This window comes from Marmota marmota, unplaced genomic scaffold (genome assembly GCF_001458135.2).
Source record: "Marmota marmota marmota unplaced genomic scaffold, marMar, whole genome shotgun sequence".
Classification (NCBI taxonomy): Eukaryota; Metazoa; Chordata; class Mammalia; order Rodentia; family Sciuridae; genus Marmota; species Marmota marmota.
The window spans coordinates 13,787,769-13,859,857 of record NW_025999961.1 but is presented as its reverse complement, the minus strand read 5'-3'; positions in this window follow the sequence as shown (position 1 = coordinate 13,859,857).

Here is a 72,089-nt window from a genome sequence, read left to right as displayed (position 1 = left end):
AGACCTAACTTCAAGAATTGGCATATATAAATCCATATTAAACAGATAAGTCAATGAAACTGAATAGACAACACAGAAATAAAGTCACGTAGATATGGTCAACTGTGATCTTCTTAGAAAGGAGCAAAGATAATAAAATGAAAGGCAGTCTTTTCAAAAAATGGAGTTGAAGAATTGGACATCCTTTTTTGAAGAAATGAATTTACACAGAGACCTTACACAAAAATTTATTAAAATTGGATCACAGATCTAAATGGAAAATGAAAAAGTATAGAACTCATAGACTTTAATATGGCATTATATGGATGACATTAATAGGAAGAAAATAAACAACTGCATTAAAAAATGATTCACTCTCTTACATTTTCTCATTGATTGAAATTTATACCAGATATTGTTTGATTTATATTTCAACCAAAAGAGTGTTTATGTGTGTATGTATATGTGTGTGTGTGTGTGTGTGTGTGTGTGTGTTTGTACTCATATTCTGTTTCTGGACTTGCCTCTTTTATTTCATTTTTCTTGCTAGTGTTAAAGAGCGTGTTTATTTATACCTATCGTCTTCTGCATACCTTTATATCAAGTTTACTGTTGCTAATCTTTCTACTATAAGTAAGTACTACCAGGAAATTGTCTTTATTTATGTGTTGCAACATTAATGATGTGTAGCAAAGTTCAAGATTTCAGTGGTGTTCAACATGGGCAATTATTTCTCGGGAACATAGCATGTCCTACTGAGATCACTTATCCAATAGGTTGGACAGTTATCTGAAGGGTTGACTGTGATGATTGGTTTCTCTGACACTTCTTTCTCATCATCCAGAACCCATTCAAGTTTCATGGTGGAAACGCATAAAAAGGATAGAGCAAGCCCCATTGTACACATTTTTTCAAGCCTTTGCTTTTGTCATCTCTCTATATATCTGACTTACATGATGGGCCAGTCTCAGTATTTTCTATATTGTACTTCTTTATCTCTAAGGTTTTTTTTCTGTTGTTCTCTACATTAAAAAAAGAAGAGTCTTTAAAAATAAGAACATATCTTCATTTTATTTTTTTTACATTTTAATTGATAATTTGGGCTCATGCTTGATTGTACTTTGAAAATAATTCTCCTTTGAAAGGAAAAGTAATCTCTACATCTTCCTACAATTTCCAAGTTCTTGATGACAGTCTAATTCTATTATTTTTCCTGTGTAGAATAAAAAAGATTTTTTTCTCTTTAACTCTTCATGTGATTTTCTTAAACTTGGAGTTTTGCATTAAATCTATTTTCTTGGTATTTTTAAAAGAATCTGTTCATATATTTAAGTACTAAACACTATATTTCTCTTTTTAGAAGCCATTATATCATTTGTATTGAGTCCTTCATTCAATAATGTATTTCTTCACATACAACTTCTATGTCAGCCATTTACAAATATTTGTATTGATTTGAATTTTCCTTATGTTTACAGAGAAATATCATTGATTTTTTTCTTTCAAGTGCAATATATTTTAAATTAAGTGTTCTTCCTTTTCTTCAATTTTTCTAATTGTTCATTATCCACAAAATATATTCCACTTTGTAGGTAAAATTATTGAATTTGAGAACAATCCCATGCTTTTAAAGAAATATATATTTTACTCTATATTTTATCTACTTTAAGTGTTTCTATAAATATATGCTGTTTTTTAACACTAAATTGTTTTAATTTCCCAAAGTACTGTGATCTTTGATTGGTCACTTGTATTCAAAATGAAAGATTTGCTGTAAAATTTCCTAAGTGGCTTACTGAATTTTCTTGAATAAAAACAGGGATAAATGTATACACATTTTGTGGTGTGAACTGATCAACATAATCTATAACCTATAGAGATAGGTTATTGATTATAGGAATAAGGTAAGATAACATAGATAAGCAACAATAAGACATAAGTTCATAATAAGTTCATCAGAAGTAAGCCAAAGTAATAGTAAAAAAATCGTGTAACTGTAAGACATATATGATTTAAGCCACAGGGGGTGGGGGTGGTGGTGGGTGAGAATGGAACAGTGAAAGGTGACTATTCCACTATAGTTATAGGTAAATATAGGCTCTTAGGTTAATATAGATATAGACAAGGTTAAATCAATATAGTTGTGAACAATTGTATTAGCTTGATTATGTAGACATAAGGCTTATAGACATCAGTAGTAAAATGATGAATAAATGAGATAATTGCAAACATCAGATAACTTACTAGTACCCAGAGAGTGGGAATGGAGTCACTGTGGCTATATGAACAAAAAGTGTGGCTGTAGGAACTGTATTTTAGCTGTTCTAGACTCCATCTTAGTTTTTTTGTTACTGCTCCTGTGAAGACGGAACTGCATGACCCAGTTCTGAGAAACAGAAATGAAAGCTGTCTTCTTTTAAAAAAATGTTTTTCTGTATTTTGTACCCCACAGAGTGTACCCAACTCAGGAAATGGTAGTGGTCGTGTTGACCTACATCCTGGATTTGAATACATGTCTATGGGTCTACATGACTTTAAAATTGTGGTATAAAGGTGTATTAAGAATTGTAATGCAAATAATAATAATAATAATAATAATAATAGAGCTCATGTATAATGGCATAATTTGGTATGAACATACTTTATATACAGAGTTATGAAAAATTGTGCTATGAATGGATAATTATGATGGTAATGCATTCCACTATTATCATGTATATAAGAAATAAAAAAAATAGACTATTGCCCCTGCTCAGCTGAAACTCAGGACATGGTTATCTAATACTTGTTCGGATCCGACATGCAGTTAAGGTAACTGCTTTTTTAGCTCCTATAACTTGCTTTCTTGCATGATGCTGAGAAAATCCCCTGAGTTGTGGTTTTCATCTTTAAATTCCCAACACACAGGCCAGGAAATTGCTGGTTCTCCCACAAAGCATCAGTCTCTAAGAGTGGGTGAGAGTCCCTTGCCAGGTAAACAAAGCTCTCTTTGATTTGAATTCATTCTTAGAGTGTTTCTGAAGTGGCTCCTCATAACACACACACACACACACACACACACACACACCCCACATGTTTTTCAACAAGTTGTTACTGTGCAACAGGAAAAAAAATGGAAATTCTGCATTTTTTGCAGATATTGATGCTGTAAATTAGCATGTAACAGTATAGGATTGGTAAATAAGAGAGAATGGGGAAGAAAAAGGTATGGGTATATCAAGAGCATCCATAATCCATGTCTCCTCTGGGTGAAAACAAAGCTCCATTATTTTATTCTGTGATAAGAACAAGCCATACGTAAGTATCTGGGGGTAGAGTTGACACATAGTGTTCCTAGATAGACAACTGCAATAGCCCTCTTAATAACCTCCTTTTAACTTTACCTCACTACTCACTCACATGCTCAAAATATTTCCATTTGGCAAAACAGAATCTTCATTTTATTTCATTTATTCTGAGCTCTGAATCCATTAATTCTTCTTGAGTGGTCAGCAGCTTTCAACCCTCAGCTTCCAAGAATTTGTTATCTTTTGGATAATCATTTTATTCTTATGATATTAATTATTTTAGTTTTCTTTAATTTAAAACATTGTGAATGTTTGTCATATAGAGAGAAGTCAATGTGATCACTCAGTTTCCAATGAATCATGTATCCTGTGATTGCTAAAGAGTTTGTTTAATACAACTGCCATATTGGCATTGCCATCAGTTTAACATGACATTACATTTCTTTCTTCATCCACGGATGATTTTGAGCTTTGCCTAGTTAGATACAAAGAACATAACAGATGATGTTGTTTTCTTTTCAATAAGTATTTATGAAATAACTATTTGTTTTTATGCTCTTTTATTGCTGAGTAATATTCCATTGTGTATATATGCCAATTTTTTTTTTATCCATTCATCTATTTAAGGGCATCTAGATTGGTTCCACAGTTTAACTATTGTGAATCATGCTACTATAAACATTGATGAGGCTGTGTCCCTGTTGTATGCTGTTTAAGTCCTTTGGGTATAGACGGAGGAGAGGGATATCTTGGTCAAATGGTGGTTCCATTCCCAATTTTCCAAGAAGTCTTCATACTGCTTTCCATATTGGCTACACCATTTGCAATTCCATCAGCAATGTATGAGTGTGTCTTTCCCTCCATATCCTCCACCAACATTTATTGTTGTTTATCTTCATAATAGCTGCCATTCTGACTGGAGTGAGATGAAATCTTAGAGTGATTTTGATTTGTATTTCTCTAATTGCTAGCAAAGATGAACATTTTTTCATATATTTGTTGATTGATTGTATATAATCTTCTGAGAAGTGTCATTTCAGGTCCTTGGCCCATTTATTGATTGGGTTATTTGGTTGTTTTTTTTTGGGGGGGGGGCTTATTTGGTATATTTAACTTTTTGAGTTCTTTATGTATCCTAGAGATTACTGCTCTATCTGATGTATGAGGGATAAAAATTTGCTCCCAAGATGTAGGCTCTCTACATCTAGATTGGTTCCACCTCACAGATTGTTTCTTTTTCTGAAAAGAAACTTTTTAGCTTGAGTCCATCCCATTTATTATTCTTGATTTTAATTCTTGTGCCAAAGGAGTCAAATCATGGCATTTTCAGGTAAATGGATGGAGTTAGAGAAGATAGTGCTAAGTTAGCCAATTGCAAAAATACAAATGCCGAATGTTTTCTTTGCTATAAGGAAGATGATTCATAGTGGTATAGGGAGAGGGAGCAAGGGAGGAATAGAGGAACCCTAGATAGGTCAGAGGGTTTGGAGGGGAAGGGAGGGGCATGGAGTTATTAATGATGGTGAAATGTGATGATCATTATTATCCAAAGTACTGGTATGAAGACAGGAATTGGTGTGAATATATTTTGTAAACAACCAGAGGTATAAAAAAATTGTGTCTATAGGTATAATAAGAATTGTAATGCATCCTGCTGTCATATATAAATTTAAAAAAAGAAAAAAAGACTTATAATGAATTCCACTGTCATATATTCAAAAAAGCAAAAAAAAAAAGTTAATTAATAAACAGCATCGTAAAATAGTATAGTTAAATAGTGATGGAAATATTAATACCTTGTGATTTATTTATTTTTTATATTAACAAATATTTTCAAAAATGATAATAACTTGTTTGACATTTAAAGACGGAATTTGAAGCTTGTGCAGTCCTTTTGGATAATTTAGAAATGTGTATTAAAATCTTCAATTGTAGGGCTGAGGTTGTGGCTCAGTGGTAGAGCGCTCACCTAGCACATGTGAGGCCCTAGGTTTGATCATCAGCACCACATAAAAATAAATAAATAAGATAAAGGTATTTTATCCAACTACAACTAAAAAATAAATATTTGTTAAAAAGAAATAACTATTTGTTTTCTAGCATAGTATTAGATCTAATAACATGTAAAAAATAGAAACAATATATTCATCATTTATATATCCTGGGTTCTTTGCACAACACTTTATACTCAGCACTTTATTTAGTTCTTACATCATCTTTTGAAATAGATAATATTATTATTTTACTTTTTCATGACTTCAGATTATTCCAAGGGACTAAGCCAAATACTAAGGTCTCTAATATTTCTTTTTTTTCTTTTTGGTAACAGGGATTGAGCCCAGGAGAGTTTAACCACTGAGCCACATTCCCTGTCATTTTATATTTTTATTTTGAAACAAGGTCTCCCTAAGTTTCTTAGGACCTAACTAAATTGCTGAAGCTCACTTTGAACTTACTATCCTCCTGCCTCAGAGTCCTAATCCACTGGAATTACAAGCAAATGCTAGAGCACATGGCCCTAATATTTCTTTTATTCAAAATTGTGCTATTTGTCAACCTTAAAATGTCTAGAAATTGATCTCAAATTTATTTAAGCTAGTGAAAACATGAGGAAGGTGAACAGTCATTGAACATAAATGATACTTATTTTTCTGGCTTCTCCAAATTCCTCCCTTTTACCTTGACTTCCTTTGGGTCCAGAGAAAAGCCTTTGAGCTCCCAAAAGATAAGACCTCCCATGGTTCTGACTTCATTCAAGTTGCTGTTTTAGAAAAGAGTCAAGGAGAAAGTGGTCATATATCATTTTATTGAAGATAGGTTTCTACAATTATTCCACCCTCAGTAATAAACAAAAGAGAAAATAATTTGTTAATATAAATTAGACTTCATAAAGATAAGTTACAAACCGAAAAAGAAAAAAAAAATAGAAAAATAGAACAGCGTTGAACAGTTTGGGCAAAGACCAACTCATTCAGATTTGATAAATATGCTTCTCTGTAATCATCACCAGACCAGATATTTGGATGCATTTGGGGAATTTGAAGAAGCAATTGAGTAGCGTTAAAAAAAAAGAGCCAGTGAAAACAGCACCACCTTAGAACATTCATGAGTGAAACTTGAATAATGTAGAGGGGGATGGGAAGAAAATATTTCAGGTGAATTGGTTAGCCTCTTTGCTCTGTTTCTATGTCATAATGATATTTACTTAACCCTATACCATACTTGCAAACACAGAAAAATTCTCCAGAACTCTCAGGCTGGTCAAAGACCTGCTGCATAAATACATCAGCCCAACTACTGAGGAATTCCACAAGATTCCCATGTTATCTGTTTTAAGTTTTCACTCATAAATATTAATGCACAAGCAAAAACATATATGCAAAATAGGAGTACAGATTTTAGAACAAATCAATCTAAGTGAAACATTTAGCATGACTTTTCTGGAAGGAGGGGACTGAGGATTGAACACAGGGGTGCCCTACACTGGCCCGTATAAAACTTATTTTTGAAACAGGGATATACCATGTTGCCCATGCTGGCCCGGAACCTGTAATTCTTCTTCCTCAGCCTCCATAATAGCTGGGATTACAGATATGCTCAGCCTCAGACACTGTGCCAGTTTTCAGGATGTCTTTCATGATGAAGAACCAAATTAAGAAATAGAAAAAGAATTAAAAGGAATTCTGATTAGCAATTTCAGAGAAATTCAAGAAGATATTGGATACATAAAAATGGAATAAGATGTTATAAAAAGGAGAAATGGGAGAGTATGAAAGAGATCATAGATATGTAAAATATGCATGCCTAAATAAAATATTTAACAGAACAGATAGAAGAGAAAAAAAATCAAGAAAATCTCCCATAGAGTATTCGAGATGAGTAACACGAAGGAAACATGGAGAGACATGAATCAGTTCATGAGGTTTAAAATTCATCTAAAAAAAAAAGTTTCAGAAAAGAAGCACAGAGGAAATGGAAAGGAAAAATTTAATAGCAAAATGATAAAGGCATATTTCCCAGAGGTGGGACATAGCCTTGAAATCACAAGTGCTCATGTAGTAGTGCCTAGATAGATTAGAAAAAGATCCACACAGGAAAACGAAATACTGCACTTTGAAAAAGACAGGTAATTTCTAGAATTATAGGAAATGTTCTAAATTGTTATTTATTTCATTCACTTGTTCATCTATCATTAATGAGTAGATTTATGTACCTGTAAAATGGTAAATGAAATTTCAACTGCATTTATTGAAGTCATAGTCTTATATTAATAACACTAAATTGCATGCAAAGATCTGATAATCATATGAGCCTTCTTAGCTTGCCATGGCATTTCATCTTTACCTTCAGAGTCCAGATTTATCTTCTATTGTCTTTGGACACCAGTTCTATGGTATTAGGGCTTCATCTTTATTGCCTCATTTGATATTAATTGCTTTCTTAAAGCTCCTATATCCAAATACACTCACATTGAGATTTAGAATTCAAACCATGAATTTTGGGGGAGACAATTTAGCCCAGAACAATAACATTAATTAAAACAAAGTAAAGATTAGGCTGGAGTGGGATAAGTGTGGTTGCAGGCATTTCATGAAGGTCACAAATGCAGCCTCTGAGATGATTAATTTTAGACATCAATTTATTTGGGCTACAAGGTGCCCAGATATTTGGTTCAGCATTATCCTGGTTACTTCATTGAATGTGGTTTTTGTTGAGTTTAGTATTTAAATTCATTATCTAAGTAAAGCAGTTTGCTCTCCCCAAAGCAAGAGGGCCTTCCAATCATTTGGTGTTCAGAAAATAATAAAAAAGCCGAGAAGGGAGTTCCTGAATAAGAGAATTTTTCTTGCCTCAATTCCATCACAATGAAGCATTGTTTTTTGTCTGCCATTGAACTCAAACTAAAACATAAACTCAACCTTATTTTCAAGTCTGCTAGCCTTCAGAGAGTTACCCTTCCATCTCCTGAGTCTTCAGCTTACCAACAAATCTTGAAGATCTTAAACTTTCCAGCCTGTAGGGTCACATAATCCATTTTTTTTAAACAATCAGTGTGTATGTATGACTCTCTTTCTTTCCTATGTTCATGTTTCTGCTGTAAGTTCTAACTATGGAATGCCATATGAGGAAGGGATATTTGAGTGGAAATTTGAATGAGATATGATAAGTGGAGGTATAAGCTAAAGAGTAAGCCACTCAGAAGAAGCTGTTAGTGAAAAGGTCTACTCTATGTTTGTATAAAAATGTCAAAATCAATTCTAATGTCATGTATAACTAAAAAGAACAAATAAAAAAATTAGGGGGCTGGGGCTCTAGCTAACTGGCAAAGCACTTGCCTCAAAAGTGTGAGGCACTGGGTTCAATCCTCAGCACCACATAAAAATAAACAAATAAAATAAATGAATGCTGTCTGTCTACAACTACAAAAAAGTATAAATAATTAAATAATTAAGGAAAATATGAGCTTAGTTGATGGAAGAAAAGTACTAGAGTCAGAGAGTTTTAGACAGAAAGTGGTAATTATGGTAGTTATTATTACCAAAGAGAGTGGTAATGATGCTGTTGAAGAAGTAGTCAGGCATATCATAAAGAGGTTTGTAGGATAAGATCAATGATCTTAAATTTACTTGAAGTGTAATGTAAGTAATTATAGGGCTTGGTCTTGAAAGTGTCATCATCTGTATTGGATTCTTATGTTATGGTTTCATTTTTAAAGATCCCCCAAAAGCTCATGCATTGAAGGGTTGGTACCCAATGGAGAAGCATTCCAGAGGTGGGATTTTCAGGAGGTACTTAGATTGTGAGGTCTCTGACATTATAAATGGATACATCTATGTGCAGATTCATCACTTAATAGGTTTGGGAGGAGAAGAAGGAATTTGATAGAAAAGTTAGCTCTTTCCCATTCCAGATACCATGAGCTAAGCCAGTTTGTTCAACAAACTGCTCCTTGTCATGAAGATTTATACTGTTGTTACCCAAAGTGATGGGGACATTGAAAACCATGGGGTGATGTGTGTTAAAAATCAGGAACCAAAATATATATTTCCTCCTTTTAAGGTGTATTTCTCAGGTAATTTGTCAAAACAGTGTACAGGTGATTAAAATATCTTCAAATCCACTGTAGTTGCTTTATGAAAAGTGAAATTTGAGGATGGAAGTGAAAATAAATGAAGTTGTTCAGAAAATTCATTCTAGTATTTAGTATAAAAAAAGTTGTAGGAGGCAAAGATAATTCAAGTTATAGAAGAGAAATTTAAAGTGATCCAATTCTAATGCAGAGTGATTCAAGACAATATTGCACCTATAAGAACATGAAAATAAAAACAGCTATAAAAAAGAACAATGTAAGACTAAAAGAGAATTCTTGGAAGTAAAATATCTAGTATTACTAATAAAAGGGAAGACTGACTAGAAAAGTGTATTGAACATAATCATGACACAAAAATGAAAATCATTAGCTGGGAATGTAGCACACTGGTAAAGATAATTACATTGTGAAATTGTAAAAGAGGAAGTGGAAACACCATAGAAGAGTACCCTGTTCAAGAATCTGTTTAGAGACAGAAGACTGTATTACATGACAAAGGAAGTGCATTTACCTCTGTTTATTCATCTAATTGCATTGTAGACAAATCATTTTTCTTGTTTTGTTTATTTACTGTAGTTGTACATAAACAACTTGGGCTACAGGGTGCCCAGATATTTGGTTCAGCATTATCCTGGTTACTTCATTGAATGTGGTTTTTGATGAGTTTGGTATTTAAATTAATTATCTAAGTAATTAATTTAACATTATTATTAATTTTGGGGGGATGGGTATTAGCTTGAGCAAACACAGACTCTTATTCACCTTAATCTATTACTTTTAATTTTTTTGTGATTTTTATTGTTAATAGCAATTCATGCCCTTGACAATCTGAGTTTGGTACCTGTCTATTTTACTTTTGAAATTCCACTTGTTATTCAAGTGCAGAAACATCTTTAAGTCATTATGGTCAAATACATAGATATTCTTAAGGACACTCTAAGGAATAGATTATTCTTTCATTCCATGTTTCTTAAATATATTTCAATGTTCTTTCCATCCCTGTTCATTTAAGTAGTTTTCAGATTACTCCCAAATATTAAGTAGCATTTTGGGAATACTTTCATTTTACAAAAGGGGATTTCATATCTGCAGAGATTAGTTTTAATTGTAAATAGATTATTTTTATGTAAATTGTTTTCTTTTATATATTATAGAAGAATGCATTACAATTCTTATTACACAGAGCATGATTTTTCATATCTCTGGTTGTATATTAAACATAGATTCTTGTACCTATATAAGGACCCAAAAGTACAGCAGATTGTTTTAAAACATTAGTTTCCAGGCTGGAGTTGTAGCTCAGTGGTAGAGCACTTGCCTAGCATATATCAGGCAATGGTTTGGATCCTCAGCTCCACATAAAAATAAATAAATAAAATAAATGGTTTGTGTCCATCTACAACTAAAAAATAAAAAATAGAAAGAAAAAACCACATTATTTTCCATAGCATTTTTTGGTTCAATTTTAAGATTAAGGTAGTAAATGATTCTAAAGACTGGTGATCTGTGTACTGAGATTAGAAGATGATTAATAAGATGAAGCAAGGCATCATGATAAGTTTTGTGATTTATTCCCATGAACCTGCCTAAACTGTACATTGTTAATACATGGAATTTGAATCCTTTTGATAAAATCTCTCCATTTTCTACCATAGCACAATGGCTTCTTTCATGCTTGCTCTCTCTGCTTTTCTGTTCTTCTCCCTCATGATCTTTCTTCATCTCTCCTTCTTAAATAGAAACAGTGATTCTTACAGGTACATAAGCAATTCTTTTCATAATATTGATACTGAAACAATCTGCTTTTTACAAGCATACTCAGGACATGGAAAACAATTAAGCTATTTTCCCTTTAAATATTTTTCTACTTGAATAAAAAGTAGATTGAACTGGTAGGCTGTGAATTTATAAGTGTTATACACACTTGTCAGCCTATCAATCACCGCTGTCATTATTGACATTATTATTAGTAATAAGGCTATTTGATGTTAATGACTGCTAATACTAATTAATGTCTTAATTTTTCATTGTAGTCAGCCTCTTTTATATTAAGTAAGATTTCATAAAATTTCCCAGAGATGTTTGAATTAAAACATTATAGTTAATTTACAAACACAAAATACTTTTACTGGACTATGTTAATTTGAACGATTTCATTTGGTATTGGGAAGGGTATTGTAGTGTCAGTATTGATAGATATGTATACTTCTGCATTCCTGTTTGTTGAAGTTTCTTCTATATGCTTTGTAGCCATTTGGGGAAGTTCAAATGGAAGACCCCAGGTAAAAAGAGATAATATTGTCCTTGATCATCTAAAGTTGGTTTGGATATAGAAAGTGTTTGTAGATGAGTATAGAGCCTACTAGAGTTGGGACATAATGTAAAATAATAAGATTGGATTCAAAGATCAAGAATGTAAAGAAGCAGCAGAATACAACAGACACTAGTATGGCAATATGTAAATCAATGGATGTNGATTTACAAATTGCCATCCTATTGTCTGTTGTGCTCCGCTGCCGAATCAAAGTGTCAAATATGATATGCCAAGAAATTTGTAACGTTTTGAACAACCCACAATAAAAAATTAAAAAAAAAAAAAAGAAAGTTGTAAACACAGAAAAAAAAAATTTTGAATTGTATCACTCAATTGCTTTAAAAGTTTGTAAGATCTGATCTTATTTTTCCCATAGCAGTTTTTATCCAAAATCAAGCTTAAATGAAGAAGTATGCAAAGTATTGTCAATACATTCTTTAAAAATTATCATAGGAATGGGTACCTCCATTTGGATTACTTGAGTAGCCAGATTGCTGTTTACTTTGATAATACATCTCAATGTCTGCCTTTTAAGTGGTTGCACAGTGGTTTTTCACTGAGTGTTAATTTGTATGTGTTTGATGTCTAATAATTGAGAATCCTTCATATTTTCTTTGGCCATTTGGGTGTCTTTTTAGGTGAAGGATGTGTTCAGTTCCTTGTTTTCTTTCTAATATGTCATTATTGTGTTTACAGATGTATAAAAGGCCTTTGTACATCCTGGATATAAGTTTGATATTACAAATCACAAATCTTTTCTTACACGCTCTGATTTGCCTTTTCACTGTTAACTTTATCATCTCATGAATATATGATCTTAATTTTAGTTAGATATAAATTGCCAATCATTTAATTTCTGCCTATTTAACTGACCCCCCCAACCATTACCTTTTTCTTTTTCAGTACTAGAGATTGACCCCTTGTTGTTGTTTTACTCTTGGACTATATCTACAGCCCTTTATTATTATTATTATTATTATTATTATTATTATTTATTCTGAGATAGGGTCTGTCTAAATTGCTGAAACTTTCAAGCCTCCTGGGTCAGCCTCCTGAGTCACTGGGATTACAGTCATGCACCAGCAGCCAGTTTACTACCCCTTTTAAAATAAACATTTGCCTGCCTTCCTGACAAATTTATAAAAAATAGTATTATACTCTAGGAGTTTGAAGATTTTGAGGATGATGTTTTTGCTTGTATTATTGATTGTATTAAGTAAAGATCAGCTGTAGACATAAAAGATTCATATATTTTCACTTTTATCTTGAGATCCATTCTCTAAACTATATCTGTCATCTGTGTCCCAGAGACATCTTTATGTAAATCATCTGGTGAGTCTTGCTCTGCTGCTTTTCTTGAGCTCAGCTAACAGGATAGGGGTGAAGGAAGTGTGTGTGTGTGTGTGTGTGTGTGTGTGTGTGATGTGTGTGGTGTAGTCTCATGTCTTCCTGTAGGGCTGTGTGTTGAAAGTAGCTATGTTCATTCATCTAAGGTCTTGGCTTCTGTCAGTAGTCTTCTTTCAGATGCCTTCTCCCAAGGCTTCAGATCTTACTAGTTTCAGTAACTATTCCCTCCCCTTGTGCTTTTCAGCCTACTTGAGTGTTTCCTTTTTTGCAAGCCCCAGGTGGTCTTTGTTGCAAGTGCATGAATGTTAGTTCTCTTTTCTTTGATGCTCTTACTTTACAAATATTTCTTCATAGATTTTATTGAGTGGACCTTCTGTTTTCTTTGGGGACTTTGATAAATATCTTTAATAAAATGAGTTTTCCAATTTTAACTTTCCAAAAGTTAAAATTTTGGAATTTTAACTTTGAAGTGAAGTATTGCTACTTAAGTTTTGTTATAAATAAGGGGGGAAAGGCCACAGTGATTGAAAGAATACATTTTAAATTAATTATATTATGCATTAATTTATAAAGCTGACTCATCTTGATTTCTATACTTCTAGTATTTTTTGTCAATATAGTCCAAATAGTAATTTCAGTCTTGGTTTTGACAGATCTCGCTTCAATCAGAACTGAATGAATGTTATAATCCCTTAGACTTCTGGAAGAGTTCAAAAACTCTTAATGCAATAGAGAGTAGGAGTTAAGTGAAAACTTTTTTTTTAATTAGAGAAAAAGCATGCAAATATTGTCTGTTAATATGTTTATATAATTATATTTTCAATGTACATTATTTAAAATTGTTAAATATATTTATGCATCATGAAACAACTTAAGTTTATTTTTAACTAATGTTCAGGTAAAGGTGATATAATGGGGTTATAAAAATTTGATCACAGATCAGTTTGTTCACAATTCATTCCCTTCAAGGGAAAATCATGTGGAGAATGATGTTCCCTCTCAGTTGTATAAAGAAGGCCTGCAAGTTTTACTAAAATGAAATCTCCTTTGTCTTAATCAATTTCAACTACATAGAAGAGATAGATGTTTCTTTTTTTCAGGGAAGGTGCCTATCTGTATGCAACTGTATGTCAGCTTCATGGGAAGGTCAGGGAATCCTTCCTGAGTTTATAACCTGGTTCAGGAGAAGGTGGCAAGTGAGGGATAGGTGAGCATGACCACCTTTTTTGCTGTTTTCTTAAATGCCTAGTTGCTATATTTGGGGGTAGTCCTTCCAGACCCCTGTCATTGGTATTCAAGAAAGTCAATTTGATTTGGGGATGGAATAATGTAATGTGAAATCAAGTGAGAAAAAATAGTATTAAGTCAGTAAATCTGAAGGCCATTTCTAGGAAGTTAAATCAATATGGTTATATGTAAATTTCAAGAATTTTTCTAGTGACACACTATAGATGTTAGAAAGCATATCATTATTCAAAAAATTCACAAATACTTAACATAATCATATATTTATAAAAATTTAAATATCAGATTTCCTTTCTCATGACCTTATATAGACGAAATACCTAGAAAAAATAAGTAAATAAACTAACATGTAGATCTATATCTGTTAAAATATATTTTCTTTTAAAATTTAATGAAGAAACAAATTGCAAAGAACTATATTGTGTAGGCTGTGATGCATTTGAAAATGCTACTTCCTTTGCATAAAAAATAAATTTATTTTAGACTTTTATATGACTGGTTATAAGTTGCAGATGATTAAGAGCTCTACATTAAACAATTTTATGTTGTCATCCTATTAGAATAATCACACACTATATTATTTTTTAAATATTCAGATTCCCACAATATTTTGTAAAATCCCTGATACTGGGAACTTTTAGATTTACATTTACGTCTATTGCATTATCTTTAATAAAATGTACATTGAAAAAGTAATATGATAAGTACTATATCTACATATTTATTTTTCCAAAACTACATCATTGATATTTGAAAAAAATATGATTAAAATTTTATCTATTTTTAAATTTTTATAGTGCTGGGGATTAATCCTAAAGCCTCACATATACTAGAACTTTTCTACCACTATGCCACATCTTCAGACCCTGATTAAAAGTTTAGTGCAAGGATTTTCTTTGACCTTAGTAAATGAAGAACAAAAATTTCTTTTTGGTTTCAATGGTAGTAAAAATGACATTTTTCTTCAAATAAGAATTATGCTTATTCTTAGTTTTGTGTCACTAGTAATTTTATACTTCATATCTGCTCCTAAGTATAGTGGCAGAATTTAAGAGGCCATTTTTTAAATGCAACTTATTATCATTTTGCCTGATCCTGTCAATGACAGAAGTTGAGACTTAATTCAAATTTCCTAAGTTCAGAGATGTTTATACAATCCATGGTGAAACACAGCCACCTACCTATTTCTTTCCATTATGCAGGTATATGCAAAGTAAGAGCTAATCTTTAAATGGAAAACAGACTATATCTCCATTTTTACACAAGTATTATGAACATTGGTGCCCCAATGCAGAAATCTCAGACACACCCAGGGAAAGAGCAAAGGAGTTACCAGTAAGAATCAGACACTCAACTTGATAACCTTTCAGACATTATTACCTCTCTCAGTGCAGAGGAAGAAAGCAGACTCACATTTCTCAAGGATTCCTTTGTACTTATGCCACCCTCTTCACTTAAATGGACATGACTTCATGACACTGGTGTCAGGGTTTAAAAGTGTGAAAAATCAATGAAACAAGTTGAAGGAAGTGGAAGTTCAGTATACTTGTCTTATCAGTGATTTGGACTTCTTTTTTGGATACTGTGTAGACAATAAATAATGGCAGATTGATTTGAAGTACCTTTTGCAAGGCTAAAAATATCATTTTAAAGGGACAACAAAGATAGAATCATTTGCAATGTTTTTAGAAAATATTACATGAAGGAAATGAAACAAAAATGACTCCTTCAGAAATTAAGGCCAATGTCCTCATACTTAGAAATAAAGCTACAAGTTGCTTTAATGTCTCAACTTCCTCACTCAGAGAACAGAAACTGCGCCCTGGCCCTGTTGAGTTCTTCAACACTGACAAGCTAAATCTACCTATGCATATTTCCTGCCTTTTATCCCACTCTACCTTCTCTTACAAAGCTTTCCTTGACCTTAAGTTTTCTGAAAATGGTGCTTTGAAACAAACAAACAAAAAAAAGTTCTATCTTCCTTCAGTGCTGGATTTGAATAAAGCTTGTTTTCTGCCAGTTGGACTCTGAGTATTTGTGGATAGGAGGAGCATTAGAGCCCACAGCCTCTTGCCCCAGTATGTAACACTTCTACCTGGTAACAGAAACATTATTCCAAAGAGGTGTCACACATTTTCACTTTGACCAAACTTTTATTCAGGTTTATGTAAGCCTTTTTCTCAAAGAGACTTTGACCTTGAGCCTCTGATCTGCATAATCAGTGATAGCAAGCATCCTTAATCAGTTGAGTAAGAATCAGACACTCAACTTGACCACCTTTCAGATATTATGTGAGCACATTTCTCATCCTCTGCCTTTCTTCCCATGATGTTTAATCACAATGGTTTGTCAGAAATAAGAATCCTCTGCAAAATAGCAGGTTATAAAATAAACTCATAAGTCAAAATGAGTACCTCTACATCAGTGATGAATCTGCTGAAAGAGAAATTAGGAAAACTACCCCACTCACAATAGCTTAAAAAAATACTCAGGAATCAATCTAATAAAAGAGGTAAAAGAGCTCTACAATAAAAATTACAGAACACTAAAGAAAGAAATTGGAGAAGACATTAGAATATGAAAAGACCTTCCATATTCCTGAATAGGCAGAATGAACATTGTCAAAATGGCCATACTATCAAAAGCATTCTACAATTTTAATGCAATTTCAATTAAAATCCCATTGACATTCTTCATAAAAATAGACAAAGCAATCATTAAATTCATTTGGAAAAATAAAAGACCCAAAATAGCCAAAGCAATCCTTAACAAAATGTGAAGCAAGAGGCATCACAATACCAGAATTTAAACTATACTACAGAGCCATAGTAACAAAAAGGCATGGTATCAGCACCAAAACAAACATGTAGACCAATGGTACAGAATAGAAGATACAGGGACAAATGCATAAATATGGTTATCTCATACTAGACAAAAGCACCAAAAACATTCACTGGAGAAAAGAGAGTCTATTCAATAAATGGTCCTGGGAAAATTAGAAATCTATGTGTAACAAAAATGAAATTAAACTCCTATCTCTCACCCTGAACAAAACTCAACTCAAAGCAGATCAAAGACTTTGGCACTAGAACAGAATCCCTGTGCCTAATACACGAAAAAAAAAAAAATAGGCCCAAATCTTTACAACGTCAGCCTAGGAACTGACTTCTTTGACAAGGCTCCTACAATTCAAGAAGTAAAATCAAGGATCAAAAAATGGGATGCATTCAAACTAAAAAGCTTCTTCTCAGCAAAGGAAATGATCAATAACATGAAGAGAGAGTTTACAGAATGGGAGAAAATCTCTACAAAATATACCTAAGATAGAGCATTAATCTCCAAGATATATAAAGAACTCAAAAAACTTAACACCAAAAAACCAAGTTATCTAATCAATAAATGAGCTGAGGAACTGAACAGATACTTCACAGAAGAAAAAAATACTGTAAACATATATATGAAACAATGTTCAACATATTTAGCAATTAGAGGAAAGCAAATCAAAACTACTCCAAGGTTTCACCTCACCCCAGTCAGAATGGCAATTATAAAGTTTAAAAGCAACAATAAATGTTAATGAGAATTTTGGGAAAAAGATACATTTATACATTGCTGGTATGAATATATATTGGTGCAACCTTTATGGAAAATGGTATGGAGATTCCTCAGAAAACTTGGAATGGAACCACCATTTGACCCAGCTATCCCACTTCTTGATTTATACCCAATGGACATAAAATCAGCATACTGCAAAAATACAACCACATCACTACTTATAGCAGCTCAACTCAAAATAGCTAAACTATGGGACTAACCCACATGCCCTTCAACAGATTGATGGATATAAAAAATGTGGTACTTATACACGATAGAATTTTTGTATTAAAAAAAAAAAGTATTCCTGTTTGGTCATTAGCAAAACTTGTACCTGACCTTGATGTTTTCTTTTAGCAATGTTTCATTCACTGCTACATCCTCCATCAGCCCCCAACTTAACCTATTCCCTGGCTATAAATCTCCATTTATCCTTGCTTTCTTCAGAACTATTGCCATTTTGTATTAGTTACCAAGTCAAATCTTTGTTTTTGTTGTTTTGTTTCTGCTTTAATGTCTGGCTCTGTTTTTTAATGAACACAGGCAAGGATGATTTTATTTACTACTTCTGCAATAAGGGAGAATGTCCAAACTCTATTCTCCTGAAAATAAAAGGTATAGGCTTTTATGGGCTTACTGAGATAGGAGTTCTGACCTTGATGACTTTATTTCAAAGCCACAGTCCCCAGGTCCTTGACAAGGGCATTTCTTGCTGGTAAAACTGCAAGAAAGTTAGAGATAATTTGCATGTCAAAAGGGCAGAGAAACAACTTAAATTTAGCAGTTTCCTAAAGCTGGTGCTCTAAGAAAATGGGGGTTAGGTCAAGATGAGGTGTTAAGGTCATTTTGTTCATTGAAAAATTTAGATGATAATTAAGCTTAACAAATCAGGTATTTATTTTCACTCATTTGTAGATACTTTAAAGAATTATTAGACACGAGTTCTCTAGAAGACATTAAAAACAAACTCTGCTTTTTACACAATATGTTTAACATCTGCAATATCATAGAAGTATCAATAGGGAGTGTTAAAAATTCTTGACATAAATGGAATTTCAGTGAAAAGCAGAACAGAGTCATTCTATGCAAAAATGATTAGACAGGCTAAATACAGTTTATTGTGTTGTAAAATTTTGTGTGAATAGTTGGGTGACCAATAAAAAGCTACTCAAGTTTTCTAGAACGCACATTCAATTTTCACACCTGATCCCAGAGAAGCATATGAAGTTTGGCTACTGTGTTTATGACAGACAGTGCCAGAGTAACCATCGAGTAAATGTTGTTTACATTTTGTGCCCCTTCAAATTTAAATTCCTTTAATTTAAAAAATCTACCACCTAAATATTAGGCATAACAGGATTCTAACTTTTAATGAGACAGTATAAGTTCAGTCAATTTTTCTTTCTTTAATAGCAGGATACATTTTTCTATCTATCTTTTTTTCTTTCATTATCCTTTCCCCTCTCTCAGAGAAGTATTAAAGCTCAATTATGCTATTGACTCATCATACAGGGAAGAACATATATCACTGGGAAAAACAAGTAAAGAGAATTCATCAGCAGTGTTGTTTTCCTGGAAGTGGAGTTACTCTTGGAAGGTTTTTTTTTTTTTTTTTTTTAATGAGTTGTAGTATGCTTTTAAATATTTCAGTAAGCATTTTTAAAATTTATTTCAAAAAAAAGAGAGGGCTCTCTGGATGTATGCCTAGCTCCCTTGTTAGAAATATACATTTGGAATAGGGATGTAACTTAGTGGTAGAGCACTTGCCAAGAATTTGCCATACTCTTGACTCAATCAATCCTCAGCACAGAAAAACTAAATAAATAAATACATAAATACATACATTGATAAGTAAACAAGCAAGTAAATAAAATGTGAAGTCTTATCTTTATAGAAATCTGTAACACTAAACCTGCTTGGTGATAGGTAGAAAATCAGTGTGAAATATACACAGTTCTATATTTTCATCACACTGAAATTTTTTGTTTGCCATAGAAAATTAGACATCTGGGGAGGTTATCAAGAAACTGTTAGTAAATTTAAATGGTTGGAAGAAATTACCCCAAACAGCTTTCCATAACGTATTTTAAAATTTTCCCTTCTTATTTGATTGGTGTTCTCAAAACCTACCTAGTTAATATGCATAAACATGAAAAGGCACATTAAGTATACATTAGTAGTATTTTTGTTTTATAAAATTCATATGCTTTCTATTTATAACAAGCAACAGAATTTAAAATGGTTTTAATATGTAGAAAATGTAACAGTTTTTAAATAGTATTTCTCTTATAAACTTAGTATTCATGATATATAGATTACCTTATGAGATTAATGTTAGTTAATAGTTGATAACATTTGATATCTCTTGGATTACTGAAGCATGACAATTTAAATCAAATAGATTAATAAAGTTTAATTATCTTTTCATGAAGTTAAGATTACAGAAATTGGAGAAATAGAAGAAATGACAACGACAATGGGTAGAACTGCTAGTTGCAGTCAGATTATAATAATAATGTGTGATTTACTCCTTGGTTTTGTAGCTAATACCCACAATTTTTGCAAACCCAACAAAATGTTATAAATAGAATTTCCATGATGATTTCCAGCAGGCAGAAGATGGAGTAGATGATGTGTATTACACTCCTCAGCCATGTAGGCATTACAGTAAAGGCTACAGATTAGGAAAAGGAAGATTTAGTGCAGGTTTCATTGCTCACTTATCTACTCTAGAAGTATCATCTTTCTTAACTCAATATATTAAACTCTGATACCCATTATTTCAAACAATCCTTACTCAATTTAAAGACATATATATTTAGCCACATGTGCTTGAATGGTTATTTGATTTTAAAACAATTATTTATTAGAAATGGTTTTAGTAAAAAAAATTAACAGGGAAGATTTATAAATCATGATCTCTGTTTTGTGTTTTATTGACCTTAAACCCTAACTGAGATTCTGCTCTAGAAATTAAAGGCAATTCATCTTCCATTTCAAGCCAGCCCAAAAGATTGAATTGTGTTAAATGATGTGCTGCACTTTCTCAGACCTTCATTATGGCCCTATATAGATTTTGCTGAGATGAACAAACTCACTTACAGAAAGTTTTTATGTTAGATTCATACATTGAGCCAAATTTTGAGGTCATCACTTTGAAGTGTGGGATAAAACATCTTAAAAATAAAAAAAATAACATTTTCCCTAAAATATGCAGCATTTGAAGATCTAAATGCTCTAGACCACAGATATTATTTATTTTTCAAAGAAATGGATAGAAGCAAGTTGTATGTTAAACTTCTCTTAATGGACATTATAGGATATAATACTAGATTTTGTTGCTAATTTTGTTTAAAACTCATTAGACTTTAAAGAAATTCTACAGTTCTTACTTCATTTACTTACTATACTTTCTTCACAAAGGTTAGATGATTAGAACACACTCACATGCATATGAGAACATGGCTAGAATTACAATTGTTTTTCGTTACTAAAAACTGCCATTAATTTGTTTATACAATTTACTCAATAGAAAACTATGTTTGAGGATGGTTAACCTGTATGCATGAATACTAAGTAGATAACATTTTAAGGATATATAAATGAATGCCTGTATTGATAAAAAAAAAAAAAACATCAATTCTACATCATTTTGAAATTATGGGATCTTTGTCAGTACTGGTGTTTTATTTAAGGTCCTGCGGTGAGGCATTTTTTAAATGCTTCATACTTGATAATTGCACCATATGTGGTCTGAGGAAGAATACTTGAGATGTTAATGTTGAGACATTAATCATGCTCCTGAAATAAAAATGGGAAAAATTAAGGTTATGAGCAATAGCTCATGTTGAAAATATCTACCTTAAATGTCCTCAAATTATTTTTCCCACATGTAGAAATTTTTTTTAAAAAGATCTTAATTTAGATTATTTGGCTGCTAAAAGCTGCTATAAACTATCATAAACTTCATTGTTTCCTTCAATTCCAATACTACTTTTTTTATTTGTTTCTAGAGTGTTAATATGGATCTTAAGAACTGAGTAGTTATCAGATAACTCTTAAGAGTGCATTTGAATGTTTATTTTTAAAGCAAAATGTAAACAATAATTTTAATAGAGGAACCCCTAGATTTGATAGGAATGAGAATTTGTGGAGAAAACACAGCTCTTCGATGCTGAATACAACATGAGCACGCATACCCATAACCAATCAAAAGAAGAGAAAATACTAGAGTAAAACAACTGCATAGCTCAGTATTTCTCCAACCAAGATGTGTAACTTGAGTTCTCTATACTAATGTTATGACTTTCACTTAAGACCTTCATTGAAATCATAACCTTCATTGAAGGTTATGAATTTCAAATAAGACCTTTAATTGAATTGAAATATTTTAGTTTTTAAAATCATGATGTGGTAGAAAACCATTTATAATAAGATAAAAGTTATTATAATGAAGCCCTTTGATCACGACTTAAAAAACACAAAATAAAAACAAAGCTGAGTTCAATTACTAATTTTGTATCCTGGCTTGAGCCATATACTTAAATAACATTTCAATCTTTTCTGGCCTGCAAGAGTTGTTTGATTGCAATGGCAATCCAGCATGTTAACCCATACTTTAACTCTTCCTTAGATAGGCTCACAACCTGGATGAACCCCATTTATCATTAGCACAGATTGATGCTTACCTTATATGCTGTTTCCATTGTTGTTTGTGACTATTCCTGCAGTAATATGAACTTTTAATTTAGATTATCACCTGCTATCCTTAATAATATAGCAGCAATACATAACATCTATGTTATATATATGCATATATATTTATATATGTGTATACATAACATGTATATACATTATATATAAATATACATATTTATGTATATGTGCATATATATGTTTGTATATATATATGATATAATACTGGAATGAAGAACAGTAATGTCAGGATCTGCTTAAATACTACACAATAAAATAAAAGCTATTCAATTTAGATAATCACTGGATTTTCTTGAATGTCTAAGATAATTTTCTTTCTTCCTGTAGGGTCAAATTCACCACTTTCCCCTCATTCCCCATCTTGGTGTTGCCTGGAGCAGGGAGAGGACAGAATGTGATAATCACTGTGGCATAGGAGCAGACAGGCTACAAACTGCTTTTGCCTTATGGCTTCTGTACTGTCAGGCAAACTGTCTCCTGTGTAATAAATATGTAGATAGACTAATTGGATCATAAACTGATGGCAAAGTTCTCTTTTTCCTGTGCTGAGGTGCAACATCTTATACCAGACCTCCACAGGAAAACTATGAATATAAAATGAGAAATAAATACCAATTATTGTTCCTGTATTAGTGGTAATTAAAGTTTTAAAGTTCTTAAGATATTCATCCTGATTTTTGAGAAATTCATATAAATCAAGTTCATAAATCCAGCTAGAAACTTATTAAGAATTAGTATTTTTTTTAGGGTTACTGCTAACAACCCTGATTATTAATGATATGAGGGAGTCCTGTAGTATTGAAAAAATTAAAATCACATACATTTAGAAATTGGGAGGAAAAGCCCATTTAGTCAAAACTGTGTTAAAATTATGCTGTGTATTTTAAAATTATCTACATTGTGAAACTTTTTAAAAATATTTTTAATTGTAGATGGACACAATATCTTTATTTATTTATTATTTTATGTGGTAGTGAGGATTAAAGCCAGTGCCTCACAAGCACTCTAACACTGAGCTACAACCCCAGCCCACTTGTAAACATGTTAACCAACAGTATCAAATACAGCAATATATTCACATTTTGATGACAGGATATAATGTCCTTTTTTACATTCAAGTGATTACTTAAGTTTGAAATAGTTTAAAAGTAAAACAATTACTTCTAGTAACTGAGTCCTTATTCTGTACTTACCTGATTACACTATAATTTTAAGGTAAAATGTTTAATCTGATGAATAACTGTTAAATAAGAGTGCTTGAAGAATTAAGAAAAGTTTGAATATGTTAAAGAGTAGTTAAAAAGTTTTGAAATTTATTAGGTAAAAAATAAATATGTCTAGTTTGTTTTACAGGCAAGACTTTGATCATTAAAATAAAACTTTATTTCAACATTGCACATTTCCTGTAAAATCTCAGTCATATTTGTTTCAGTTGGTATAATGCACATTATTTACTTTGATTGGTTTATTCTAAAATATACACTATTTCAATGGTTCTGACTTATGCTATAAAACAAAATTTAGATGAGGCTATTTTTTTTTTTTTTGGACTGAGATCCTACGCTAGACACCGACAGCCAAAACAAACAACAACAACAACAAAAATAAATACAGTTATTTAAGCTACATGTCACATGAGCAAACAGAAACTTTAAGGAGGTAAGTATGTCTCCAAATGAGACAGTTTTTCCTGAAGACAGACAGACAGCAACCAAATGGAAATGTCTCAATCTACCTGAAATTTCATCATAAGGCGGTAGGTACCTTCTGCTTTATTCCTTCCAAGAAAAGTAACTAGAAGTAACCTGATATAAATTAAATTAGTGTTTTTCTACTATTTGATTTCCTTGGTCTCACTTTACCAAAAACAACTGTTATTCCTGCCCCCTAGAGCCCTCATTCTATTTTATAGAATGAAATGTTGCCCGATTCTAGAACTGCTCCTGAAAAACAATTAGAATCTTAAACTAAATTTGCTATAATGATGTTTTTCTAACAATATATTACAGAGCATAGCAATTATAAGCTGGGTAAATGTATTTAAAATCATAAATAAAGCAATCATTTGATTATTTCCAGTTTATTTCTCCCAATAAAGAGCATATTTCTTCTTCCTCCTCCTTGTATTCCATTTCACTTTTCATTTTTCTTTTTCTTCAACATTACAAATCAAAATCAAAATACATTATTTGCAGAATAGTTAAGACTTGTCAGATTAACATAAACCCATTGTAAAGAAATAGTACTTTAAGTATATAAAACAAAGGAGATCAGTTCAAATAAAAATAACCTTGTGCATGCATCATATATTTTTGTATCTCCCAAAGTGCATTCTGGAATGTTTTAATCCTATTCAGGTTGACTCAACTCCTGGTAGAATAGAACCACCAAGATCCTTAGGAGAAATCATCAATATTGTTAGGGCTCTTGTCCTTCAGTGGGAGATGCTTACATAATGAACAGGCTGCTATTATGTCTGACAAAGTCATAGTGGGCTCCATAGTTATTCATTCTTCAGGAATTACTTCTTACATTTAGCACTTCTTTTAATTATTTGATAATAAGTATTAGTTAATGTGAACAAATTAAATTGGTGTCATGCCTAATGAATTTCTATGATTAAAAATATACACAAACAAAAACCTTGCCAGCACGTTAATCATTCATAGCCCACCTTGGAGTGTGAACAGATGTTTTAATTAAAATTGACTGTGAGATAAATTACCCAATGGTGCAATTCAATAAATAACCATTGAAACAATAAATTACAATACAAATATTTACTTGACCACTACTGCTTTTGATTGTTTATTGCAATAGAGATTGCATTTCTTTCCATGACATTCTTTATAACCTTTGGAAGAAAAAAATAGAGATTATTTTTCTTCTTCTCTTAACAATATACTTACTATTCATCAGCTACTCAGAAACTGATGTCTACGTTTTCATGCACTCATTTTCATATTCAGCAAATGCTTAGTTATCTTCTAGGTGAACAGAAAGACAAAACGAGACCAGGAACAGCAATCATATTTCAGAAAATATGATAAAAGAAATAGTCCCTCCTTGGTATTCATTTCAATCTAGACTTTTATTGCACTGAAACTGAAATTTCAGGTCATTCAAGTGTTTTATTACAGAGAGAGAGAGAGAGAGAGAGAGAGAGAGAGAGAGAGAGAGAGAGAGAAAATTTTCATAAAATGATTCTTTTAAAGTAAATATGTATATGTATCAAGTGATCAAGTGATGTTTTCCTTTGGATAGCTTTAATAGAAAAAAAATAGTGTTTTGAGTTGTGGGAGACCAACCTTGCACTTGACTGAGTCACACTACTGGCTGGGTGCTGAGGTGCTCAGTCACAGAAATGTAGCAGAGCTTTCCCCACCCTTCTTGGGTTCCAGGGTCAGTGTCTCCTGCATGGGTGTATCTTGCTACAGCCCCATGGGTGAAGCTATGCTCACCTGTTCCTTTGTAATATAATCCCTTGCCCTGTTTAGGATAGTATCTTCCATAGAAGTGCCTTGTGTGTGTCCCCTTCTCTTCTTGTGCCCTTGGGTGTGGCCTACCCAGGTGTCAATCAACCTGCTGACAGTGGACATCATGAAGATAGACTCAGCCCCCTGAAACCTGACCCCTTGCCTCATTTGAATAGCTTCTCCTCAATAAAAGGGGTCAGCCTGCTCTCTGCACTCTCTCTTCCTGCAGACCCTTAAGGTCAGAGGAGCGGTCACAGTGACCCCAAACAAAAAGGTATTTGTGACTCTTGTGTGGTTATTTTGTGCAGCCCAATTAGCCCAATTTAACTGGAGTGACCACTGAGCCTACATTCTATGTGAATATGAATGAACAATAAGATGTATTTGAATTTTATAATTACACAGTGTTAAACAATTTATAGGGGAGTTTTTGTCACATTGTTTAGAAGAGGTGTTTTTCTGTAATTCTGGAGATAATTTATATTAGAAGGAATTTTTCTTACTTTGCAGGAAAGTTTATAAGCACTATACATTTTCTTAATTTAGTTAACAGCCCTCTTTAAATTTTGACTAGATATGTATAATTTTTATCAATAGATATGTGGCTTTTCTTTTATTTATTCCTAATTCCCCCATATCTTTGGCATATTTAATTATTTTGTATAGTTTTATATATAAAATATTTTTTTGGAAAATTTGGGAAATTGTTTTAAATGTGCACATATAAAAGAAACCCAGAATTCTCCAAAGAAAACTTTTAGGGATTGGCAGAATTTTTAAAAACTTTACAGGATGGATAAGACCTTGAGCCAGACCTACTTTATTACATTATGAGTGTTTTTAACAGAATGGTAATACTATTTATACCACTCTTCTATTTTTATTATTTCATCAATCAAAATTATTTTGCATTTTTCCAAGTATTATGAAATTCACTTGTGAAAAACCATATTATATCCCATGAGTTCTAATCTCTACATCACTGCTATAAACATATTATTTTAAGAATGTTAAAATAACTTAGATTTTTTATGGACAGGAATGACTTGTTATAGGTTAGAAAAATACACTACAAGCTACAAGACCTGGAATAGTGGTGCTCACCTGTAGTCCAAGCTATGTCAGGTTGAGGCAGGACACCAAGCTTGCAACTAGTCTGATTGACTTTGGAAGACCCTGTCTCCAATTTAAAAAGGCTAAGGATGTACCTCAGTGGTAGAGAATTTCTGGATCTCTGGGTTCCATCCCAGAAAGAAAGAAAGAAAGAAAGAAAGAGAGAAAGAGAGAAAGAGAGAAAGAGAGAAAGAGAGAAAGAGAGAAAGAGAGAAAGAGAGAAAGAGAGAAAGAGAGAAAGAGAAAGAGAGAAAGAGAGAAGGAGAGAGAGAAGGAGGGACAGAGAGGAGAAAGGAGAGAAGAGAGAAAAGAAAAGAAGGAAGGAAGGGGAAAGAAGAAAGGAGTGACTCTGAATACTAATTTTGCTTATTTGGAAAAATGAAAGCATAGCACATATTGATTAAATGCATGTTTCACTATCACTTTCTTATACCAAAGTAGTTCCAGATTTTGAGACTTACAGTGAATTTACATGCATACATTCATAATATTTTAATAAGTACAGAATATTTTCATAGCCACTTGGAAATTATATAAAGGGAGTAGATTTGAGCAATGGATAAAAATTGTGCTATAATGAAGTTGCCTCCAAGGTTTTAGCCCATTCTGTGGCAGCCTTGGAGCTAGGATGTCAGTACATCATCTCACCCTGGGACGAGTGGTAAGGCTTTATACCACATTATCTCTGTGTCATCAAATTATTAGATTTGAATTGCCCTGGGAAGCTCAACTTATAAAATGCAGTTCACGTAAGCCAACAGCAAGTCCAGAAATAAAACATAGATGTCACAGCCACCATCACTCCCAGAAGCTGGGGTACCCAGTGTCAGTTAATTGCCAGTGACCCAAGTAACCCCATGTCATCCATCCCACAGCCTGGGCTATTCCTTAGTCACATAATGTTGTTTATTTGTGTGTTTGTCTTTAGCTTCCTGCTCTGCTCTGTTCACATTGTCTTTGGATTTTGTATTTTCATTTCCATGATAACAGTTCCACTTCCAAGCATTGTGTTAGCAAAGCACACAGAATGTGTAGGTGGGCAGACTTTGAAGACAGATACTCTCACCTTTTTTGGAATAAGGAAGTTTCATCTTCTCTACCTGTAAGGGATTTTAAGGAGGTGATTGCTAATGAATAGGCCTATAGTCAACACAAATGATTTAGAATTCCTTTTTTCAAAGAAGGCAAGGAAAACGGGTGTTGGCTAGGCATTTACATTCATTTCTTTCCTCCTATCAATATTTCAGATATTTATTTCATTAGCAGCTATGGTTTTTTCATAAAGAGTTGAAATATAGGACATGGCAACAACTTGAATGTTTTTAGGGAATGTGAATATATATATATATATATATATATATATATATATATATATATACATATAGATATATAAAATACAAATATTTATATTTTATCCATCTTGTATCTAAACATGCATATAATCATGTGACTCTCCTATTTATATATATCCACAATTCCCTCTAGATTCTTGATGAATTTAGATGTCTTCAATGTCTTTGATACTATCACAGCATGCTACTTTTATAAATTGGTCAAGATAATGAAAAGGGTTTGGGGCTTTCCAAAGGAGCTTTTATGAATTTTATGAATATAAAATTTTTTTTATTTTATGAATATAGAGACAGCTCATAGAGTTCCTCAACATTATTAATCATTTGAAATTGTTTCTCAGCCAAGATGTGAATAATGGTGATAATTTATGGCCATTCAGAATTTATAGCACATTATATTGAATATTTTTAGGCAGAGAACCTGGTGACTTCTGCGTGGCCTGAGGTTATGTGCTTTCACAATTAAATGTGTTTTTAACTAACATAATTTATATTACATTATAATATATTTTAATTTGGGGGTCACATGGACTGTTTCCTTAGGTCTTAATGCTCTAATAAGCATAACCTGGTTTAAATTGTTTTTCCCATATTTGTGAATTCCACACAGAGAAATTTCATGGGTAGATTTTGAGAAGAGTTTTAGCATGAAACCTAAGGAAAGTCAGGGCTTTTTTTTTCTCTTTGGTATTTATGTATCATTTGTTGAGATATAAAATTTAATTTTTACATCTGTACTACTGTGTAAATTCCATAAAAAATTACATAACTTGCCCATTTTAGAAATTCTTCATGCTATTTAACCAACTGACACTAACATTAAAAACATCTCTACCATATTTAAAGTAGAAACTATGGATTAATTAATGTAAGCATGGAAAATTTTCTTAAAATATAAATTTCAGTATTAAAGATTGACTTCCACACATTATTCTTAAGTCATTGCAAATATGACTTCTTAAATTTTGTTAATAGATTTTGTTTTCTTTTAAATTGCATAAATATGGATCTCTTGAGAAATGAGATGTAGTATTCTAGTAACACATTATTTTCTTAGATAAAATTATCATCTTACTCTAATTTTAAAATTATAACTCTAATTTTAATAATTAAAATAATATAACTCTAATTTTAAGATCATATTGTTTCAGAAGCATATGTGATATAATGCGTGTGATATAATTATAAAAATTTTTCAAGAAAAAGAATTATACAAGTTTGAAAGTTTGTAATTTATTTTCTGAAGTGATGAATTTGCTGAGAGCGTTAAACAGGATTCTCATATCTTTCTGTTTATACCATTTTATTGTCATTGTTTACATACTACTGTATTGCTCATGAGAAAAAGTGAGTGACTTTGACCTAAAAGCTCCAACAATTGCACTAATTAGTTTAGTTTGGTAATCCTGTGATAGTAACAGTGTTGTTCCTAGTTTTGAATCCTGCAAGAGTTTTATACTTCACCACGTAAAGCCAAATCCTGTTCCTTTCATTAGGCATTCAAACTTCCAGTTCAAACTGTGATATCCTCAAGTCCAATTCATCCACATCCTCCAGATTAGGTTTAATGAATAAATTGTAACTCAGTCAAGAGATATAATGTATTAGTCACACTTTTAGTGTGAATGTCAGAAAATTGGCTCTAAATCCAAAGATTATTTATGGATTTTTATATAAGGAAATATATACATTACACAAGAGAAAATCCTTTCAAATTGATTAGTATATTCTCCCTGCTTTGGTTTGCTCTTCAAATTTGATATTTTTGTGTGAGTAAAAAAGGATTGAAATATACAATGCATTAAATTCTATATCTTGGGATTTTGAACATTAGTACTTTATATGTTATCTGTAGGAAAATATGCCTTGGTCAGAAAGATAAAATAAGCCTTCCAAATGATAAATAATTTTTTTTTTCTCATTAAATCAAGAAATTTTTTAAAAAGTGTTTTCTAAAGGAATTTTGTGTGTTATCTTTAAAGTGTTTGTGATCTGACATTTAGTATATCTACATTTCAGTCATAATTTGCTATGTAAACCATCCCATAGAACAAAACTTCTTTTGCTAGTTACAAATAAACATATTTTTGTTAAGATCTTTAGATGCCCTAAGGCATTTTTAAAGTTTTATCACTATGAAAACAGAATATTTCTGTAGTTAAGATATTTTGATCTTGGCTTGTTTGGTTATATAAACTGGAATCTATTTTTTCACTGGTGCATTATAGTTACACTTAAAAAGTGGTAAAGTCCAATTTTAATATATAGTGAGCACTTGGAATCTGACCTCATTTTTCTTCCTTTATAAATTGATGATAGATGATGGTAGAAGATTAACTGATAAATACATTCTATTAATATAGATTTTAACTGAATGTCACAGAATTTATTTGATGTCAAACTGCAAATATTAACATTAGTTTCTTAAGAGCAGACCTTGTTCACTCTTGTCTGACACCCTATCTTGATCACACAGGAAAGTGCCTGGCACATCTTAAAGTGTAATTATGTTGAACTGAGTAAGAATATATTTGAATTGTATTATTGTCTCTCTTAAGGAATAACTATCACACATGTTAGGAGATGATGATGTCAAAATAAGCAAGTACATATAAACAAGAAATGGTGATAAAATTGATTTCACATTTCTTGTATTTAATATTGAATTTGTACAAATTATTTCCATGTTAACTTACACTTTGATCATTTTAGTCAGAGCAAGGTAAATATCATCCTTAAAAGCAAAAGAGCTCCATTTCATAGTTTCACAAATCCATTGATTTATTCTTCTATTTTTTTAAAATTTGTTGATACATAAACATAAAATATATGCATAGTTTTGGGATTCTATAAGATGTAAGTGTACATTGGGTAGTGTTTGCATCCGTTTAAACATATTTCCTCAATCATTTAATTAAATTACTCCCTCCTAGCTCTCTCAAATGTACAGGATATTGCTGGTATATATAGTCACCCTATTATGCAAAAGTACATCAGAACTTTTAACTACTATCTGACTGGAACTCAGTGCCCATGGGTGAACCTCCACACAAGAGATCTCATGAGCTCATCAGAGGCTGTTTGGATTTGTTTTGATGTTACTTGTTGGCTTGAATAAGTGAATTTAGGAAAGCCTTAGAGAGGCTTTCACTTTCAATATTTAGGTAAATTTTGTCTTTTATCTAAGAGTCTCTTTGCCAAATAATAAATGATTACTTGTTAGATATAAGTTTGGAAATGCTAAGAGAAAAGATATAAAGTTTTTTGAGAGGGTAGTAGACTACATTGGGAGTATTTATTTATAAAACAAAAAAGTAACCCTAAAGAGTGTCAAGTAAAGAACTCCAAATTTGCACAGGCATGAGATTGCAGAAAGGTGTTAATGATCAAAATTAAATACAAATTATTGGTAAGGAAGAATGGCTATTTCTGAATCAAGAAGACCCATGTTCAAATTGCTTTCAATAAAATTTATTTTGGCCAAAGCACTTAATCTGTAAAGAAGAGACCAGAGATAAGATATTGGAAATACCTCTAGTAATGCTTCTATTCATTTTTAGTTATCAAAGTTACTCAGGATTATAAGTATGTTTTAACTGTTACTTTAAAGTTCATCTCTAATGGCATCTGTATATAAAACATACCTTAGTGCTGACCAATTTTTTATCATATGATTTCACTTTATTATAATATTTCTTTAAACAAAGCTGGAAATAAGTTTGTAAATAAAATAATAAAATGTGCATTGAAGAAAAGTTTAATTTAATAACCTAAGGAAACTGGAAAGAAAATAAGAGCTCCTTTGTCTTCATTTCTAACAAAAGTTCATTTATAGTTGCATGACCACTGAAGCAGAGGGGTCCCTAATTCCCCATTTAATCAGACATCCTAGAGCACAGACACTGAAAAAACATCACAAAACTCTGATTTACTCTACTTTGCAAAGAAAAAAAAGAATCAATTTTACATTTGGTGTTGTCCAATGAATCCCTGGCCTGTGCTAATTTCCAAGATACCAATCTGCATTTTCAATTTCACTACTTAAATGCAAAGAAATCTGCAGAAAACCAACTTCTCTTTTGGATTCACTAGAGGCCGAATCCAGTTTCAGAATGATTAATATAGTAAAATAAAATCAGGGACAATTGTTTGTATTATCTATGATCCCAAATTCAAAAAATCAGGGCCTGTGGGGATTGCAGACACTTTATGAAAAGGATACTTGGTCTGGGAGTACTTTAAAGACAGAACCACAATTTATTTATTTATTTATTTATTTATTTATTTATTTATTTATTTATGCACTTGGGGTTGACCCCAGGTATAGTCTATCTCTGAGCAATATATTCAGACATTTTAACTTTTTTATTTTGATTTAAGTCCTCACTGAATTTCAGAGAGTGCCCTCTAACTTGGAATCCTCCTACTATAGCCTCCCAAGGCACTGAGATGACAGGGATGCACCACCTCACTGGAGATATATTATCTTTTATATCAGTTGAAAAACTAAGGTCTAAAAGTGGTAAATTATTTCCCATATTTCACTCCATAGAGAGCCTTTAACTCACATCCACAATAAAAATAAAACATATTTTCAGCTACATTACCATCTCCCAACAAGCACTCTCAAAACTCCCTGTAGTCTTGTAGTAAAAATATAAAATGATTCAGTTCATTCACAATTAAGCCCCAAGTCTTCACAGCATTTTACAATAAATGATTGTGAAAGTAGTTTGTATTACCTATATTGTATCGTTATTCCATATAAAATGTATATTGTAAGAAAATGTGAAAGTCAGTTTTTCACATGTTGAATTCCTTTTATATCCTATGACTAAAACTGTCTATAAAATGCTTTCAGTCTTTCCTAATGATGGATTTATGCTTATCTGTGTAGCTTATATTTATGTCTTTTACGAGGACTTCAATTATTTTAAACCACTACAAATTCTACTATACTTACTATGTTCTTAAATTAATAATAAGCTAACAAAATTTCTTCTTGGCATTGATAGAAGCATAAACCAATATTGTTGTGGGATAATGAAAGGTACAACAAAAATCATAGGTTGTTTCCAGTTCCTACAAACAGGACTATTGATAAAAATAGAACAAAAACTTAGGCAAAATGTAAATACTCATGAAATGGCAATGCTATAGGAAGAATGTCCTTATCAGTAGACAAAATCATGTGCTGGGGACTCATGTATTCAAATAAATGTTGTTTCTTCTTTTTCCACGTATTTATTTGTTGTGATACACACACACACACAAAACAGTAGAGTGCATTTTTGACATATTACATGTACATGGATTATGTCTTATTCTAATTATGATCTCATTCTTATGGTTATACATAATGTGGAATTACACTGGTCTTGTATTCATATATAAACGTAGAAAAGTTTTATTCAATTTATTCTACTCTGTTTCTTATTCCCATCCAATCCTTGTCTAATCTAATGAACTTCTATTCTTCCCTCTCCCACTCTTACTGTGTATTAGCATCCACATATCAGAGAGAATATCCAGCCTTTGATTTTGTAGGATTAGCTTATTTCACTTGGCATAATTGTTAATGTATCCAGTTCCATCCATTTATTGGCCTATGCTATGATTTCATTTTTTTAATGGCTGAGTAATATTCCTGTGTGTGTGTGTGTATGTGTGTGTGTGTGTGTGTGTGTGTATCATATCTTATTTATCCATTCATCTGTTGAAGGGCATGTAGGTTGGTTCCATAGGTTAGGTATTGTGAATTGAGCCACTATGAACATTTATGTAACTGTGTTACTGTAATATGCTTATTTAAAGTCCTTTGGATATATACCAAAGGGTGAATGGGATAAATGGGTCGAATGGTTGTTCTATTCCAAGTTTTCTGAGGAATTGCCATACTGCTTTCCAGATTGGTTGCACCGATTTGCAGTCTCCCCAGAAATGTTGTGAGTGTACCCTTTCTCCCACATCCTCACTAACATGTATTCTTGATAATTGCCATTTCAACTGGAGTGAGATGGACTCTCAGGGTACTTTTAATTTATATTTCTCTAAGAAATACAATGAATAAATGCTTGAGATGTTGTTGCACACTTTTCATATATTTGTTAACCATTTGTATTTCTTCTTCTGTGAATTGCTTGTTATTTTTTCTTTCCTTTTGAAGGTTACAGATTGGGAAATAAGAAAATACCCTGACCAGTGGCATGAAAATGAGTATCCCTCCTTCAGTTTTATGAAAATACTTTTTCCATTACAATCATATATTTCAGGTAAGATACCTTTTTAACATTGGAATATGAAACTATTATTTCTCAGCTAGAAATCTGGGGTTAACAGATTCATTGAACATGTTTCCCACTGCTGCTTGAATCCTTTTAACTTTGCTTGACTCGGGATTCCTCAACCCCTCTCCTACATTCTGGGGACTGCAGCCTACCAATTCATACAGACATGTGAGCTACTTCTGGCTGAAACTGAACAACCCTCTTAGGAGCCAAAATCTCTGAGCCACTCCCAGGCAGAAGTGGAGAATTTGTGGTAGGGAAGGGGCTTGCTTCCAGTCTACTGTCAAACAGACCTGTAGATGTGATTGCATCATCACACAGTGATAATTCTCTCTTGCAATAAACTGGAGCTTAGAAGGGACAAGGAAATCTCTTTTTTTCCTCTATATGTAAAATTCTTTCAACACATGAGTTCTCCATATATTTTGCATCCTATTCCATCTTGTGTTGCTGTAACAGAATACCTGAAATACTCAAAAATAAAAGGAAATTTATTTGGCTCACAGATCTGGAGATTACCAAGTCCAAAAGTATGGCACTGGTATCAAAGGAATGTCTTTATGCTGGATTGTCCCAGCTTGTAGACAACATTGCAAGAGAGGTCAGGAGCAAGCAAGAAAGAGGAGACCAAAGTCCTTTTTATAGAAACCCACCTTCACAACATTTAACCCACTCCAGGGATAAAACTCTATATACAAATAAGGTCTATGACAATCCATGAGGAAAGAACCTCCATGAATCAATGAATTATTATTTGGCCCCACCTCCCATTACTGTTACATTGTGAATTAATTTGTCCACACAGGCGCTGTGTGGGACACACTCAAAACATACTACCCTGTGAGCGCCACAAGATTCTATCTCAGTACAGACAAAAGAAAAAAAAAAAAGCAAGAGGCAACAGACATATATTTATTATCTAAACAGTTATTAAGCACCCGCATATTCCAGGCAGTGTGCTAAATATCATAGCACAAAAATGATAAGATTGGGTGCCAATCAACTGGTCATGCATTAAATAAACTTTTATGTACTTTTCTCAATTCAAGAACAATGGCACCAATTTTTGCCTGGATTTTCTTTTGTACATAATCAAAATCAAATTAGCGTTTTAACAAAGGAGTTCATATTTGAAATGTATACTTTGCAGATATTATCTTGAACCTGCTCAAGCACATATAAGGTAGGTTTGAACATTTCATTTTAGGAATTTCAGGAACTTAAAACTTAGAATTCTAAGTTCTTACTTGTCACAGGTGACACCAATAAAAAAAAAAAAAGCAAAGACATACATCTTTTCTGACTACGAATCAACCTGTTTCTATAGACACTCTTTTTTTTTTAAATCCTACTCATGATGTTTCCACTTAGAACTAGTACTTAACTGTCAGTTCTTAGAACACTGCAATCCTTTAGCTGTGGATGAATGTAGCTCCAGCCAAGGTAAAGTGGTACTTAAGAACACACTTCATCTCCAAAATTGGACGTATCTGAGGTCAAATTCTGGCAATATAATCTTGGTAAAATTTCTAACTTTCACAATTTACGTTCATGAAACTCAAAAATTATAATAACTACTTCATAAAAGTCTTTTACAGACACCCTCCTATGACCCACTCTGTTTCCTGACACAGGGAATGCAGAATTAACAAAACATTTTAAGTTCCTAACCTTATAAAGCTTACGTCACCAAGTAATCAATAGATCATAATAAGCTCGTACGATTTTTATATAATTTCAGCAAATATTGAGGACATAAAATCAATAGAAGTAGAGGAAAGGACACTGGAGCTAGTGACTTGAGGAAGAGGACTTTAGGAACATTAGTGTGAAAGAGCAATTCAGAGAAATGGGACCCCAAAATATCAAATTTCTGGGAAAAGATACACAAGTACACAGGTTTTATAACTGAAACAGAGTAAAGAAGAAAGAAAATAAGTTGATGCTTACTAGTTACTTAGGGACTTAACTATCTGAGACCAATAGTATGTTTGTTTTTAGTCAGGAATTCTCTGGAAGTCCTTAGACAGAATAATAAAACACCAAGATATACTTTTAAAGGATCTCTTTGGCTGCTACATGGGGAATAGGTCATGGTGGGGAAGAGCTGAAGGAAAGACATTAACAAAGAAGGTGTTATGGCTGTAGACATGAGAGGTGTCCTGGAGAATATGAAGAGGCAAACCCACAGCACCCAACACACTGCTGATACTCAACTACAACCACGGTGCCTCTGTACTGACTTCAGCTCTGAAGTGGGCTTTTAGGGGCTCCATCTACTTACTGTTGTCTATTCATTTTTATCATTGTTTGTGTTCTTTACAACTTGTACTTTTCTATATCCTCTTTGCCTTCAACATGTATTCTTTTTCATTGTTTTGTTTCTAGATTTTTCTGTCAATTCATTGATACGGACTATTAATGTCTCAAATTATGTTGGTAACATAATTTTATTAGTTTTCAGGGGAAATGGAGTCTTTCCTTGCTGCAGGAAATATTTTATTTTCCTGGAAATAAAGCCATCATTTCCACCATGTTCTAATTCCCACATATAGAAGTAAAAATTTTATTTTATTTTTCACTTTATTCACATACACTGGAAACTGATCCTAGTACCTATTGATGATCTCAAGATAATACTATTCAGCATTTTCTATTATTACCTATTTTGTGGGTTGTTTTACGAGTGGTCTATATTTTTTCTCTGGTCATTTCCTAAGTTTTTTTTATTGAAAATTTGAAAATATATGTAACGTTAACAAAATAGCTGGTGTAGTCAGTATAATGTGCTCTTAATTCCTTTTTACTTTTATTTGTAATTCAATATGATTGGCCATGGTACTCAGACAGTAAATGTTCTTATATTTACCCCTAGGGAATGTAAAACTTTGTGCTGAAATATACAAGCAGACAGGAAATAAATCTCATTAATCATTAAATGGCACACATTTATATAAGAAATTCAGACTCCTTGGGAAAGAGAGTCTATATCTGCTTAAGGCCTCAGGGAAGAGATTTGTGATGGCAGCACCTGAGGGTTGTTTTTTTTTTTTTTTGTGACAAAAATATAATGGAGATAAGATGGAGGAAAGCTAGAATGGAAATTTGGTTGAGAGAACAAACATGCTAACAAGCTGTTGACTCCACAATTTTGAAAGACTATTGAGGAGAAAAGAGGAATGTTATGAAAACCCACAAGTTGTGATCAGGGATGACGCTGTTTATGATGTGACACATTTCAAGATTTTATTTTTTATGTGAATGGTGAGAACATTTGGGTAGATTTGAAGGCGATATCCCTTGGGCAACAGTATGCAGAAAAGAATGCAGAACCACAAGACTAGGCATTTTATAAGTCCATCGGAACATTTGGTTCACTTTAGAATGACTTAAGAATATGAAGCTCTGTGTTAACCTGAGATTTTTCCAAGCCTGGTCTAGAATTGTTGCTAAGACATCTCTTCACCCATGTTCTATTGAACCAGGGGAACTTTCTTAGTGGTTCATATGGTATCAGTGGACAAAATAATGGACACATTTACATATTAGCTACAGGAGTAACTGGCATTCTTATGCTGTGGACAAGGAGGACATTACAGAGACTCTTATGGAAAAGAATCTTCCTGTATTTTACCAGTAACTATGAAAAGGTGTCAAAAAATAAAGAAATATCAAAGCTGTTTATGACACAAGTTGTTAGATGTAATTTGTCACAATGTACACAAAGATGAATTAAAATGTCTTCTAACTTTTTTATTGGTTGAGTAGTATTGACCAACATGAGGAAGGCAGACAATCAAGAGGGAAAAGGTTTCAAGAGTGATAGCAAATACTTTGCATTTGGACATTTTGAATCTGAGGTAACTTTCTTCCATCCCTTTGAGTCATGGCTTATTTCCCTCCTTGTCTCAGGTAAGATTTCATTAATTCTGAAAAATCACACCCTTGATTTGTAAGATCGTTCTCACGAAGCTCACATAGTATTATCTAATTCCCCTCTCATAGCACTTCCAAGTCTTATTGTGATTACATTTTTAGTATCAGCATTTCCTTGTACACTGAGGTTTTATCAGGAGAGGGAGGCATTTGCATCTATCTTGTTTATAACCTTATGACTGTTGCAGAACTTAATAAACTCTAAAAATTTTTAATAAATGTCCATGTGAAGATGTCCAGTAAAATTCTTATAGTCGAATCATTATCATTTTAAGTACCTTGGTCATAAACGAGTAGAAAAAAATCTTACATACCTGCCCCTGGGTGATTCAGAAAATATATTGTCTTAGTTTCAACTACTAAATAAATTACTCTTTCTATAGACTTTAGGGTCAGAAGATCATCTAGGACAGGAGATTTACAGTTAACACCTGTGAATATTTTTTTTTATGTTTTTTTAAGTTTTTATGTTTATTTTTTATGTTTGTGTGTAGCATTAATGTGAAACTAAAGATGGTAGAACCCTAAAGATCCAGATACATATTTTAGAGTTCATAACATTTAATGTTATTTTGAATGCATATATTTCTATTTTAATAATTGCATATCTTAAATCTACATAGGCTTATTCTGGAATTAAAAGAGCACTGACACAAAACTTCTAATCCATTATTGCATTTTGCATTTACAGTCATTTTAAGACCAGTAGTGTACTGGAATTATTGAAAGATAATAGGAAATCAACAGAGGAAAACAGCTAACTCAAGAAATCCTTAATGACAAGGGAAGGACATTGCAGGAAGAGGCCACTAGTCAGAATTTGAAAAACAGAAAATAAATCTACAAAAACAGGAGAAGCTGTGCATATTAACCAGTTTCTTTGAACCAAGCCAAACCATTGTCTCATAATACAGCAGGGTTTAGAAACATGGAACTCACACATATGTAGTCTTTAAAAAGAAGTTTGTGAAACTGGTTGAAATTCACAAAAGAATATTTAAAGAATTAATAAATAACAAGTTTCCAAATTTTATAAACACTTCAATGAGAGATTGAAGAAGGTAAATGAACTTCAAACAAAAGCATATAAAGAAAATTATACACCTATTCTAACGTATATGATTTTTAAAGACTGCTTATAGTAAATGCAGGTGTTTATGTGGAAGAATTGGGACTCTTGCATAATAATGTTGGGTACAATCAGATTAGAAATTATTTGACATTAGTTTAAAATGTCAAACGAAAATTTACTCTATAACCTGCCATTCCTAGATAATTCTACAAATGTAAGGATGGCTTATATCCATGCAAAATCTTCTATGCATATTTATAGGTACTTACTTTGCAATAGCCCAAATAGGAAACAACTAAAATACCTGTTAAGAAGTGAAAGGACAAGCACATACTATTATGTCCATATAACAGAATATGATTTAGCAATTTAAAAATATGGATGAACAAATGGTTAAAAAAGTCATATGGAGGAATATAAAGATAATTATTCTAAAACAAAAAATGGTAAAAAACCTCAATTTCTATATTTTAAAAGATGTGAATTAATTTAAAGCAACAGTATAAGATGAATGATTGCTTGGAATGAATTGAGGGATAAAGATAGGTAGGAAGGAGAAATTACAAAAAAAGCAACAAAATCAGGGTGTGGTGGCACACAGCTGTTATCCCAGCAACTTGGTGGTGGAGGCTGGAGGATCAAAAGCTGGAGGCCAGCCTCTACAATTCAGTGAGACCTTCAGCAACTCAGCAACCCACTGTCTCAAAATATAAACAAACAAACAAATAAATAAATAAAACCAGATATGTAGCTCAGTGGTAAAGTGCCCTTGGGTTAAACCTAGAGTACAAAAAAAAAAAAAATGGAGATTATATAAATAGTCATTGTCTTGGTGTGTTGATTTGTGTTTATATTTCTATAAAAATTACAAAATATATTTTTGTATACTTTAAATATGTGCAGTTTTTGTATATAACTATAATTATTTAAAAATCTCTGATAGAGATTATGGAGGCAAAATACTTAGACATCTCCATTACTAGGGACTAATTACATCTTGCACTATATAAAAAATTGAATAATTGCTGTTTCTGTAATATTTTTATAAGTGAGTAAAATCCAACTTCTCTGAGACCTAGGTAAGATTTAAAAATATGTTGTTATGCTGCCATTTCTTTCAGTCAAATTTAGTATCACAGAGAGGCATGAGGAATAGAGGTATTGAAGGGGTCTCTTCCTTGACACTTATGAACAGCATCATATCTCTGCTGCGCCCTATTTCTCCCAGGAGATAAAAGAGATAAAAGATATTCCAGTACTCATTGCATTTTTATGATAGGTAAAGAAAGTGGACTTCAATGAAAGGGAGCAGGAATCCTAGTGGAAATCTTATTCAATTATTTATCGTTACATTTTTATAATATAAAATGATTTTTAAATCAACTTTTTAATAACATAAAATTATTTTTGAATCATTGGACTGATATCTGTCTTTTGCATTCTAAGCCCTTTGCTCACTAAAGTTTACAAATAAATAAATAAATAGAAAGAAAGAAAGAAAAATTACTGAATAAAATTTCAGTAAGCAACTTAACTCCTGTGATATTTGGAAAAAAATAAGAAAATCTTTACTCGTTTTTATTCTTCTAATGTCTGTCAGAATTTATCAGAGTGAACCTCTGGGTTCTTATCTTATTCATTAATTAAAATAAACCAATATACATTAAGCATAATTTACTTTGTATGAGATATTTGTTCCATTATATATTGTTCATATAAAATTAATTCAAGATGTATATTATAATCTTCATTTTTAAATAGAATCTGATTTCTAGCTCTCACTTCTGGTCTGTGTGTGTGTGTGTGCACACACGCATGTGTGCTCATGTCTGTGTGTTTGGAAAGAGAGAGAGAGATAATGAAACAGAGTTGCTTTGTTAGTCCCTATCTCCCCCCTTCCTTTTCCTCCTTTTCTTCCTGTCTTCCCTCCCTCCCTCTCCTTCCTTTTCTTCACTAATATACATTGTCCCTGTAACATGTGCCATTATTGTGATTCTGGAATACCGGGAAAGACATATTCCACTTTAAAGTTTACTAGGATATTCAGGTGGTGATCTAAACTGAGTAACTGGGTGGATAGTCTTTTATTATATACAGTAACACAGTTTTAAATTATCTGAGGAATAACATTAATTTCAATTAAATAATATCAGGTAAGAAAGATTTCTTAATCCTTTTCTTTTGATTTATTTAGAAGACAGGATTTTGTACAACATATTTGAAATCATTTTTGAACAATATGTCTTTTATACAAAGTAATGAATGCATATGAATAATAAAAAGTGGAAGAAAATAACAGAGGGAATCAATTTGAGGTAGTTTTACTTTTTCCATGGGTTTCTTCCTGCATTGTGCAAGTGTGGTGGCAACTTCATTTTCTTTAACAGTCCCAAACTGCAATCAAATGTAATTTACATAAAAGACAGCAGGTAAGAACATTTTGCAGCATATTTCCCTTTCATACAGGAAGAGAAAGGGAGAAGGAAAAGGAAAGAAAACCATCAAAGAGTTTATGAGGTCGTTTCTGAAACAAAGTCGAACATTAAAAAACAGCCCTTGGCTTTTGATGGAAAATCACTTAAAGTTATCCAGGTTCCATGGAATGCATTTAAGGCAATATAGCAGATGGGGTGCTGAGTAACATCTTGAGTTAATTTATTTTTGAAGTGCACAATGAGTTTTTATGATGTAATTGAATTAATGAGTCAGAAGGAATATCTTTCTCTAGTTATATTGTTGTTATGTTGGACAAAATCATCAGAGTATTTGTGCAATTATTTTTATAATATGTAGGCTATACACTTAAATCAGCCTTAGGTTTAATTTTTCGAAATATTCATTTTTAGTTTAGTTCTGGGAAGCACATACAAAGACAGTGTGTGAAATTGCTGTAATCATGTTTCTGAGACAATCAGCTTGTTTGGTACTGAGGAAGTTCTTAGTTGGTATTATTCTAGAACTTCAATTTCTTATTGACTTTGTATATTGACAAGTAAAACAACTTGAAATTTTCATTGTAAAGTAAAAGTGAATTTTCTATCATTGAGCTTCTGTAGAGAGCTAAAAAGAATAATAATTTAAGCTTAAAAATTAACAACAGGCAGCAATTTCATTAATAAAATTAAGTGCATGTGTGTGGTTATGCATGCTCATATAGTTAATATCTCAAGAATGGCTCACAGGCAATTTCATATTTGATAAATAAAAACTAGAATAATTATATGACTAAGGTAATTTGTACAATGATCATTTTATTTATGACACATAATGAACTTTTACTATGGTTCTATTAAAATATAACCTGATAAATTTAAACAAAACTGATAAAATATATCTCAGAATACTTTTCTTCAGATTTTACTTCATAATGTTTTTCATTTGTAAAAGCATAAAATAACTAATTTACTTAGAATATATTACATTAAAATTCCATAATTCATTTGAGGAATCTTGAAAGTCAAAAGAGAAACTGTGAAAGAACGTAAGTTGCTGTTTTGCCAGTTGTGATTCAACATCTCCTAAGGGGCTTCAAAGCAGAAACCCTGGAGTAAATTCTCCATTGGATCCCCAAGGGCACAAGGTTCTTCCTTGAATATAGGAGTTATTGTGAGATGTCAGATATGCAGAAGCATCTATGATAACCTACGTGGCAGATAGGAGGATGACAGGTAACATGTCAGCATGCACTTTCCCTTCCTTCTTCTGTGGCAGCCTGGCAGCTACTGCACACGCTTTATTGTGCAGGTGCTTTCTTTTGGCAGACATGTTCTGATAATAGAGCAATCCAATGAAAGCATCAGTGAGACTCCCTGACAGAACATTTGCTGCTTTGGAAACATTTGCACTTACCATATGGCAAGGGCATCTTAGGCTATGAAACAGTGTTTGTGTGAAGTTTCAGACTTTGAGAAGTATGAAAAATTTATTATGGTGAAAATGCGCACAGTTTTAAACAATTTAGAATGTAGTTGCACAGTTAAAGTCAAAGAAAATTTAAAGTTAAATCTCATGATATCAAAGAAATACATATCAAGTTCAGTCATTTTTTTACTAACCTTATTCAAAAAGTCATAATAATATCAGTCATCATGTCCCTATAATCTGTAAATTTCACATCTACAGATATAATCATCAATGGATAGAAAATACTCATATAAAATAAAAGTATCTGTACTGAACATACAGATGTTTTTCCTTGTATTCCATGAGTATACAATATAACAAATACTCACATTGTCTTTAAATTTTATTAAGCATTATAAGTAATCCGGAAAAGACTTAAATTATGAGGGAAGAAGTGCAAAGGTTGTGTGCAAATGCTACACAATTTGATATAAGGGACTTGTGCATACACAGATTTTGCTTCCTGAGACCAATACACCTTTGATACCAAGGGACATCTGTAATCTATTCATTAAAATTTATATATATATATATATATATATATATATANTATATATATATATATATATATATATATATATATATATATATATATGTGCATATACAGATATATACATATGTGTATATATAAATAACATTACATTTGCATTATATATAAAATATTATATATATATATACATATATATATGTATATATATACATACACACACACACACACACAAACACACAGAAAGAGGGGCAAGGTAGGGTATGCATCCACATTATGGTAAGAGATAATACCAGAAAAAAAAGTGCAGGTTAAAATTATGGAGGTTTGCTTGCTTTTTATTGAATTGCCTCTCTGTGGAGGTCAGCCATATCTTTGCTCCACTTCACTTTCATTTAGATGTAGGCTAAAGAGTGGCTTCATGGAACACAGTCTTCCAGAGGAGAGAAGAGAGATACCTAGAGCACCTAAAGCTAATTCTCAAAATTTCTATTGGGAATTGTCTGTGTAACTGTGTCTATATTTAACTTGCCAAAAAAAAAATCACAATGTAAGCCTGGTGTTAATCAATGTTTCCCAGGACCTTTTCCTTTCAAGGGAAAGACATTCTAGACACAGATATATAAGTGGTCAATGAAGGTAAAAGTGTTAGCTAGTAAAGAAAAAGAAAGAAAGAAAGAAAGAAAGAAAGAAAGAAAGAAAGAAAGAAAGAAAGAAAGAAAGAAAGAAGGAAGGAAGGAAGGAAGGAAGGAAGGAAGGAAGGAAGGAAGGAAGGAAGGAAAGAAAGAAAGAAAGAAGGAAAGAAAGAAAAGCAAAAAAAATACAACATTTGAAGGTTATTTTATTTCATTTGATAATAGGCATTAAACTCAAGGGCTCTTAAAAATTGAGCCACATCCCCAGCTCTTCTTTATGTTTTATTTAGAGATAGTGTCCCACTGAGTTGTTTAGGGCCTTGCTAAGTTGCTGAGGCTGGGTTTGTACCAGTAATCCTCCTGCCTCAGTCTCCTAAAATGCTGGGATTACAGGCATGTGCTACAGCACCCAGCTGAAGGATGATCATTTTGTAGTGGAACATGAATTAGCAACTTATGTCTAAATTTAAATCTCAGTTCTGCCATTTATTTGACATATGATCTTGGAAAATTTAGGGATCTTTTTATCTGACATTCATATGACAGTAGAATAAAATCAAACAACAATGACCAGCACAGTGGTTTATATTATCAATAAACCTGTAAAAACACATGATTTAGCAATGTATATTTTATATCCTGTTTCATTTTTGAAAACCAAGAAACACTAGCTTTTTGAAAATGATACACCATTACTACAGTCTTAGTTGAAGAAAATGTAAACTTTTCATTGAATATGATCAAAACAAAATGAAAACAAAATCAATGAAACTATTTCTACATAAGAGCCTTTTAGTGAACATACAACTTTGTATATTGTCAATTTTCTTGTACTAAGTAATATGGGAAATATGTGTCAATAATTATGAACACATACATACTCCACAATTACCTACAATCATGGGTAGAACTATTTTCTCCTCAGTACACACAGAATGAAAGAGATTTGAGATAAGTCACTATACTAGTCAGAGAGTGTTCTGTATTTTATTTATTTTGTAGGGTAAAAGGTAAATCTCTCTCTCTAATAATCAATAGACATGGCTCTTTGTTTCTTTTAAAAATACAGATTTGACTTTTGTTTTTTTAACCTTGTGAAAATTTTATAGCTATGATGCATTCTTTAATTCTTGGAATAATTAAAAAAAGTATTTCACCCAAATCTACGTTTTTAAAGCAACAATTCATAGAGCCTGTTCTCTGTTTTTCATGATCATACCTATTTGTAGAAATGCATCTATTCAAAGTTAGACTTCTACCAATGTTTGACTGGAGTGTGTTAGTTTGACTTTAGGATGTCACCCAGGATGTTACTTGTAGAATGTCTCCCAGCATTTTTCACCTATTACCTAGTTATAGAAAACTCAACTACACTATCCATATCCAGGTGTTCCTCTTTATTTAAGAAAATGAATAATGTGTAGGTACTCTATATAATTCTTTTTGATGATATAATTAGATCAAGTATAGGGGGTACTCTTTTTCATGTAATAAGTTTGTAGTATTTATGAATTTAAACTCGCTAATATTTCTTTATAATTTACATTTTTTCTCTAAGACATCTTAGGTTACAAGATTAAAATGCAAAGTTTAGTTTTCACTAATTATGTTTTTGTTATCACCTATTTATACTTCTATTTGGAGAGAGAGGCAGAAAAAGGAGGAGGAGGAGGAGGAAGAGGAGGAGGAGGAGAGAGGTGGAGGAGAAGAAATAGCAGGAGAGGTAGAGGACAGAGAGGCAGAGGCTGAAGAACAGGAACAGGAGAGGTAGAAGCAATAAAGAATTGAAAGGAGATGCAGAGTTTCGACATGATTTCATCATCACTCTTTTCTTGGTTTAAAGAGCTGGCAGGTCCATAGGCACGGCACACCTGTGCTCAAGAGTAGAGAAGCAGAGGGGAGTGGATTTCCTCCTGAACTTCTGAGGGACATGGTCCATAATGCTATTCCTGGGATGGACTTGTAACACACTCACATTTTCAGAACTTTTAACCTACATTGCTTCATACCAATGTCTTTTTTCACCCTAACTTCAATTCTATGATATTTTCTGTCAGTCTGATTAATGTAAAAATGACCCTGAAACTTTTGGAGATTCAATTGAAAGAAATTTTCATCTGGGGCACTATTTTTAAATTTAGTTTGATATTATTATTAGCCCACAATAATTCTTGCAAGTTTAAATTATTGGTAGATGGTCCATTCTTGGAAGATTTCTGATCCTATAGTGCCAACGCAAATGGTATCAGGTCAGGAAGATGCTGAAATAAGAAATGGGTGTTTAACATGAATGTATTGAAAATGAATGAGAAGTAGACACAAAATACAGTTTTCAATGTCCCAGATCAGTAACTAGCCTGTGGAAAATTCTGCCAATTGTGTTATATAATATTACAATCATGGAATATTGTTATGGGTGTCCATTAAAAAGCAATTCTATTAGTAATATTCTAGGATCATTTTTACAATTATAAGTATCCCATATCATACCATACATTTTCCTTTCTGTCTTTAAATTTGTATTTTTCCAATTGAGATCTATGTAAAATAGATTGATTAAAATTTTGAGCTTACTGTATATAAACTTTTAATCATCTTCTAAGCAGCAAGCATATTTATGTATGAGTGGAAAGTTTTAAGCATGCCAAATTATCAATTACATCTTATCATAACATTATCATTGACTATAAAGCTAAAATAAATTGTATAAGTAATCAAATGATCAACAATTCTAATGTAAAGACTAAAGTAATTTTTATTTTTTTATAGAAAATAATACTGCAAAATATTTTTCTTCAAAGAAACAGGTATTATGTAGTTAAAAATAGGAGAATTGTAACTACAGTATATTAAATAGTTGTTTAATAATAACACGGCATAATTTGGGATTTTGTTATAATGTTGGTATTTGTTAGTTTTTAAATTAATAATTAGTTATGATTTCTTTATTCATTCTAAATAAATACTTATCTTTATATATATTTTGCACTTTAAATATTTTAATGTTCTTAAGGGGACTATAAAAATTTGTAAGTCATGTAAAGCATGGATTCACTCTTGACAACAGTTAGGCCTCACCTCAGTGTTAACATATTTCTCCCTGTTTATTTTGATGATGACTCTCCTGTCTTTTTCTAGTATCACTCTTCTACTTGAGAGATTTTATGCTCCTTGTATATTTTTACTCTTAATCACATTTCATTATTCAATTCTTGCTTCACTTTTTTTATTATTAATGGTCTTCTATTATGATCTTGGGCAAATATGGTAAAGAATGCATATATGTATATATTAAAATAAAATTATATCTTCCATGTAAATGTCATATGCAATATTCATATTATGACAAATGGCATTCCTCCTTCCAATTTTCATGCTTAATTATAAATACATAGGCAATATTACAACACTCCTAACCACAGATAAAACTCATAAGCAACTTTTGTAGATAACACACTTGAATAGTACATAAAATTGAGAACATTCTCCAAATTTTTTTCTACATCTCTGAGGTTACAGGGATATTTAATAAACAGAAGAATAAAAATACTATATTTGAAAAGACTAAATGCTGTTTATTAAATTCTATCTAATGAGTCTTTCTTCAATATAAATCCTTCATTTTCTTTAAGAATTAGAAGGTTACTATCTGCTCAAAGTGTTTCACTGTTTCTAACAGGTTTGCTGGAGCCAACAGGGAATATAGCCACCTTTAGCTTTCTATTTTTTTTTTTCTAGTTTCCACAATGACTGTCACCCTTCTATTTGTTCTTGCTGTTTAATTATAATACTGTTTCATTTTTGCATCTCCATGGTACAATTATTGAGTTTCAGGGTTGTGTATTTAAATGCTCTGAAGACAGAACACCTTGATTTTATCAGTAACTCATTCCAAATCACATTTAAGGGTCTGAGCTCTTGATAGGCTTCCCATGGACAGCTAAGAGGCTTCTGTGGATACTTTCCCTTACAGTGTGACCCATTTTTAACCTTGCCTATTTCAGAAGTGTCCTGCCAGGAACACTCATCTTGCTACCTCTAACTTTCTTAGATTATGATTTTTTTCCTTCCATTGAATAAAAAGCACACATATTAAAATGGATTACTAAATAATTCTCACCAGTAAGCCTAAAACTCTTCCTAAAACACTCATGGGTTCATTGATATTTTCTATCAGTAATTAACCTGGTATAATCAGACATGTCTGATATCACTTGATTAAGGTCTAGAAGACAGATTGCTCATGGTGCTATTGCTGATCATTCACCCTTCATTATCCTTCATACTTTTCAAGACACTGCATGTCGGTGAGTTAACTAAAGCAACTCCTACCTTAAGATATTTCTGTAATTAAGTTTTAATCTGGAGAATAACTATAGTTTATAGTGAGAACTTTTATCAAGTAAAACAAAAAAATTGTTTTGTCAGTCTCAAGTTCTGAAATAGACTATGAATCCCCAAAAGTTATGAAACAAAAAAAAATAAGCTTGGAAAATACAATGAACAAACTACCTGTGCAATATTAAGAGAAACTGTACAGATGCCACTGATGAGAAAAATCACTGGAGAGATAATTTGTCCTGTGTATTATATTGGCTATTGAAATTTTTAGAAAATTAACTTATGAAATGATTAGATTTCTGTGAGCACTTATTTCTTCGTTAAGTGAATTCACTTGTGTTATAATATTCATCAAAAATATTGGGTAGTATAATATTTATGATTAATTATTGAATTAGTTTGACAGCTTACACATAAAATATACTTTCAAAAATGATTGGAGGGACAAAAACTGGGAAAAACAAACCTATAAATAAAAATTTGAAGGATGATGCTCAACTCACACATCTTATAATTTATTTTAGAAAACATAAATCACTCTTGAATACATAAGTACAGAAAGAGAAATACAAAAATACAAAATGTAGCACGTGCCTAGCAAAATTGAGCATTTTGTTCCAGTAGTTTTAAGATATGTGTATAGATATTAAAGAGCATGCTTTATCATCTATAGTGAATTTTTTTATGATTTTATGTTGCTTCAGCATCCATTTTTGTGTATGAACATTAATTTCCCCTATCAGAAATAGGGCTCAGTCACTCCTGACCATTTGAAGTTAGGTCTACTCACCCAAGTGGCTCAAGCCAATGCCAAGAGATTAAAAGAGGCTTCTCTTTCATTGGGTACCCACCTTTCTTCCAGCTTCCTTTATCTGGACCACTCAGGCATTTGCCTTTGAACTAAAAGTGACCCACATGCTATAATATGCAATATTAATTGTTATGTGCTTTTTTTTTCTCTGACTCTTCATTTCTACTTCTCATGATCAACTCACTAATCTCTCCTTGCTATAAGTTAAAAAAAAAAAAAGAAAAAAGAAAAAAACAATTGGTTTTCTACTATGGTAACATACCAAATTTTCACCTTTCACCTAAGAACCAGAAACTACCCAAAGCTGGGTTTGCCCTAGGTAACTGGGGAGAAAACAGCGTCAGGCTTTTGCATGGTCAGACAACCATCATAATTTGAGACATGATAGTTCATTAATAAGTTTAAAGAAAAAATATCTTTTAGTGCTATTGAAGTCAGAATTAGACAGGCAGTCAGTGTAGATAGGTAAATCGAGTCAGGTCCGTCAAGGAGGCCAATTTTGAGTGAGTCTCGGAAGTTGGAGACTGTCCCCTGAGGGACCTTATCAAGAACCTGCCCCTGCTCCAACCTCTTGCCAAGGTAACCTGTCCCAGTAATTTTCCCTCTCTACAGGGAACTATAAGGTGTCCTTGGCTACTCCATCCTGCCCTCCCTCCTTCAGCCCACCTATTTCCCAACTTTTGGCCATCTCACTGAGCCTTCCTGGACGTAGTCATGTATGCAGGAAGGAGAAAGATAAGGGGGGAAACAGGAGAACAAAGGAAGCCTAGGACATATAAAAAGAGCAGAACACCTGCTTCTTGGGATACCAGGATACCAGCTATGGCCCCCTTCTCCCTCACGGGAGAAGTCTTTTTAAATAAACCCTGCTTCATATGCTTGCCTGGCGTGCTTCTCTAATGTTCACACTTCAACATGTGGGGAAGCAGGACTCTTCACCTGTAACCGGCAGTAACACTGGGTTCAATTCCCAGCAATGGGGGGAAAAATAAAAGTGTTCTAAAAGGAGAAATAAATGGATGTTGTTTTACTCTCTCACTTTTCCTAGTTAAAACCTCTTGTACTTGCTTTTACTAATGTATGCAGGACTTCTAAACAAACATAAATGTTTTGCAGTAAATCAAATAGAAAGTGAAAATTAATAACATTTTCTTATGAGGTTTACCAATTGTGTCTAATTCAAAACAGAAGTTATTTTTAATAGCATTTATTTCCAAGGACAGACTCATAAAGTCAAACTTCTTGGCAAGATTATATTATCATTAATTCACAGTGTTATGTCCTTGAATGAAGTTTTTAATTTTCTGGTTATTTATCAATAATGTTATCCCATTATTACCCAATTCTAGATGTACACCAGTCGGAAGAAAAATATGTGTTTGTGCATATATAAGCATTTAAGTATACTTATAGATAGATAAGGGAACATATTCTACTCAAAATTCTAGTGTATTTACTTTTAAATCTAAGATAGAAATTATGTCTTATAAAATATATTATTGCTAGCTATCCTATTGTTATTGCTGTTTACTGGTGACAGTCCTTGCTTCCACTGAATGTTGAAGTATAACACCAGAGAAGCACACTGAGGCAAGTGTAGAGTGGCAAGTGGAAGGCTTATTAAAGGAAAACAGAAAAGAGTTCTCCAAGGAAGAAGGGGACCAGAAAGGTGGATATAGCTAAGGTCTTCTTTCCTTTGTTTCCCTTTGTCCTGCAATGATAGAATGCAGGTGGGAAGGCCAAAAGGTGGGAGATAGGTGGACTGAAGGAGTAATCTGGGCAGGAAGGGCCTATGGTGGTTTTTGATCAGCACCTCCCTGTTTGCTGGGACCTGTTTCATTAACAGTTCCTTAGGATGGGTTTCAACCTTGGGGACATTAACATTTCAATTTCCCCAAGTGCTGCTCTGGTTTCCTGGACTCCATTCTCCATAATGGTCTCCATTTTCTTTATCTTACTCAGTTTTAGACCCAATTTACCTAACTACACTAACTACCTATCTTTAAATCTGGCTTCACTATCATTGGTACCCTTTTTAATATAGGACGGAAAGTACAGTCACTGAAGTCAGATTAGTTAAGCTTTAAGTGAAACACTAAGATTTATGACTTTGGCCAAGTTCCTTAAACTCTCTTTGCCTCATTTTTCTCATGATTAAAATGGGCTTTTACAGTATTTATCTCATAATGACATCTTGGTGATTAACTAGAATGTGATAATGACTGATGTGTCACAATGCTTGTTGTTGCTTTTTTGTAACTGTTTTGGTTTTAACACAGTATTTGTGAAGATGATGTAAATTAGATTAGCCTAGCTGAGGAATATTCTCCAAAGAGTTCAGTTTCCTGGGCCTCACTGGCTGTGCTCACCAGGATCTTGAATGTGTTACATTAATTGCAGTTCATTTAGTCCAGAAGATCAATCTAAAACTGTTCATTAAGTATAATAGAGGGTCCTTGTAACTCTTTTCCTCATGAACACAGTAAAATAATTTGTTCACTTTATAAATTCACACAATGGAATTAAGCCTTGGTAATAAAATCCACATAACCCTATCAACAAATCACAAAATATGCAAGATCCTTGTTCTTTCTTAGTTATTCTCTGAAGGAACTCAGAAAAAAACAGCCCTGACTATCTTAAAAAGGGTACTCTTGGAGTTGAAAAGGCTGGATTTCTTCTTTTGTGTATGACTGACCCATACTGTTTTGTCTGATGCTGATCTGCCCAGAGATTTTTCTTTTATAGATCCTTTTCTATATCTTATTCTGTTTGTAAATTTATTCACAAGCCATATTTAAGACAATGTTTATCAATTCATTTCAGCAGTCTTGTGTTTCTGGCAGGGGTCTTTATTGCTCTATTTATCTTCACACTGGAATGCTACCCATACTTATTTCTATTTCTCTAAGGCCCTACGGCATTTTCACACAATCTGCTCATTCTAAGTTTCTTTTTTACATCCAATTTTCATGTTTTCAGCTATGTTGTGTGTTAATAGCCTTGTTCTTTCTTCCTCTGCTAGTTTTTTTGTTTTGTTTTGTTTCATTTTGTTTGTGGTCACTGAAAACACATTCCCCGATTAACATTTGAGCCAGAAATTTTTAATAAAGTCCTCCCTTAAGCAGAAATGTGGGTGTCATGATCCATTCCTGTGTGCAGGTACTTCTTTTACAGTCCCTGCCATGACTTCTTCCTCATCATTAAACTATTCTAATTTATAGGCTTATGTATCCAATCATATCAATCAGTATTGTGTAGGGAATAGCCTAGTATATTTATTTATTTTCTCTCTCTTTAGTGGTTATCTGATGTAGATAATGGCCACTAAGTATTCTCAGATTCATTGTTTTGGTCCTAATACTCCAGATTTTATGAAGAATAAAATATTCTTCCCTATCTAAAAAATAATATTACCTGAATTATATACAAAAAATAGTAGCATTTATTTTATAGACACATTGATTTTTCAGTTACTTGTAACATATAGCATATTGACTCTATTTAATAGTAAATGATACCCTGTTATTTTACCAATACTGGTTAACTGGGAGCAAACTACTTCTTTGCCTTTTAGTATTTTTTGTTGCTCCCAGTAGTTATAAGATGTTGGCTTGCTTTTATTCATTGTGTTGACAGCATATTCATAATACATTTTCTGAATATATTTATTCATCATTAACTAAGATAGGTATTTCATCCTTATAAAAGATAAGTAAGTTCTTAGTGAGAAAATATTTCCCATTGGAGTTATATTTACTATGTGGCTCAACAGGTGATTTTATTTTATTTTTAAATCACAGAATATGTGATTTTATTTTATTTTTAAATCTGAAAAAATCTTATTTAGCACTAATGACTGAAATAATGTATGTAAAATCTTTTTAGTTTCCATTTTCCACCGGATATATAAAGTTTTCTGTCACTAAAGTTTCTAGAGTTATGCCTTTGACATTTGGAAGGTCTACTGAGAATTACCCAGAAAGAAATATTCTGTTAAAATGAATTAGTTGCTATTGGATAGCAAATATATATATTTTTTAATACAAAAGAGCGCTATTTTCTGAGAGCAAGGAAGGTATAAAATCTTGCTCATAGAGTTACCTTATTTTATTATTCTCTCTGTGTACGTTTGCATATTTGTGTGTGTGTGTGTGCACACTAGTGCCTGCTGCTTATCAAACCCAGAGCATTGTGTATGCTAAACAAGCACACACTTTACTGCAGAACTATACCATCATCCCCTCCATTTTAATCAGGTGTGACTATGAAATACTTTTTTAGGTAAAGTATACTGGCCAATAATTTAAAAAGATGGAGTCAGAACATGATTTTATAATGACTAATGAATAGATTTAGAGAGTGAGCATCACTAGCTCTAACATTAGAGAGAAACACCTGTAGGGCTCATGTCTGAGAATAGAGACAAAAAGCACTTATTTTAAAGTATTGTGGTCAAAATTCCACAACCAGTAAATGAACTAACAGATATACGGTGCTTATCTCTGTTGCTGTGGGAAAAAAAAAAAAAAAAAGGAGCATTTGCAGAAAAACAAAACAAAACAAAACAAAAAATCACAAAGACACAGACAGAGGTAGGATCTGGGCCCAGAAGGAAAAATAACAAACCACACAGATGGTCCTTAAACCTTCTGAGCTTTGGATCAGCTTTGGGTGGGTAGCATCTTTTACTTTCAAGCTTCTTCTTTTCCAATGAGAATGTGTGTCCTCTACCTATCTCACTCTTGCATTTGACAAGCAGATAACCTGTTTTCTGGTTTTACCGATAATGAATAGGAAGGAGTCTGTCACTGGATGGATCAAACCCAGAGTCACACCTATACTTTTGATTTAGATGATGAAAGTTTAAAACTTTTTGGATTAGTGACATCTAAATAAGATTCTGGATTTAGAAAATTAAAATTTGTGGGGATTTGGAAATGGCGCAAATGTACATTTGAGAGTATCAGGTAGCAGATTGTAGTAGGTTGGAGAGTGTTTTCCCACATTTAAACCTATTGGAAGATCTAATTACAAATAGACCTTTCCTGGTGTGACTAGTTTAAAGCAATCTTACTGTGTTAAGGTGGGCCTAAAATCTGAGCTTGTATCCTTACAGAACAGGACACAGAAGAACAAAGTATGGAGATAAGTTCAGTGATATTGACACAAGCCAAGGAATGTCAGAAGTTAAGGGAATCTATAAGAGGAAAGGGAGAATTCTTCCCTAGAACCTGGGAAGGGATTCTGGCCTACTGGTGTTTTGACTTAGGATTCCTGGCTTACAGAATTGTGAGGGAATCAATTTCCTTTATTTTGTGGTGCTTTTTTTTTTTTTAACAAAATTTCTAGGACAGCGATCCAACATTTATTAGCTAATACAAAAATAAGAAAGTTGTCATGTTGCTGATTATGAATAATTTGTAGATAAATACTACAAATATTTGTCAGACTGGAATGTGATCAATGGTTTCAATTTTGGAAAGAGAGGACCAATAGCAATAGCTTCAACACTGTGCCAAAAGTAGCAACAGCAATAATTAGTTTGCAAATATCAACCCATTTGATTTTTTACAATGAACTTATTTGCAAATTCTTGGTGGTATCTATTTTGTGAAAAATTTTTAGCCATTTTAATCTATTGAACTTATTTTTTTGCCAATATTCTATAAAGTGATTGCACATTCTAGATGGGTTTAAGATAAGCATCATAACTGCATGTGGAATAATACAGACTTGTGAAAGATAATCAGAAAAGTATTTTTTCTCTAATATCTTTTCATATAGATTCTTTGGGTTTAAGGATAAATTTTAGCCCAGTCCCATTTTAGTCCAAATTAATAAAGTATCTTCAAGGTACTTTAAAAAAACAGAATTTTAGACTTTTTTTTTCAAAAATATTTATTGAATATTAAAATTTAGGGCTTTTGGGTGTGTAGACATATCAATAAAGAAGCTTCGCCTTGGGAAGCTTCAACATTTATGGAATTGTTTGGGGAAATCTTTCCAAACCGAGACTACACTTGACCAATAGGGAAACTGTCCTGGAGGAATAAATGTCTCATGACTTATGTGCATCTCTGGGCAGTTTTCTCTATGAAGGGGCATCCAATGTGAAAAGATGACATGAATATTGCCTCTGATTTTACCATTAGGACCAAAGACACATCTTTGACTATGGGAGCCCTCATGTCAGCCACAATCCATAGTCTGCATTTGTTATTGCCCAACATGTGCTTTTTACAGCTCAATGTGAAGTTTTAGCAATTATTAGCATTCTCTTATATACCTGGATTAATGTTTGAGTCAATCAAATAAGTCAACACAAATACTCCTATAGGAATTCACCTGGTATTCTAAGGTAGATCCAAAAGGTTTATGGGATTAGTGTATCCACTTTAGTAATTCCAGAGGAAATTAGTTGAGGTCAGTACTGCAGATTTGGCTTACCTTGTTTTTTGAATTCCAGATAGTAGTAACTTTATATGTCCTATGACACAACTTAATTGTAGTTGGTCCAAGCCCCTATCAGCCAGATAAATCAGTAGCCAATTAAATGGTGGATTTACAAGAAAAAATTTCTGTGAGTCAATATGATGTAGAAATTATGAGTGGATCTATTGTTTCAATGTTGGGATCATGTATTTCACTAAATCAGTCAATTCAGTTTATGTAGGTGACAGGATTTGTGGCACCATTGTCCTAATGACATCCCTTTTTCACACACACAAGAAAGCAAACAATTCTAGGGAGTCTTCTCCAATTCCACGATATCATATTTCTTATCCACATTCTTTTTATTCCAGAACTATCTCTCTGAGAACATTCTATCCTCCTCACCAGAAAGGTTTGAAATTATATTTTATTTGCAGTCTAAGAATCTAGCTTTCCAAGATTGCATGGATGCAGGCAGAAGACATGAGACTCCAAGATTATATGCAAATGATGTTATTACTCATGGGGCAGAAAGCAGCCCACATGTCCTAGGGACAACATGACAAATTCAGTTGACACAGAAATAATAGGGAGACCAGCAAATAAGAGAAGGGCATCTGAGGAGGGGAAAAAGAAGGATCAGGGAGAATGATGTGGAGGTGAATACAATTAAAATACATAATTTGCATGTATGACTATACCCCAATAAAACATTATTATGAATAATTATGATGCGCTTATAAAAACAAAACAAAACTCAGGTGGATTCTGTGTAGGCAGTGAGTTTGCAAACAATCAAGGAACTTTGAGCTTACGTACTCAAACTTTGTGTAGAAGTACCCATCTTTGTCCCATATAAAGGCATTATCTTTATTCTGCTGGGTGGTAAACAAGCCTGAATTTTTCTCCAGAGAAAAACATTATATCTATATCCTGAGGCTGTGTTGCATGCAAACATTCTTGAAAAGCCAATTCAGAACAAAGGCTGTCAGTATTTCTTCATATGAGAAGTGCAAGAACATGAGATATCCATGGGAAAATATCTTACAACAAACAGATATTTTAGTAAGAACTTGGTCATTGCATCACTAGAAATTTCATCCAAAAGGCAATCCTCTGAATTTTCATAGGGTTTATCTCCCATCCTGAAACCCAGATGTATGACTAAACTCTCCAAAGTACTAGCAACTTTTAGTTCATCCTGTCTAATCTCATGATGTCATTTATATGATCAAACAGTGTGATGTTCTGAAAGATGTGCAAGCAGTTCACATATCTTTGGATTGTTTTGACAAATGGCAGAAATATTGCATAGCTCTGAGACAAAACTGTAAATGAATATTTTTGTCCATCTTATGTGAATGTAAATTATCTCATATCCACTTTTCTGATGGGGATAGAAACCAATGTATTCATTACTTTAATGAGGATAGAAACTATGTACAAGGACATTTATTAGTAAAATTCAATAATTAAAAAAAAGCATTCGGCACAGAACCTGTGATGAGAGTTACTTTGATAAGCCTTCAGTTCTCTTAAGCCATTCTCCATAATACATTCAGTGTCTGTCTAAGCCAAAATTGTGAACTGAAAGGAGATATGATCAGAAATACCCACTCTGCTTACTGTAGACTTCGTATGTTGATAAAAATCTTTGTTATTTACCCAGGATACTGCATTGTTTTTGATTTATTATGTTGACCTCAGTTGGAAACAGTTGTAGAAGTCTGCATTTAGTCTTTAGTATGACAATATGTACCTGAGAGGGCAAGAATTGGATGTGGATTTCTTTCCTAAGTGCCAAGAGTATCAATTCAATTACACTTTCTGAGATCTGAGAAATGACCTCTGGGTTCTCACTCTCACCCCAGGTCTATCTGCTTTCTGGAGTTTAGCCAGGACTCCATTTATTATCTGGCTTATAAAAACCCCTTCTCTAAAAAAGGGTCCATGGTGATGTTTTGTCCTCCTATGTCAATCCCAATTTTGAGACTGTGTCTCAAAGTGTAAAAGCATAAAATGGTTTGAGTAAATGGTTTATAGGTCTCTTTGGGGAATGTGGGGGATGATGATGAGAGAATATATTTGCTACAATGTTATGGAAACCCATCTTAGAAAGGATTATTTAAGCAAAGATTTCTGAAATGAAAAATTGACTCAGTTCTGGGAAATAAGCCAGGGAATCTAACTCTTTATGGGAACAACCATCTTTTGCTTCATGCTTATCTATTTTTTGCCTTGTGGGGTAATATATGTCAAATGGCACCCTTGTTGTTTTCGTATGTTGCATTTAAGGGCATCATGTTCTTTTAACTATTACCCAACATTATGGGGGTCAAAGATCCTCAGCTATCCCTTCAATCTCACAAGTCATTATGCTAATTAAAGCTTCCTGGCTTTTTCTAGTTAAGCACTGCCATCTGGTCTCTAGTATACTACTTTGGGGCTCATCATTCCCATGGATATTAATGAGCCCCAATCTGTGATTTTGTGATTACTTCTCCTACCATCATTGGCCCTGATCTATGGAGGAGAACCATGAGTGAACTTCATGAAGCAGGTGGTACTCTCATTATTTCCCAAATGGTGTTTGTACACTGGCTATGGAGAATTTCTCTTCTGTTTTTACATAATCTATTCTTTCATTATTGGCTACTTTTCATAAGCCTCTTTATCCCTTTTTTACCATCTTAAACACAGACATTTCCATTTCCCGGACATTGGTCATTACTTCTTCCAGTTTTTCAAATGCCAATGTAAGAGTGAGTTAGCTCCATTTCCTAGGGTTCTTCTAAAGTTTTGTAGTCCTATTCTATGAGGGAAAAAGCATTCTAGTTTTATATTTAAGTAACCCTCTTGTTAAAACATTTCAAACTCCAGTTTCATGGATGGATAATTGTCAAGAGCCATCCATGGACTATGTATGGACCAAATCTGCATGGAAGCCTATTGAATAGGAAAATCTATTTTTTGTGAATTTCCAGCAGCAATCTTGCTGGTAGGATTGCCCAGATACATGTGAGTCCTATTCAGTTCTGCCAGGTCCCGCACAGCACTGGATATGGGGTAACCTGCTGAAGCCACACAGTCTCTCGGAGATGGATGTTGCCTGCCAAGATGCCAATCAACCTGTTGACTGCAAGATATCATGAAGCAAGACTTCATCTTTGGAACCTTATCCTTGTCTTTGATGTACTCCCTTAAATAAAACCACCAGAGCCATTTTCTTATTGTTCTCTTCCAGCTTCTACCAGGACTGGAAGATCCTATTAGGCATTCTAGTTTTAAAACCTATTCTCACTATGTCTTTTATTTCATTGTTAGGGTCGGGCAAACGTCGGAGGAAAGGACCACCAAGAGACTGTCTCATGCAAAAGCAAAGGGGTTTATTGGACCAGCATGCTGGGGCTCAGAGTTCTCCTGAGAGAAGCTGGAACCCTGAGCACAGCTTAAGCAGAGTTTTTATGCAGTGTTTAAACAGGGAAGTTCATATGGCAGTTAGGGTGCGAGGGTGGGATTGTTACAAAATAACCGTTACAGAATAATCATGCGTTTTGTCAGGGGGTGTTGGGTCAGGGTACATTTTGACATAAGTAACTGATTTTAACATAAGTTTCTGGTTCCAGGAAAACAGAACTTAAACTTACAGAAAAGCAAAACTTAAACTTAACAGGAGAGAAAACTTAAATTTAACCTTTACATCATCACTAATTATTTCAGACTCTATTTTCTCAGGTGTCTTATCACCTTCTCCACAAGAAGAATTAATCTGGCTATGGATAATTCTTTGGTTTTTACCTATAGGTTAATTTCTTGCAACTCCATCAGTGGGTAGTTTATTTCAAAATTTGTAAAGCCAGACCATTAACCAGGGACATATGATGCTGTGACCTAATTCCAATTATTGGCCAGGCTAGCATGACAAGCAAAGAGAGCAACTTCTGAGTGGGCTGTTCTGATTCCATGTGTGGCAGATCTCTGCAGCACCTTTCTGCAGAGCAGAAGTTTTCTTTCCTAACAAGCAAGATGGAACATCTCTGCAAACTTTCATATTCCACAAGCACCTGCAGAATCAACATACCAAACACATCCCTTAAGATAACTCCATTCTATGTTTCAGAGTCGGTGTATTCCCCAACCAGAACCCTGATCTTCCATAACTACTCTGCATTTTCTAAGTATTCAAACACCTCTGAAATTCCGTGCCTTGAAAGACCAACACTTAGTTTACACAGATAAAAATTCAGATGTTAAGGTCTGAAAACAAGTCAAGATGGCGCCTGGTATTTTGCTGTAGGGAGTGGTTTGTGAAGTAATGCCAGCGAGCCATTAAGTGTGGAGATTCCTTATTGGTTGACTGCTGTATCTAGTTTATGTTAATTAAGATAAGCTGTGTGGAATGTATATATACCCCTCCTGTCCTACAATAAAGGGCTCCCACTCCTGCGGTATCAATGTACAAGTTGTTCGTCACCCGTCACCCCCCCACACCGCCCCCGGGTTATTTTGCTGCAGCTGGACTGCAGCATTCAGATATGCCTACTCTGCTACTATAGGAAATTGAAGCCACTTAGCTATCAATTTCAGGCTTTCATGCTTAGACACTTTCAGCTTCTCAGCCATTTCTAAACTCTTATTTTCTCTTGGTAAGTCATCAGAATAACTTAGGTGTAACCAACTACTACCCCTGTCTTTGTCAGCATCATTCTTTCTGTGCTTCCAATGCCTGGATAATTTATATGAAGTATTGTTTCTTTCCATATAGACATTTCACAAGGTCATCAATCTTTAAACATTTAGCAATGGATTGAACACATTGTCCTAGAGATTGCTTGTGTCCCAAATACCATTCAGGGAAGTGGTATCTTCAATTGCCTGTTGGTGAGTGAGACAGCACTAAATTTTCTTCTTAATCTCTGTGTTCCTGGAATGTTTCAGGAATATTTTTGATTATTTCAGGTCATCTGTGAGGTAGCTACTGAGATGGAAGTAAAAGGTCAGGTGATTTACTGGGGATAGATGAGGTAGGAGAGCCATATGACCAGAATGCAGGACTGTCTTCTGAAAAGGAGGAAGAGCAGAGTTTTAGACTGTAATGCATTCTGAAGGAAGATATGGTCAGACTAATGATAACTCTTTGAGCTAATGTCATCTATCAAAAGAGTTCCACATCTTACAGGATGGCATCCTTGGCACTCTTGCTAAGCTCAATCTTTGACTAAAATCAGCCTGTGGAAGGTGCAGCTTAGGTATAAATGTGGTGGTGGATGTGTCCTCAGTGTTTTTCTTGGTATCTTGTATCCTAGCAGGGTAATATCAATATAGAACAAATCTGAGACAGGAGGTTGTTGGTTTGTGCTCCTATGAAATTTGTTACTATGGAGCAGGCTGGACAGAGCACATGCAAAGTTATTTACTCTAAACCTAGGGCAATTGAAACATTTACAAAGTGGTTCAATATTTATTTCCAGTACAAAGTTTGCTGAAAATCAAATGTTATACTACAAAAATTGTTAATGTAATTTCATAAGCTTTATCATCTCTCACCCTAATGACTCAATCCTTAACTATTATGATGTATCTTAATCAAATTAAAAACATTCCTTAGTGGATTTTACTTGAGATGAACTATATCATTTGGTTTATTTTTAATACACAAGCTCAACTGTTTAAAAAGATCTCAAATCCATTTGGATTATTTTAGGTTGGATTTTAAAAATAGCCCCCTAAGGTTTTATTTGAAATATTTCTAATCCTTTCAATTCAGTTGTGAATGAAGAGTGACCTACATCACATTTTTTCTTCCTAATAGAGGTAGTAGGAATAGAACAGCATGTTCAGTCTGAAAATAAGCAGCCTGACTTTACTGAATATATTTATAGCTGGTATATTATCTTTTCTTCTCTATGCTCAGAAGATTAGGAGGTCAATGTGTTTGAAGGAGAAAAAGTAGAACTACCCTGGGAAGTAAAACTATTAAGAGCAATGGACTTTCACACCATGAAGCTGTACAAAAGACATGCATATTGAGACCAATCAAATGTGCCTTTAACTTCTGCATAGGGGGTAGAAGGGCAGCAGAGAAACAACACAGGCAGTTCAAAAAGTAGCCTGAGACCAAGGTCAGCCTATCAAGTATGCAATCGTAGCACTCATACTAGTCTCAGACAATTTCACTCTGCAGGAAGAATGAGGTCTAAGAGATGAAAGCAGTTAAGACAAAAAGATAAGAAAAGGAGAAATAGGGAAGCATTCATTCGTACATTTTGCTAAACACCATGTTTTATAATTTTAAAATACCATGGATATCCACAATGGCAACCACACAGTTTAAAATATAGGTGTCTATTTCTTTCTCAGTGATATGCCCACTTCTTTGTTAAAGAGTCCTGATTTCTGAATCTGATGTCACCATTCTGTCATGTCTAGTAGCCCTCCATGATGTAGGCATCTGCAGTCAAACCCTTCAGTATACACAGATATTAGCTTTCGGTTTACTATCACTTTTCTCCAGCATTTGTTCTTAGGACTAATTAATAGAATTATCTGGAAAAAAAAAAAACTTTTTTTCTCCATTGTTCTCCAACCACTCTCACATATTCTGTCTTCCTTATTTAAATTTTATAGTTACTTTTAAATGAACCTTCAAATATTTGTTCCTGTCTCACTTTTTAAGAGAAATCTTTAAAATAATCCACACAAACCATGTTTTAATCTAATTATTTACCTCTTCTAAGCTTTTATTCCTATCTGCCAATGAAAGGAAGCGGGGAAAATCTTTCTGATTAGTAGATTTCAATTTTGTTATGGCCATCAGTTTCACATCACTCCTAATATTGCCTAATGATTTACATGTTGTATTTTCTAGAAAACAATTTCTTTGCATATTTTTTGCTCTTCATTTGTATAATAAGTATTGGATATTATCAAATGATCTAATTTTAGATATGACTTCAAAGACTGAGAAGCACCCAGAAAAGAACTTCTAGATATTCCTATCAAATGGGTACATATTGTTTTATATACAATATGCTCTTTTTAACTTTCTGCATGGATGAATTCTGGTTTTTCTTATCTATGAACTTTTCTTCCATACTTCACTTCTCAATCCCTAGAGCATCCTTACATGATTCTATGCCTTCCATTCCATTTCTCCTTCTAAATATCTATTTCCTCCTCTATATGGCAAAAATCTTCAACAGAATTTACTCACACTCTCTGCAAACACTCCATTTCTATTCTCCCTTATGTGTTCTTCTATCAGTCTTCTCTATTCGTATCTTTATCAAAATTTTCCCTATCATTTGATAAATCCAGTATTCATCTTGCTTGGCACATAGAGCTCCTTTGTTGCAGGAGACTATTCTCTCTGTTCCTTCAAATGTTTGCTCCAGTTTTACCATTTTTCATTGAATTCCCTCCATTGTGTATTCTCAGTCTCTTTGCTGGTTCTTCCTTCTATTTTGGTCCTCACTATAGAGGAGTGTCTCAGGTTTAATTTGGGGGAAATTTTCTCTCTACACTTCCCATTGATGATTTCATCTAATCTTACAGTATTAAGTATCATTATTAGAAAATTAACAAATTTACCTTTCCATCCTTCTTTGTTTCACTTTTTTTTTTTAAGATAGAGTGAGAGAGAGGGAGGGAGAGAGAGAGAATTTTTTTTTAATATTTATTTTTTAGTTTTCGGCGGACACAACATCTTTGTTTGTATGTGGTGCTGAGGATCGAAGCCGGGCCGCACGCATGCCAGGCGAGCATGCTACCGCTTGTGCCACATCCCCAGCCCCTTTGTTTCACTTCTTGATGAAGATGGAGATCACTCTTTTCCATCTCCCTTAATGACTGATCCATTAACAAGCTGCTCCCAGGAGTGAAAAAGAGATGCATTTTTCTCTTTGTGCTCTCTCACTTTGCACTTCTTAGTCATGAGAAAATTCTAAGGGATCCCTTTTTAAAGTATATCCAGAATATGTTCTCTTCTCATGATCTGAATCAACAATTCACTAGACAGGTGCTAATTAACCTTTTCTGGATAAATATGAGTCCTCTATTGTAGTCCTATTTCTATCCTTTCCCAGAACAGAATCTATTGCCAACAAAGCATCAGATCCATCCATTTATAAAGTAAATGAACTCTTACCATTCCTCTCCTGGTAAACTTTTAGTGACAACAGCTGGCACCATTCTCTACATGAATTAAGTCCCTATTATTGTCCACTGTTATCATCATTTTTATATTATGTATCTGCTTACTGTGCTGTGGTACTTAAGACTGGCTTCATTTTCTTTCAAATGTCTTTATTGGCTTCTTCTCACAGTGTCAGGATGAATTCCTACTGCTTTGAATGTCCCTTCTCAAAATAGCTAAATTACTTACTTCTTTCTCTGTTGCCAGTTTTTTGTTTAGAAGAGTGACTGGCTTATAGTAATCTTTCAATACATATCTCTTTGTAAAAAAAGCTAACTTGGATACTTCTATGGATCTTGATGTGCTAGCCAAAATTAGAGCCAGATTCCTCCAAATGCAAATAGTTTAAAAATCAAATACAATAGTATAAAGAACCAAATTTAGCTGGGGTTGTAGCTCAGCGGTAGAGCATTTGAATCGCATATGTGAGGCACTGGGTTCGATCCTCAGCACCACATAAAAATAAATTGGTAAAATAAAGATATTGTGTTCATGAACAACTAATTTTTTTTAAAAAAAATGAAACAAATTTAGCACCATGTGTTTTACTTCTATCCTTTTCTCCTTGACTAAAAATAAAGCTTATTGGAGTGAAAATATATGAAGAGAAAATCAAAATAGGAAGCAAATAAACAAAAACATTCAATTTACCTGAACATTTTAAATTTATCTTTCCTTGGAAATTGAAAGGACAATCTTATTTAAAATCATTATATAACTTAGTTGAAGAAGTAATGGTTCTTTATCTGGATTGAATTAAGTTAACTACACAAAAATCAGTATTGCCCTAGGTTTTATATTTGTTCCATAAAAATTAATAGGCTAAGAATATTAGGAAAGATTTGCATTAAATGTTGTTATCCATGCAGTTGTTTACACTATAAGCAATTGTAGAAGGGGTACTGTTAAGAGAGATAACCAAGAATATAGGGAGTCGATATAAACTGAGAAAACTTGTTAATTAGGATTTTTATTAATAACACACAAAATTAAATTTCAGTGTGCATGTGTTGATCAATGACTATTGACAAGGAATGGTAGAAAATTTTCACCAGAGCACTTCTACCAATACAGATTTTCTTCAGTGAATGAAAACATTCTGTGCTGTTCAAAATGATAGTCACAGGATGCCAGGCTTTTGAATACTTGAAAAATTGCTAGTGTCACATAGAAATATAGCTTTTATTTTATTTAATTAAATATAATGTAAATATAATATTAAGTCATCACACATTAGCTAAGGGTTATCATATGGGACAACCTACACTAGAATATCTGCTTCAGAGAAAAAAAAAAGACTAAAGACAAAATCAAGATTTTTATCTTGGAGTATTTATTAACTCTAAAGTATATCATTTAAATATAGACTAAGATTTATGGCAGTAATAAAAATATATGAGGTTGTTTTTTTTTATGAGCAAGCACAGTTCTGATAGTACAGATTTGCTTTGAGTCATGAATGTCCTCTAACAAATGATCATGACCCAAACTTTGTTATACAAGCCACCTGAAATCTATGAATTGCAATAACAGAAAGTATTAGCAATGAGTACCAAAATAAAATGAATACATGATAATATGTATCCAATCATGAATCACCACTTACATTTTTGTTTATTCATTGATGGCCAATTAAAATGAATGAGAATGAAATTCAATATATCAGCATTAACTCTTTCTTGAAGGTGTGTAACATCAATGTTGGTTTGGTCATAAGATTCTTTGTGTTGCATGCTCAGATGTGTGCATGTTTCTATTTCATCTGCTTGTTATTTGAAATTATTTCAAGTTCCTTGGCAAGAAACATCCTAAAACTGTGCTTCATGTGATTTCCAACTACCTATATCACTAATGAAGTCTTAAAAATTCAGCTTGATATTCACCAATTATTAATCATACAGCAGAGTTAACTGTTATTTACCAAAGAATAATCAAAGAATGTAAATTAACCCATATATGGATTGGAATTTATGTCTTCCCAAAATTGTTGATACTTAATACATAACATGAGTATATTAGGAGGTGACACTTTGGGAGGTAACTAGGCTAAGGACTTTATTAAAAAAAAAAAAGACCCCAGGATCTCTCTTACCTTCTTCTACCATTTGAGGCTAAAAGAAGATTATGGCCATCTGCAGCCTGGAAGAGGGCCCTCACCAGAACTGGACCATGCTGGCATCCTGATCTCAGACTTCCAGCCTTAAGAACTGTGAGAAATAAATGTTTGTTACTTTATCCACTCAGTCTATAGTAATTTGTTGTTGCAGCTATAACTGAGATACCACATAAGCAAGAGCTAACTGTCTGCTGCCCACAGCATATTGAAAACTTCCCCATGGGTATGGTCATTACTGCATTATAATATCATGTATATGAGTAAGAAGCTGAGTGTGTTTCTCAGCATGCTGGAAGAATTTTTAAAGTAAAAAAAGCAATTCCAGGTCATTAAATTCCTGCAATAAAGAGACCTCAGGGACTGCTCAGAGACTTATTCAAGGTCCAAGTGTAGGTTTCCTTTATCATTCTAAAATTTTTAAATTTTTAGCTGTTTCTCATGAAAGAAATATTTTTTTCCTTTTAAGTCCTCCATCAGCCTTAAATACTGAGGAGTATATTGTGCTATACTGCAAATAACCTAGCACTTAAAAAATAAGTCTAAGCAAAAAAAAAAAAAAAAAGAAAAAAGAAAGAAAGAAAGAAACTGTCATTTACAGTTTGGCAAAAGAAGGTTAGCCATAAAATTCATTTGGTTTGATGCTAAGATACTGTCCTCAGCTGCATTGTGCAGAATTAGTTAAGTGACAAGGAAATGAGTCTACTCTCTTTCAGTCCCCTTATAAACTGCTTATCTGATCTACCCCATTAGCTTTTCTTATAGCTAACTGTTAACTCCTAATGTCTCCTCAGCACTGTGGTACCATGGTTGCAATGGCCTGATTGATATTATTTCTAGAGACTAAGGCATTTAAAAATATATTATTCCAAATTACTTTTCTGTAAATATCTACCTAAATTGAATACCTAAGCTTCCATTTCAAAATTTCCATTTTAAACACAGCTGTAGCTACCATTGCTATTGAAGAAAGTACCTCTGTGCCAACACAGAGTTAGCTCTAAATTTATGCTCCCACTGGAAAGTACCCAACATTAAGTTTCAGTGGATTGTTTTCAGAAAGGTTGTGGGAGGGCTGTTATAGCAATGAATGTGGTTCTATCAGGAGCAATAGCTTAAACCTCAGGAACAAAAGAGTGCCTCTGGAGCATATGAACATTCTCGTTAGGAGTATACATTTAGGAGTAAAAGTTCTGTTCTAACACATTTTTTTTGGAAAAACGCAAATCTTTGTGTGGCACATATTTTTCTTTTGTTGTGACTTTACTTCATGCCTGCCAAAATCTCAGAAATTCCTAATGTGCTAAGTGAGCTAATCTCTGAGGTTTCTTCCAGCTTTAAAATTCTACAACTCTGTGGCAACTAGTACTGCAAATGTTCTCATGGTTATAGTTTGTTCCCTAAAATAAAAATGGAATAAAACAGATGAAGATCCAGGTGCCACAGGAAAAGCGAAATGACTAACTGTATCAACACACGAGGTACACTGTGTCCTCACTGCTCAACTACAAGGCAAATTCTATGGAGTAATTTGTTGTTTGCTTCATTTTGGGCATAGAAATCCATGTATCCAGGATGCAAAAATGTTACTTTCACCCTAGAATTTGAAAACACATTAGTTAAGAAAGCTATGGAGTCATTACTACAATTATTACATTTTTAAAGTATTTGCCAATTGACACTAACTTGATTTGCTACATATTTCCTGAAAGGTGGAGTCAGAACTTAAGAAAGTTATGATTGATAAAAGTTAATTATTTTATGAGGCTAATGGGACTTTTTTTTTGTAAACTAACAACAAACATATATACTTGGATATAAGTTAGTAGACAGGACTATTAGAGTGATCTTTATACAGGTTAGTCATGTAATTTTGACTTCCTACTCTCCACTTACTGAGAGAACAAATGAATTTAATAAAGAAGTAAGTTAAGAAGTTGAATGTGGATTGTAAACATGACAGGATGTTCAAGTAAACATTTAAAATGTCGATGTAATTGCTTTCATGTTTGTTTTTTATGTTTATTTTTAATTATAAAAGGAAATGCAGAAGCAAACTGTTTACAGTAGCTCTGTACAAATAAATGCAGAAGACTTTAACACAGATAAAATGCTGCTTTAGATGCTCAAATATCATACATATGAGACTTAGATTAAATAGTACATTGATGCTGGCTCCTGTTTTTCTCCATGTCATCAAGTTTCTTCTTCCCAAGTAATCACCACTGTTAGTCATTTAAAAGCTACTTGAAGGTCTGGATATACAAAATGATTGACCCCCTGGAAAAAGCTGGTATGAAGGGTATTGGGCCACTATGAGTAGAGAGACTGTATAGAGAATACCTGCATTGTAACCTGAGGATCATTATTTTTATGTGAACATACCAAACATCCTTAGGTCAAGAATCTGCAAATTCCATCATATAAATTTGTATTCTTGTTCAGAAATGCAAAGCCTGTAAGTACCAGTTCTTTCACAGTGAAATAAGAGAAGAACAATGGGTTATGAAGAATGTGTTCTTTCTCTAAAATCTGGTAGAAGCAGTAGCCCATAGAGTCATAGAGGTGGCTACATGTTCCGTAGAAAACTCAGGGTAAAGAGAGAAGTCACACAGATGGGCACCATCTTCCACTGCTGTAAGTACCTATATAGTCACCTTTCATGCAGGTGCTTCTATGCTGCTGCCAAAAAAACAGCAGAAGTGGTGGTGGGGAACAGAGAAAGAGAGAGAATGAACTCCACATCAGCATATGTACCCATTGCAATACATCATCCATACTCTCCATCAGTTAGACATAAAACTTGTTCAGAATCATTTCCCTCATGCAATAATACTTATTATATTGACTAGAAAAACATTTATATAAGAATAAAATCAATCTTTTCTTTTTCTTTTTGTGGTAGGGATTGAACCAGGGACATGTTAAAACCGAATCCACCCCCATCAGGTTTATATTCTGTTTTGCTACTGCATCTTGACATTTGTGGAGACCAAACTCAAACTTCCAATCATTCTCTGGCAGCCTCCCAAGTAAGTGGGGTTGTAGACATGTACCACTGTAACATTGCTATTTTAAATTTTCTGATAAAAAATTTGACCAATTTGAGGAGAAATGGAATTCCTGATGTCTTAAATTACAGAGAAATCAAAAGGGAAGTATTCTGAATGTCTGCTATAGTTTGGATCTGAAATGGACCCCAGAAACTTTTGTGTTGAAGGTTTGGTTCCTGGCTGGTGGTAATCTGGAGAGGTGTTGGGAAGTTTAGTTTTTCTCCATGTCATCAAGTTTCTTTTTCCCAAGTAATCACCACTGTTACTTGAAGGTCTGGATATACAAAATGATTGACCCTCTGGAAAAAGCTGGTATGAAGGGTATTGGGCAACTATACAGTCTCTCTCTCTAAACTTCCCAACACCTCTCCAGACAAGTATTAGTTACAGGAAGAAGGTCACTGAGGGCATATGCCTTTGAAAGATTTATATTATCCCAAGATTCCTACTCTTTCTTTCTCTGCTGCCTGACTGCTATGAAGTTAGCAGCTTTCTTCTATCATGCCCGTCCACCATTATGTACTGCTTCACTGCAGGCCCAGAAACAACAGAGTCAAACAGACATGGACTGAAACCTCTAAAACTATGTGTTTCAGTCAGTGTTTTCAGTGCTATAACCAAAAGACCTGATAAGAATAATTAGAGGAGAAAAATTTTGTTTGGGGATTAATGGTTTCAGAGGTCTTAGTCCATAGGTGGCCAACTCCATTCCTCAGGGAATAAGGTAATGACAAACAAAAGAGTGTGGTGGGAAAAGGGGCTTAGAGTGAAGAAGTGGGGGAGGGGAGAGAGAGAGAGAGCAAGAGAAAGAGAGACCCCTCACAATTGACAAAATATATAAACCCCAAAGAGACAGCCTCTGTGACCCCCCTCTTCCAGCCACACTCTACCTGACTATAGTTACCACCCAGCTAATCCCTATCAGGGGATTAATGCATGGAATAGGTTAAGGATCTCATAATTGAATCATTTTACCTCTAAATTTTCTTGCATTTTCTCATCATGAGATTCTGGGGAACAACTAATATCTACAACATAACATATGAATAACAATAAAGATTTTTCTCTTTTAAGTTGTTTATTTCGGGTATTTTTTTAACAGTGATGGAAAAATGATTAACACAGAAAATTGATAGCCAGAGTAAAATCATTGCTATGACTATACCTGACAATGTGTTTCAGAAGCATTTGGAATTGGTCTGTATTACAAGTTTAGAATGTTTTGAAGATACAAGCTAGAGAATCTCTAGAATTCTGTAAGCAGACTTTGATGGAGCTCACACCACACAAGACCTGAATGGTGGTTAGAATGCAGAGAGAAAAAACTATGCATGAAGTCTCACATGGATATGAGAACTCTATTTAGAATGATAATAAAAGCTATTTGTGATGTACTTTGGCAAAGAACTACTTGTCTACATATCATCCATGTCCTGAGACTTTGTATGAGACCAAATTTAAAGGTGCAGGACTTGTTTACTTGTGGAAAAAATTTCAAGGGAGCACAGCAATCAATCTGTATCATGAGTAATCTCAACTGTTTTTAGCCCAATATACAGTAAAAATCAACAGGATAAGGAAATGTGGAAATATTTGAAAAACACAAAGTTTGGCCAGAAAAGAAGCATGTTTAAAATTGCAACCAAGCATGTATGATTGCTGAAGACATTAGGACCACTAAAACAAACAAACAAACAAACAAAAAACACTTTACACCAGGACAATAGTAAAGATGCCTTCAGGTCATCACACAAATTGGCCAGATGCCAGCCCTCATGGGTTCAAAAGTTTCAAGGCATAAAATTTTCATTTGAGAAGAGGGACTTTGCTCACCCTCTTCCCACATGGCCATCACGGAAGGTGTTTCCCCAGGATTCATTTCATCTTGCTCACCTGTCCAGAAACTCAGAGGTTACTCTAGCAATGGTCAAAGGGCACTCAGCTGCTGCTGTGTTTGCAGCAGAATTTGACCATGTCCATGTTGTGCTGGTATGACATCATACAAAATTCAACAGTTGTGTGATCACAGAGACACTTACTCACACTACCTGCCATATGCTCACACTTAAAAGAAAGGTCTCAGAGGTCAAAGTAATTGTCAAGGTCAGAGTCCCTGTCTAAATTCCATGAGAGGAAAATAGGTAAAGCTATGAGAGTTCAGCTGAAGCTGAAATGAGTCCAGAGGAAGTTATTGTTACGAGAAATGTGTAATGTCCACTGAGAGAAGTTGCAGGCAGCAATCGGACCTTGCCCAAAAGAGGGGCTGTGTGAGCTACAACTGACAAAGCTCTAGAGACAAGGTTGTGCA